The sequence below is a fragment of the Salvelinus namaycush genome, chromosome 30, assembly GCF_016432855.1.
Source record: "Salvelinus namaycush isolate Seneca chromosome 30, SaNama_1.0, whole genome shotgun sequence".
Lineage (NCBI taxonomy): Eukaryota > Metazoa > Chordata > Actinopteri > Salmoniformes > Salmonidae > Salvelinus > Salvelinus namaycush.
The window spans coordinates 23,346,030-23,418,118 of record NC_052336.1 but is presented as its reverse complement, the minus strand read 5'-3'; the positions used below and the strand labels follow the sequence as shown (position 1 = coordinate 23,418,118).

The 72,089-nt window shown below is 45.5% G+C and overlaps 1 protein-coding gene across 1 annotated transcript; it reads right to left on the bottom strand.

Moving 5' to 3' along the window:
- Positions 1-19,089: 19,089 nt before the first annotated feature.
- On the bottom strand, positions 19,090-67,847 carry LOC120025063 (teashirt homolog 3-like). The gene is made up of 2 exons (XM_038969499.1): positions 67,730-67,847; positions 19,090-23,947 (listed from the first exon to the last, which is right to left on the bottom strand). Exons 1-2 carry the CDS (start codon positions 67,845-67,847, stop codon positions 20,553-20,555), a joined length of 3,513 nt encoding a protein of 1,170 aa, XP_038825427.1. The 3' UTR covers positions 19,090-20,552.
- Positions 67,848-72,089: the final 4,242 nt, after the last annotated feature.

Sequence of the window (72,089 nt, the reverse complement as noted above, 5' to 3'; positions counted from 1 at the left end):
TCCCCCTGCCCTCAGTTCAATACACCCACACTCCTCCCTCATCCTTCTCACAGTACAGTTAGGGATACAGTCAAAGACAGCAGGTTTATTTTCTTAAGAGAGGGAAGTATCCACTGAAAATAAACAAGCTGTGTTTAGAGGGGGAAGCTGGCTAGACAACAGAGACTGCTTTATGCTCCAGACACAATGAGAGAGTGTCACAATGGAGTCCCGCGGAGCCTGGGCTACTGCCACACCATTCGGGATTAAAGTAAATGGGACTTAAAGAAGTGCCGCTGAAAGGAAAGGGAGGGGATTTTACAGAAATGTGAAAAACCCTCCTATTTTTTCAATGGAGGTTAGAGCGTACTGTTTACTCACCTTTCAATGGCTGTTAGTCTATTATATCTGCCCACCTTTTCAGAGATGATTCTCACATGAGCTGAATAGAAGAAAAGCGCAGGGAAAACATTATGGCCAAATGTTTCTAACAATTCCCATACGTCTGTCCAATTGGGTGTCTGACAATTGGCACTGGAGCTATATTCACCTGGGCCTTAGATGTGCTTGTGCATCTAAGCTGCCAGCTTTGCATAGAAAAGCAGTTTGCATATCAAACAATTCAATGTACGCTTACATCATCTTTCATTGATTTACAGGAGCACGTCCTTTCATGTGACATGGTAGAGTGCATGTCCTGTTTACCTCTAACTGCCCTTTGTAAGGATATCTTAAGTGATCACAGGGGGCTGACTGTAAGAGGGGGTGGGGGGGGGGTCATCCTGTTGTTTCCCCCTTCTGGTTGGCCCTCTCTGACAGAATGCACTGTGGCTGCTAATAAGGGTATTCATCACTCCAGCGAGCGCCGTGACAACTTCGCAGACGCCACACAAATTGTCCCTAAAATATGAACTTATCATTTAATTATGCTCCGGGGGACTTGATTGCCTTGTCAAGATGCAGGTTAGTTAAGAGGAGAGATCTCTCCGACCGACCCTCGTCATGACAACCTCTCATCTCATCAGATTCTTCAAATGAGATTTCATTTCTTCTCCTCTGATTCCTCATTTTTTATTTTAATGGGAAGATTTTAACTGCATGACCTTAAAGGTCAATCCACCCAAAACCACAAATTCCTATAATTTACAGTGTTAAATAACGGCAATATGTGAGAACAATATTTTTGTGAACAAATGTTTACTTCTGTCGTAATAATGAGGTTGGTAGCAACATGTGAAAATCGTGGAAATCTGTTGCAGCTCAAGTCGACTACACAAACCCACAAGGCAATGTTCTCTCTATGGGCTGGCTGGCTAGCTAGATATCTAGCAAACGTAGCTACACACAATAATACTGAAGTCAATATAAGCATGTGAAGTAGCTAGTTAGCTGTAATATCTCCTAAACTAACTGCACTATCAATTTAGGAGTCTATAATCTCACCATGTTCAACCGGAAGATTGATGAGTGGAGTCTGACATTGCAACGGCACCATGCAATGCACCCTGGACTGAAGAGGCAGACAAATAGGAGAAATGTGGTAGACCCTCTGTTAAATTACACATTTCTCGAGGTAGGAATATCAATGGCTCATTCGAGAGAACGACAACCTCCCGCATTATGACATCGGACAGTATTGAAATCTGATATGTATGATAGACGTTCTTTGCTCACTAAAAGTCGTATTCCTAATAACCTCTAGTGTAGTGAGAGCGGCTTTATCACAATGCCACGTCATACCGGCCGGATTTCTCCCTGCTTGATCGGCAATAGCTCAGATAAACATGATATCATGAAATGCCCCCGGGAATCGATAGAACATCGCTCAGAGATACACAAAATCAATATAACATTCCAAATGGGTGAATCTTTCTTTAAAAGGTCGGTTTAGGGAAATTTTCAAGACAGTTTCTATCCAAGATTGCCTGAAGTAATAGTTGTAAATCAGTAAATGCATAATCTGCAGTGCAGTTACATACAGTATGCTATGCCAAGTACAGAACATACTAATTCAATGTAGCCTACATCAAAAACATTGTTGGACAGTTGATACGTAAGGCAACATACGTGTAGGTTTCCAAAGACACACAAGTATAAGTGTGTATATCTAAATCCCCTTCCCCCACATTCCCCAAACTAGTCCAGTGTCTCAGTAATGAAATCACTCTCAGCATTAGGAGGTGTGTTGGCATTTATTCTTTATTTCCTGTGCAACAGTTATAGCACTCGGGGGGAAATGAGGGCCTGCCAATAAAAGTTCCACCCTGGCATGAGCTGAGGTTTCTCAAATGAAGACATATGTCACAGGGAGACTCGGCAAAAGGCCTGGAGAACTTTTCAGCGCAGCATATACCCTTTTAACAAAAGGGCCCATAAATTCAACCTTTCCAATGCGACACAAATGAAATTTCGAGCCTGAAGTTTTGGTAATTTCTTTCCCAGATGATTGGAATGAATATGGGGTAGTTAAAGTTTAATATCCTATTATGTGTCTCTGTTTAACTTGCGTGGCCTGTCAGGGATGCTAGCTGCCTCTCCCTGGGCTCTGTCGATATTTTCCAAGGCAGACTGATTGTTGTACCAACTCAAGGAGGGTATTTAATACGACAGCTTTCACTCCAGTGAACAATTTGTGTCATTTTTGACGAAAGGGTCTGCACTAGTTTAGCTTCCAGCCTGTATTATTATTTTCTACAAGGATAGAAAAGGTTCAAAAGAAGCCAGGTGTTGACTGTGACAACTGCAGCTATGTCACATCCAGCATCTTGTGCAATGAAGCTAGTGCTAGAGCAGTTTAATCAGTTATTGACAGTGTTGGGGAGTAGTGAACGAGTAATTAAACTACATTTTGCAGTAGTTTGATGGTAATTGAACTAGATTCAAATCTTGGTAATATTTTCAGTAGTTAATTACTTTTTTGGCCATGTAGCGGTGTAGCTAACTATTGGAACTACTCACGATTTTTGCTAAAATAAAATAAAATATGGGAAGGCAAGATTTTCCTAGATTTTTCGGCATCAGAATTCTCACTTGAAACATTGTTTTGTGTTTGATAGGATGAATTACACATTCTGTTAATGAGCGACTGAACGCATTGATTCCGCATGTGTTTCTCTGTTGCTCATTAAGAAAAACGAGATTTCAGTCTTTGGGGTGTGGTTCAATGTGGCAGTTACTGATGTTTGTCCCCCATGAGACACAACAGGAACCAAGCCAGTATCACTTCCTCAAAAAACACAACTCAAAGAACTCTGGAATTAATGTGTACGTTTTTGCCTTAGCTAAATTCTACAACTAGCTAAGGTGTTTGGTGCAGTATTTCTCAAGTTAAAATATGCTGCGAAGTGTTGTGGTATGTAAACAAAGTCCAATCCGCTGCGCTGCTGGGAAGTCTGTCTCAGTACAGAACTGTGGTAGGATTGGATAGAGCACAATCGCCGCAGCTGTGTATCCCGTGTCAGTGGGCAAGTGAGCATTGTTGAAATCAAAACCTAACCATCAAGTAAGTCATGACAAACTTACTTACAAAACTCCTTTTTGTACGAGATTGACTTTATGACCAAAATTATCCCATTTACACTTTGTAGTAAATTTTGACACTAGAATACATTTTTCAGACTAATATCCATGCCACATAGTCTGTTTTCTTTCAGATAAGTAGTTAATTTCCTTCAGTCGCACTTTAACATCTGACCACAGAGTGATCTGCTCTTGCAATTTGTATTCTATGACATTTCTGATTTAGATATGATCATTTTCACAAAGTAGTTTGGGTGTAGGGAGCTACTTTTTCAATGTAAACTATAACATTTTCTTCAGGGTAGCTTTAGTGTAGCTTGGTAAACTATATTTTCAGAGGAGCTTCCCTAACACTGATTATTGATTAACACGCTCCTGCCTCTCTTCCATGACCATGATAATGTGCTGAATTCACGGCACACTTTCCACATCTGTGACACATACTGAAATGACAAGCATGAACGTCTAATTGATTGGATTAATTGCTAAGTGGTGATTCATAATTGAATTTGACTTGATTAAATACCCAGGGTAATTGTAATGAAATACACATTACATAAGTGCTTAGGAGAAAGGTGTCCAGCCTTTGTCTGCTACTCCCAGTTCCAGATACACCTGCAATGCTAAATCATAAGCGCCTCACTAGATACCGCCAGACTGGAAATGTTTTGTGCTGTTTTTGCAATTCCTCAATGTGGATTTATATCTTTTGCTTTGGGAAAGGTTGTAATATTTCACGGCTTACAGTGAGAAGTGCTAGTACAGTACACTCACAGGAATAGGGGAGGGAGAAGACGATTTGAAGGGAAGGTTGAAATACGGTATCAGCAAATATTGTAATTTCATTTTGATAAGGCCATGCTTAAAAACAGGGATGGTTCATCCACAGGGAAGACTTGTGGTTTTATTTTACATATCCCTAGCTTTGGGATGCTCCCCGACAATCATTAGTGCATCCCACAACAGGGGATATCTGCAAATTAGAACAGGTGCAACGCTCCCACTCCCACAATGCACCGAGAGCCTTGATAACACAAACCTCTCTGCAGTTACTTCCTGAAATGCAGTGTGTGTGTGTTTTTTATTCTCTGCCTTGTCAGAATTTCCTTTCAAACCCATCTGATCAGGTCGAGTCTCATCACGCTGTCACCCCAGCTCTCTTTTCATTAGTCTAGCGCTCTCCGTTCGCCTAGCCAAGCAGAAGAACTCAAACACATGCGCAAATTAAATCGACATCCAAACTCACTGCGATATACAAAGCAATTTAAATGATATTCATTAGAGCGATGACAAGTCCTGATGAGCCTTTCAGGAGGAGAGCACCCCTTCAGCTTTTTGCCGACTCTGTTTCATGGCCACTGAGGCGTGACGGGCGTCACTGCACCTTCACTTAAATACCCACAATACAGAGAGGTTCCTTCCCTCTGCACACACCTACCGCTCCTCCCTCTCCTCCCTTGTCCCCTCTGTCTTTTTAAAACAGAGAGAGCCTATCCATGGTTTACAAACTGACCCAATTTAGAAGGTGCATTCTTCACCCCTATTTCCTCTCAGTTTAGTATATTTTCTACCATGCTTTTTTCATTATTGAGATTATATTTATGTCCATGGCAATTAACTGCTGTCAGCTGTTCTAATGTAAAACGTCAAGATGTATTTTTTCGCTTCTTCTTCTCATTCGGACATGAGCCAATTAATTTAGGCTTTTTCACGCAGCCCTTAATTAACCCCTTCAGGACTGAAAATATGTCTAATGCCAGTGATTGAGGCCAAGCTTGAAATAACCCAGCCCAGGCAGCACCACGGCACTGGGAAAGACTTCTGTGGGAAAGATGCACTGATTACTGCTGTCCTTTGTTTGGTCTGCATGCATACATTAAATCCCATCATTCATTAGCATTTGATTGTGGAAAAACAGAGCCAGTTATATCATAAAATGTCTAGCATATGTAATGTGTTTTCTACATGATTCCAAGCCTGTGAGTCTTTCCGAGATTGCTCGTCCTTTGTTCCGTGATAGCTTCAGCACTGCAGACATTTGGTCTGATGTTGTAATCAATTTGTGCGACCAGACGTGGTCTGGACGTGTGTTAATTAAGGTGCTTGTGGGAGGAAATAATTTAAGCGTGATAATGAGCTTTAAGAGGACTGGTGAGCGGGTGTCATCCCAGGAGCTCAGCGACAGAGAGGATCTCAGATTGGGACAGGATCACCCCCCACCCTGTTTAACCCCTAAAGTTACATACTGTAGCCATCTCGTGGGACACATGATATCACTAAACCTACCCATCAAAACAGATCACAGAATTCACATTTGATGTTAGTCCCTTTGATATGACCATACCAATGCAATCTCATTGAGATATCACTCAAAGCAACAAATTCAATTACATGTTTTATTAAAAACGTGGATAATTGTGCAATTTCTTGTTTATGTTATTTGGGAGTAATCAGAAATGTGTTGCAATGTTGTCAAACATACGTAACCATATCGCATATAATTATCTCTCTGTCTCTTGGTTCATTTCAAATATTGATGGAACTAAATATGCACACCTAGGAGCAAATCCGTATGAATGTCCGATAGACCATCTATTGCCATTATTTTTGCTGAGGCAACAGTATTAAGATCACAATGCACCACAATATGTGTTAAAACAGTCCTTTATTTCTATTTGTGTTATTGGCACAATCATAATGAAGATTGTGACACTATCAAGGCATATTTTCGCTCTGGCTATTAAAATAAAAAAATGACTCTTCATATAGAGTGGGGTCATGGATTTGAACCAATAATATATTAGTGCCTTAGGGGGAGGGACGGTGGTGTTTGACCCTGTATACTGGTATAGCCCTGAACATCCTCCAGAGTTGGAGATAGTGATGGACATCACTCCGGGGGGTGGGATGGGGACTGGGGGTCATTTTAAATGGTGCTAAGCACTTTCCCTTATCGCCTAGCTTCGGCTGTCTGACCCCTGACCTTCGGAGATATTTCCACATCGGAGGCTGAGAGGAGACAGCTTCCTCACATTGGTTAATGGGAGAAAAAGCTTGGGAGAACTGAATCCGCCCTTTGTGATCACTGGGAATGATAGGAACGAGAGCCACTTACAGATCCATCTCACTGATAAACTGACTCGTCCTCTTTCTTAATAGCGTCTCACTTAAAAGGTTGCCACAAACCGTACTGGTCAGCTATGTATTACTCTTGAAATCCCAAACAACAACTGCTGTAGTAGAAAGAGTAGGCCTATAGTAAACTATGATCAACAGCAACAGCAGAAACAACAGCGATTAACAGTAAAACAACAACCATCATGTAGTCATGGTTATAGTTATTGTGAAGCCCTAACAGGTTGTAGCTGCAGGGTGTTTGCAGGTTTGTTGAATAAGAAGGATATACATGAAGAGGCAACAGTAACGTAAGCAGTGTACACGCGAGGTACCAGACAACATCACATCTTATCTGACGAAAGCTAGAGCAACAAGCCAAGCACATTTTCAATATTGTTTTCTACCGGCTAGGGCCAGATGTCATCTTTCTGCAACTGAAAATATTATATTTAGCAAGGGATAAAGTTTGAACTCAGCCACCAATATTGTCTTACAACACTTCAGGGGGAAAAGCAAGCATTTGAAGGTTCAAAGAGGTGATTGTGTTGATTGTGTTGTCCTAACGGGATCCATGAGAGGTGTGAGTTAGGGACTGGTGATGTATTTCCTGGAACATGAAAAGATCTAGAGGCTGGCCTGGGAACAGATATCAGATATCAGTTCAGTTGGAGCTCTTCTGTTCCCTACTCTTGGTAGGGTGGCAGCCTGCAGCCATTAGCTGACCCCTGTGTAGGGTTCACGGGGGTGAGTGACAGGTCAGCAGAACCAGGCCCGTGTTTGTGTAACTAGACAGGAGGACTGTGGGAGAACACCGCTTGACCCTTCAGTGACAATGTGAAAGGGATAGTCTTGTTTGAGAGGGTTTTAACCTCCACCCCTAGGTCTATTACTGTGGCTAACGGACAAGGAACAGCAATGTGTTGCTAAACTATACCTACTCCAAATGGTGTTGTTTTTGGTAGCACTTTCTATGAGGCATTCACATATAATGCTTTAATACAATTATAGCACCTTATAATAGCCTACTCGGGGCGGTAGGTAGCCCAGCGGCTAAGGAGCTGGATGTTTTACCGAAAGATGTCCGTTTCAATTCCCGGGCCAGGTGCTGAAACAATAAGGGGGAATTGGTCTAGCAACTGGAGGGCTACTGGGTTCACATCCTAAAGACATTCCCCTACAGTTAGGCCCTTGAGTAAGGCCCCTAACCCCACAACTTGCTTTTCATCCAGGGGTGCTGCCCTGCAGCTTGACCCTGACTGTATACCGTAATGTGTGATGTCTTGAGAATGGAGCAGAAAACACATTTCCGTTGTTGGCTACGTTATGGACAATAAAGTTATATTCTATTCTGTTCTATACAATGTGCAAGTGACGTGTCAATTTTCCTTCCGTATTCCTTGTTTTGTAGGCTAAGAATGAGCCTCAAATTTGCATCGTCAATGTCTAGAACTACACATGAACTACAAATCTTTTGACAGCTCACCGATCTACAAACCAAATTTCTTTGGCATTAAAAAAAAGTTATGGCAGGTAATATTCAGCAAAAAACAATCAGCGTAATCTAATATAAAACACATCAAACGGCCTGTAACTGACGGGTTCTTACCGTCCTGTAAGTCCTCAGCTTGAGCAGGCACGCTCTGGCTTGCTATCAAAGCAGCAGGCAGGTTAGGAGATGTAGTGCAAATTAGACTTTTCTAACTTGTTGATCGTCATAAAAGGCATCGGACATGACTAAGTCAATACACAATTACGTGTATGATTGTATATATGCAGTATATCTCTTAAATTACCTTGTTTTCGTGATATATTTGATGATATAATCTTGAAGTCTAGTCAAGCGATTATGGGACATGACCCGGAAGTATGTCATACTTTGAACACGTCACTTTCATAGAGTATTCTCACTATAGATATCGTAATTGCTCATCCCCTTTACCAACGTGTGCTATGGCAGTGCCAACACAATATACGTCACTGGCTACATTTATGTTACCATTTAATTATTATCTGTATTATCAGAAATAATGAAAACTTACCTTCGGGTATCTTCCCAGCTCATTGGTAGACGGCATGGTTTGGGTTAAATTTTTCCGGTGTTTATCATGGTTAAAGTACAAAAGTGTCATGAATGTAATAATTAACTAGAAAAGTACATTTCTTGAAGAAAATGTGGTGTCCTTTATAGCTTGTGGAGGATCTATTGATTGATAGGATAGAATAGCTGTTGGTGAGTTATTTTATACTAATTTATGCCAATTGATATAGTTATAGTTGATACTAGTTTTAAAGAATTTGAAGTTAGGATAGCCTGAACATGTGACAGTTGGTTCGGTGGCTCTAGCTTGAACGGTTCAAGAGTTACTGTTGGTGAGTTAATTAATGCTTAGTTATGCACATTTATATAGTTATAGTTGATAAACGTTTTAAGGAATTTGACGTTTGGATAGTCTGAACCTTTTAAAGTTGGTCCTATAGCTTGATTGGCTAAGAAGCAGGACCATTTTGAATACTGTAGCTTCCTCCGGATTCCTACAGTATGGTTCTCATTCAAACCTATGTTCATTTAGGCACATTTAAAATGGTTATAGTTCAAAAATAATCTATAGTATCAAAAAGCTTTTGACAAGCAACCTAAGTACGGTCAGTCTGAACATCTCAACGTTGGTTTGGAGTTGATGGTGTAATTGAAATGTAATTGAAATGGAGATTATTAAAACAATGAAGTTGTAGTTAAAAAAGCATAAATGTCACGAATCCCGCTTTCTGAGTCTGTTTTTGCCTGTGTTCTGTCCTGGAGTGTTTTTTCCGGTGTCCTGGAACGCACCCTGTCTGGTTGCCGGGCGACGTAGCTGGTTGGGAGATCTCTGATTTACCGCACCTGTTTCCAATCCGCTATCTGCACACCTGGTCCTGATCATCACCCCTCCACTTCATAAGCACTGACCTGACATCCATTCCCTGCCGGATCGTTAGCCATGAACAGTATGTTGTGCCAGTGTATCAGCCTCCAGTTTGATAGAGTTTGTTTTGTTGTTTTGTACGTTTTGCTTGCCTTGAACTCACCTCTGTTTTTTCTGTCTACAGTCATTCACCCGGAACACTCATCTCATCCCTACCTGGTCGTCGGTGACTTCAGTTACTTCATTGGATCTGCCTATTCAATCCCATCAACTCACCTCCGCTGCCCGCTCCGTCACTTGGATTTTTCTATCACTACATTCAAACTTGTAAATAAATACTCACCTTCGTCTTACTCTCCTTGTCCTGGTCTGCTTCTGGGTTCAACTTTAGAAAACCGTGACAGAACGATCCGGCCAGGAATGAACCCAGCGGACCTGGAATCCGTTCGCCATGCCATTACCCATCAGGGGAATATATTGGGACAACACAGCACGGCGCTACAGGAGATAGCGAATTCAGTCCGGAACTTCTCTGCTAGCTTGACGAGTATCCAGGATCAGCTCAGTTTGCCGACGGATCCCCCACCACCTGTTTCACCCCTCTCACCTGCCGCTTCTGGAGCGGTTTCCTTCCGTGAGCCCAATGTACCGACGCCTGATAAGTACGAAGGGGATTTGGGAAGATGCCGTTCATTTCTTATGCAGTGTGGTTTAGTGTTTGATCTGCAGCCCCACTCTTACGCCACAGACAAGGCTAGGATAGCTTTTGTTATTGAACTGCTGCGTGGTAGAGCTTTGGAATGGGCTTCAGCTGTTTGGGAACAACAGGACACCTGCATGGCGTCATACCAGGAGTTCACGGCAGAGATGAGAGCTTTTTGACCATCCAGTCCGAGGTAAGGACGCAGCTAAGCGTTTGTTCTCTCTTCGCCAAGGAGCTCGTTACGTGGCAGACTTTGTGATTGAGTTCCGGACATTGGCTGTGGAGAGTGGGTGGAATGAGGAGGCACTACAAGCGGCTTTTTACCAGGGGTTGTCGGAGCAACTCAAGGATGAGTTGATCTCCTATCCGGAGCCTTGTGACCTGGACAGTTTGGTCGCATTAGCTATTAGGGTGGATAACAGAGTTCGAGAGAGGAGGGAGAAGCAGTGGTTCCCGTCCAATCAATCAGCTACTCGGTTACCATTCAGGTCAGGAGTCCTGCCGCCAGATCCTGAACCTATGCAAGTGGGGCGGCACGGGTTAACTAAGGACGAGCGCCAACGTAGACATGATACCAACAGCTGCCTCTACTGTGGTAGCTCGGAACATTACATCTCCGTTTGTCCTCAGCGCCCGTTAAACTGCTCGGCTCGTTAAGTTTGGGAGGTTTGTTAGCGAGCCAGTTTCAACCTCTCAAGAGCCCTGTCAGACCTCATTTTCCTGCTACCCTCATAAATAAGAATCAGAGTTTAGCGATTAACGCTTTCATCGATTCAGGTGCCGATGACAGCTTCATTGATGCCGACTTAGTGGAACAGCTGGGGCTTTCCAAGGAGCAATTACCGGAAGCCATTGAAGCAACCACTCTGAACGGCAGTAGTCTGGCACGGATCACTATGAGGACTGAACCGGTTAAGATGTTGTTGTCGGGGAATCATTCAGAGGTTATTTCTTTTTTCATTTTGCCTTCCCCCCATGTTCCTCTGGTTCTTGGATACCCCTGGCTAAGAGAACACAATCCCTCGTTCGATTGGGTGACTGGAAAGGTGTCACGCCCTGGCCTTAGTATTATTTGTTTTCTTTATTTTATTTAGGTCAGGGTGTGACATGGGGTATGTGTGTGTTTGGGGGTATTTATATGGTAGAGGTGGTGTTGGTGGTAGTGTATGGGTTTGTGTTGAGTGTATGTATCTAGCTGTGTCTATGGGTGTGTAGTTTTCTAGGAAAGTCTATGGTTGCCTGAATGGGTTCTCAATTAGAGACAGCTGGTTTCGGTTGTCTCTAATTGGGAACCATATTTAAGGCTGCCATAGGCTTTAGCTGTTTGTGGGTCATTGTATATGTATATGTCGACGTAAGTAGTTTGTGTGTGCACTTGCGTTTGAAGTTTCACGATCGTTTGTTGTTTTTGTTAGTGTGGTTTAAGTGTTTTCGTGTTCATCTTCGTCGTTATAATAAAGAAGATGTATTCATATCATGTTGCGCCTTGGTCCTCTCATTCATGTCAACACGATCGTGACAAAAGGTAACTAGTTGGAGCATTGAGTGCCATGCTAACTGCCTCAGGACTGCCTGTTCTCCGGCTGTCCCCAGTCGGGTCAGTGAGTCTGCTCCTCCTGATTTGTCCCTGGTTCCTGAAACATATCACGAGTTGGGTGAGGTGTTCAGTAAGCAGAAGGCTCAGTCACTTCCTCCCCACCGACCTTATGATTGTGCGATTAATCTGTTCCCTGGAGCTGCCTTTCCCAAGGGACGGTTATACAGTATCTCTCGACCTGAGCGGGAAGCCCTGGAGACCTACATAAAGGAGTCTCTTGCTGCAGGTCTCATTCGTCCCTCGTCATCACCCCTGGGAGCTGGATTTTTTTTTGTGAGTAAGAAGGATGGCTCTCTTCGACCGTGTATTGATTATCGGGGGTTCAATGATATTACGGTCAAGAACAAGTACCCCCTGCCCTTGATGAGCTCCGCTTTCGACTCTTTACAGGGTGCTACTGTGTTTACGAAGCTTGATCTACGCAATGCGTATCTGGTTCGGATCAAAGAGGGGGACGAGTGGTTGACTGGGTTCAATACACCTATGGGACATTTCGAGTACCAGGTGATGCCGTTTGGACTTTCCAACGCTCCAGCAGTGTTCCAAGGTTTGGTGAATGACGTGCTGAGGGATATGATCGGTCTGTTTGTGTTCGTTTACCTGGATGACATCCTTATTTTCTCCAAGGAGCTTTCCAGCCACATCCAGCATGTTAAGCAGGTCCTGCAGCGGTTATTGGAGAACCGCCTGTTCGTGAAGGCTGAAAAGTGTGATTTTCACGCCCACACTACGTCCTTCCTCGGGTACATCATCTCCAGGGGAGAGATCAAGATGGACCAAGAGAAGGTTCGGGTGGTTCCGGATTGGGCCCAGCCCGGTACGAGATTGCAGCTCCAGAGATTCCTGGGGTTTGCGAACTTCTATCGGAGGTTTATCCGTGATTACAGCCGGGTGGCCGCCCCTTTAACTGCTCTGACGTCTTGCACCAGAACTTTCTGTTGGACTCCTGAGGCAGACCGAGCATTTCTGAACTTGAAGAGCCGATTCACCAACGCCCCGATTCTCTCTCAACCTGACACTTCGCGTCAGTTTGTTGTTGAGGTGGACGCGTCTGATGTGGGGGTGGGCGCCATCCTGTCCCAGCGTAGCTCCACTGACGGTAAACTCCATCCCTGCGCCTTCTACTCTTGTCGTCTTTCACCAGCTGAGAGAAACTACGATGTGGGTAACCGGGAGCTTCTCGCTGTGAAGCTTGCCTTGGAGTGGCGTCACTGGTTGGAGGGAGCGGAGCAACCGTTTGTGGTCTGGACTGACCACAAGAATCTGGCTTACGTGCAATCGGCTAAACGTCTCAACTCCCGTCAGGCCAGGTGGGCTTTGTTTTTTGGACGTTTCAATTTTTCCCTGACGTTCCGACCTGGGTCGAAGAACGGCAAGGCGGACGCCTTGTCCCGGATGTTCTCCAAGACGGAGGAGAGTGGGGCCAAGACTGAGACGATTCTTCCCCAGAACATTGTCGTGGGAGCCGTTACATGGAGGATTGAGGAGGATGTGATGGCGGCCCTTCGGACGCAGCCCGGCCCCGGTAATGGTCCACCCGGTCGGTTGTTCGTGCCTGAGTCGGTCCGTTCTGATGTCCTTCAGTGGTCCCACGCCAGCAAGATAGCTTGTCACCCTGGCGTTGCCCGGACTATGGCGCTACTGCGCAGACGTTTTTGGTGGCCTGCCATGGGAGAAGATACCCGGAGGTTTGTTGCCGCTTGTCCTGTTTGTGCGCAGAATAAGAGTACCAATCGGCCCAGCTCTGGGCTTCTTCACCCCCTACCTATTCCCCGGCGACCTTGGTCGCATCTGGCCCTGGACTTTGTCACGGGGTTGCCCTCTTCTGGTGGGAACACGGTCATTCTGACCATTGTGGACAGATTCAGCAAGTTCGCTCACTTTGTCCCCATCTCCAAGCTTCCATCTGCCACTGAGACGTCCGAGATCCTTGTTAGGGAGGTTTTCAGGGTCCACGGATTGCCCAGTGACATTGTTTCTGACCGTGGTCCTCAGTTTACCTCTGCTGTCTGGAGATCCTTCTGTTTGGCCATTGGAGCTACAGTCAGTCTCACATCGGGTTTTCACCCCCAATCTAATGGTCAGGCGGAGAGAGCCAACCAGAAGATGGAGTCCACGCTGCGCTGTCTTGTCTCCTCTGATCCCACCTCTTGGTCCTCTCAGTTACCCTGGGTCGAGTATGCCCATAATACTCTCCCTTCATCTGCCACTGGGATGTCTCCCTTCCAGTGCCTGTATGGTTACCAACCTCCCTTGTTTCCTTCTCAGGAGAGGGATCTCTCGGTTCCCTCTGTCCAGGCCCACATTCGTCGTTGCCACCGGACCTGGCATCGGGCCAGGAAGGCCCTCCTTAGAGTTTCTGACCGGTATCAGATCCAGGCGAATCGTCGCCGTATTCCTGCCCCCGCTTATACCGTCGGAGATAAGGTTTGGTTGGCTACACGGGATCTTCCTCTACGGACTGAGTCGAGGAAACTGTCACAGAAGTTCATTGGTCCGTTTGTGGTGGAGAGAATCATTAATCCTGTTGTGGTTCGACTCAAGTTGCCTGCAACGCTTAGAGTACACCCCACCTTTCATGTCTCCTGCCTCAAGCCGGTTCTCCTCAGTCCTCTGTTGCCCCCTCCTCCTCGTCCTCCTCCTCGGATGATCGGAGGTGGTCCTGTCTACACGGTGCGCCGCATCATGGACTCCAGACGGCGGGGTAGAGGGTTCCAGTATCTCGTGGATTGGGAAGGATATGGTCCAGAGGAGAGGAGTTGGATTCCTCGGCGTCAGATCCTTGATGCTGACCTGCTTCGTGACTTCTACCGCCTCCACCCTGGCGCTCCGGGTAGTACGCCCGGTGGCGTTCGTCGGAGGGGGGGTACTGTCACGAATCCCGCTTTCTGAGTCTGTTTTTGCCTGTGTTCTGTCCTGGAGTGTTTTTTCCGGTGTCCTGGAACGCACCCTGTCTGGTTGCCGGGCGACGTAGCTGGTTGGGAGATCTCTGATTTACCGCACCTGTTTCCAATCCGCTATCTGCACACCTGGTCCTGATCATCACCCCTCCACTTCATAAGCACTGACCTGACATCCATTCTCTGCCGGATCGTTAGCCATGAACAGTATGTTGTGCCAGTGTATCAGCCTCCAGTTTGATAGAGTTTGTTTTGTTGTTTTGTACGTTTTGCTTGCCTTGAACTCACCTCCGTTTTTTCTGTCTACAGTCATTCACCCGGAACACTCATCTCATCCCTACCTGGTCGTCGGTGACTTCAGTTACTTCATTGGATCTGCCTATTCAATCCCATCAACTCACCTCCGCTGCCCGCTCCGTCACTTGGATTTTTCTATCACTACATTCAAACTTGTAAATAAATACTCACCTTCGTCTTACTCTCCTTGTCCTGGTCTGCTTCTGGGTTCAACTTTAGAAAACCGTGACAATAAATGCTATCAAAAAGATTTTCTCAAGCAATCTAAGTTGCGAGAGTCTACACACTTGGAAGTTTGTTTCATGTTAACAGCTTAAATCGTTTAAGGGCTAGAAAGGGTGGAAGAAAATAATAATAATAAGACTATAAGAAATCTAAAGCTCTGATTTGCCTTCAGCAAACACACCTAATGAGTACTGTCTTGCATTTACCCAGGTTAGCAGCACTAGGTAGCTAACATACATGTACGTGGAAAAGCTAGGCACCCCTCGACACTTACTTAGCTCGCGAGCTAACTGACGCTAACCAGCTTAGCAACCGAGTCAAATTAAGCTTTGAGGAAAAAATGCAATTGGTACATTACTGAAACAAGCCTGGCTAGCGAACTTACTGCATTTCCATCAAACTCCATTAGACAGCAGTTCTCTGCACCATGCAACAACTCAACCAGAGCGGTTCCTTCCGGTTCCAGTGGCCATCATAAACCCTTCAACTTCCACCAGGCAGATGGGTATGTAAAGAGCATGACCAGTGTCACGAGGACAGTACTGTGGCTATGATGACAGCAGTAGAAATGCACAATTTCAGTGTGTCCCTGGGGTCTCCATTTCATCATGTTTCAAACACATGCTGGAATGACATTGTTACCAAGGCAAATTCAAATGGATTATTAGATAAATAAAGCCTTTGCAAATACTGAACATCTTCAGCCATGAAACTATTCCTGTTCTGTGAAGACAGTATGCCAAACAGTAGTGTTTGCTTGTATGTGTGTGTGTGTGTGTGTGTGTGCACTGCAGGTGCTTATGACTGTAGGCCTAAGTGCATGTAATTCTATGTAGGTCTATATGTGTCACGTAGGCCTAGTAAGTGAGTCCTGAGAGCCATTTCTGTCTTATCTAGGGTGAGGATCCGTGGTGTAATATGGCATTGCTGCTGCAAATCTTTATGGTCTGTGTTGTTACAGAGAGGTTATGTTTGTCCCCTGTTCTGCAATAAAGAACACAGGCGTCATTATTCTATTGAAACCACACACACATAGCATACGTTTCTCCGTGTGTGTGTGTGATTCTTTTTTGTGTGGTGGGGAAGTGTGAACAGTGTTTGTGGAGTTTAGAGGAAATTACCCCCCACGCTCCTTGGCCAGAGCAGATAGTTCCCCTAAGCTGCATGGCATATTGATTTCTTGTTGTGAGGAGTGCTGTTCAAGCCCCATTTAAGATTCCCATCCCGCGTGTAGCCCTGAGCACACCACAGCCACGTAAATTAAGGAAATTGCACATTCATCACACACGTTATTTTAAGATACTTTGGTAACGTGACGGCCGGAAGATCTACGGTGGTGCATTACAAGCCGCCGCTCCACTCTTCCTCCTTTCCTGTCTTCCCCACCCCCTCCCTCCCTCTCTCTCCCTCCCTCTCTCTGCAGGCTGGGGTAACGGTCAGGTCAGCGGGACACGCCCGTGATTTAGACGCATGCCAGTATTTTTCACATTAGTATTTTTTTTTTGTGTTAGAGAATTTACAGGTCCTCCTTAAATTAGCATGTCTAATGGGACTGCTTCCAAGGTGAAGGTGTTGTTGGAGAAGTGAATTATTAGGCATGTAAATAACACAGGTTAAATAACTCCCTTCAAGCTCAAAGGCCTCTCCAGACATTGTACAACACGGGGTCAACAGTGGAGAATAAATCCAGGCCTATCGGGTGTGTGCGTGTGTGTGCGTGTGTGTGTGCGCGTGTGTGTGATTTCCATGAGCCTGCTGGACAGCATATTTCACGCCATGTGAATGTGTACGTTTGTGTGCAACCTGAACACCTGTGTTTCCATTTTCTTGTCATTTTAAATCACTATAGCCTAACAGTAGGGCGTGACACACGTCTTAATCAGAATGATTTTCCCCCCTCATCAATGTCTGGAATTACTTCTGAAAACGTGGCTTCACTACATGGAACACTTTTGTAGTACATTTTTCGGAACACTCAATAGAACAAATGAAATGAGGGCAGCAGTATTCATAACCTTGAAGGACCTAAAAGCATCCTCAGGAGAACAGTGAATTGCTAGCTGGGAAGGAGAATCACGTCGTACTTGTAGACGTGTGCGTTTGTCTGTCGTAGGGCTTTGTCTGTGTTATGCAGTGTGGATCCATTGTGCAGTGTGGATCCATTGAGGGCGTATTACATTACACCTGATGAAGCTATCTCAATCTGCAGTACACTGCAGCTACACTAAGGATCAAGTCTGAGCAGCTTAAAGTCGCAAATCGGCTGTGTTGTACTGTACGCTCTTCCCGGGAGGATGTCCACGTTTACGTTTCGTTGGTTACAACGCGGCAGTAATGTGCTAGCACGTAGGAACATATCCAAAATGCAAGTAAGATGTTAGTCTCCATAGCATATTTGAGCCAGTGCATTCCTTTCATCTAACATGGATTTTTCCTTTTCATATTTTGGCATAGCACTCATACCACATAAAAAGTCATTTTATCCAAAATCCTGCACACGTGACCTTTTGTTCTTTTGATACTCATTTTAAACTGAGTACATCCACACATCTATCTGGAGACATGAAGCCTGTAGTGTGAGGGATTGTGGGGAATACATAGTGAATACGTGTGAGTGTGTGTGTGTGCGCGTGCCTTCAGGCTACACATTGTCTCCTGCACGCCTGTTTTGAACCTTAATAAGCCCAGCCCACTCTGAGCTCCCTGGATGTGAGAGGGGACAGAAAATGCTCTCCTTACACTTCAATTTCACGCATATTTTCTTTTGCGACTAATGAGAGCCTTAAATACGGCGCCAGACGTCAGGCACGGCTGTGAAGGCTGACATTTTCACATACAGCGGCACCTTGTCACCACGGATGAAGTCCCTCTACCTGGCAGCTGACGGGTGTGTGGGTGTGTGTGTGGTTGTTGGTCTATAACTATGTGTCGGAGTTTATCTGTGAGGTGGTTTTGGTGACAGGACCTGACGCAAAACATATTCAGCGGCTCAAAGAAGAAAACCATAAGGACAAAATATGAAGTTGAGAAACAGTCCTCCATCCCTCCTTCTCCACCTCCTCTGTTGTGAGCGAATGGCCTGATTCATGGAGAGGCAATGGGCCTAGTATCTGTAACCAACAAACTAACTGTCCTGATAGACTGCATTTAATTGTTGTTGCATATAGCTGAGGACTTGAAAGCCATGAGCTCATCGCTGCGGCATTGTTGTCATCCTCCATGAGGCCTAAACAACGGCCTCCCCTCTCTTAAAAAAAAAAAAATCTACTATACACACAAAATGGAAGTCGGGGTTAATTACAGAGCAGGGAATAAAATGGTGAAAATGAGACAGCTAGTGCCAGGGTTTATGCAATTATCTGCTACATCCAGTCATCGAGATGGAGGGGGAAGGGAATATCTCAGTTCACATATTGTTGTGTTTGTGAATGGAGATGCCACACAGCTACGAGTTACCTGCTGTTCAGTATGTGGATTCTATTTCCCCTTTCCTATGTAGCCCAACACAACCACATGGAGAAGATCGCAGGCAGGAACAAGTATGACTGATACACACACTTGATGGACATGTGATACTGGTGCCACCACTATAGTGCTTGGGTGGTGTCTGTCTCTGAGGCTCCCCATAGTGGCCCCTGATATGGCCCATAGGCTATTCCTGTTCCAGGCAGAGCTTTGTGGAAACACACAGGATGATGGTGTGACAGCTCTCATCTTCTGCAGGGCCCTGCCACTCACTGTAAACTCGCCTGGAACTCATCACCGCCAGAAACAATTTTCAGTTTAATGTGCTCATTAGAAAACGCACAGCACCTACATAATCGTGAGCCACGACACACAGTGTTATTGCAAAAACGGTTTCCTTTTTAATGCTGCAGTAGAAAAAAAGGTTATACGAAGTCATATAATGGGTGCTTCATTGTCAACAACAACAACAAAAAAACACAGAATGCATAACAGTGTCTGTGCTGTTTACATGCCAATATTTTACACCTAAGATTTCCTTACACTGGCAGCTGTCAGTTACTTCAGCAAATGACCTGCCAAAAATGTTGCAGAACTGTCAATCAGAGGTGAGGTAACTATGGTTACCTTTCATATCCCCAAAAGATAAAGCTGCAGTGTGGAATTGTGGGAGAGTAATTAGACAGAAAAAAAGAACCAAAGGCATTCTACGATATGAAACAACAACCAAGAGTGCTTATAAATAAGAGGATACATGTGGAATTCTTCATTACTTCATAAAGTAACATCTTTTGTACAACCTTTTATCTTTTAATGTTCAAATACCGGCACATGTACTGTCTTGTACTAGAGGTTTAACCCTTTGAGCACGAGGTGGAAATAAAAGATTTCTGGGTAATTTTGTTCCTCTTATTTTCATATCATTTGATTAAATAACATATTTATAAAACTATTGTGCAAAACAATTTCATTAATATCTTCATATATTGTGCACCAGTAGATAGTCATACTCCTCTTAAATTAAAAATATAAAAATGATGCATAATTTAGACAGGAATTAGTATATATGTTTTTATATACATTTTTACACAGACCTGAATTCATAAAGGTCCCTGATTAAACAAAGTAAACGACTTCAGATTGAGATTTTGCATCACATACAATGCATCTTTAGAGATTGGTTGTTGGACAGGGACATATAGTACTTTCATTGTGCAGCTTACAAACCACACAATAGCTTGGTCAATTCCAATCTAAAATAGTTTGTTTTGAGAAGGGTTTTGGATCATTCGGGTAGAAGTGCTTGGCCGTACTCAGAGGGTTAAATTTCAGATGCTGACACCAGCACATAAAGATCACATTAACAAAAAGAGAGGGAAAGAGAGAGAAAAAAGAAAAGTGCACCAGATTTAGTTAACCAAATGTTAAACTAAACTGTTTAATTTATGCATGCAGCTTATCGCATCTCACGGATGCCAAAATATAAAGAAATCAAATCCAATTTACACAACTTTCAAATACATACCACTTCATTTTAAAATATTGTTCAACCTTCATTTGTTTTATCAGTGACAACAGCACCTCTTTCTTCACATTTAGAAAATGACCTTCTTTTCAAAAAAGGAGAGCATAAACAAACAAAAGCTTCTTGGGCCAGAGTGAGTCTCCCTTTAAAGAAAATCAGAAACCATGTGCCGAAACTAAACAGTAGTTCCACGGCATCTTTGTGCAGTTTCATCACTTAATAGTTTTTAGTCCTTTTTTTGAAAGAAATGTCTGTGAAAGGCTAAAGATAGACCAAGAGAGAACGGGAGAGAAAGAGAGTGCAGCATGTCCACAGCTTAGTGCTACTGTTTCTCTAGCTCACACACATACATAAGGTGGTCCTCTGGGGATTTCCCATGGGTCTTGCTCAGGTGGAGCTTGACCGCGTGCTTGCTTGCAAAAGTCCGGTTGCAGAGCTTGCACTGATACGAGGTGCTGCTACCGTCCTCGTCAGGGGAGGGGGACAGGGAGTGGGCGTGGGAGAGGGAGTGAGGGTTGGAGTGGGAGTGGTTGGAGAGCAGTTTTTCGGACAGGCTTTTGGTGTGACGTGAGATCTGGCTGACAAGCTGTTCTCCAGACAGTTTGGCCAGGTCTCTGAGTCTGAAGCCCAGGTGAGACTCCAAGTGGCTGACGTAGGTGGAGGGGGAACGAATCTGAGAAGCACAGTCGCTGCAGAAGAACACTGGGTGGCCTGAGTCCAGGTTTTTTAAGAACTTCGTCCCTCCGGTTCTCCTCAGCTGGTACTTGACGTTGGCCAGCCAGTGGCTGATGGTCGTCATGGAGAGGCCTGTGAAACGAGAGATGTGCATCCTCTCCTGGGGGCTCAGGTCTGACATCACATACTTCCCATCGCCAGTCTGCCGGAGGCTGGCAGTAAACTGGGCCTGTAGGATGAGCAGGTGTTGGGGGTTCCAGTTGGACTGCCGGCCCTTGCGTTTCTGGGCTGGAGAGATCTCCTCGAGCTCCTCTTGAGTGGAACCCTCGATGTCAGACCTTTCCGACAGGCTGGTGGGCGTGGAGGACTTGGAAGCTTGACTCTCGGTGAGGTTTCTCAGCATGTCTGATATGTCAGACAGGGCGTTCTCACGCAGCGGGGAGTTGGACATGAATGAGGCCACAGCAGAAGAGGCCTTGGCCATGGTGGCTGTGGAGGAGGGGGAGCCCGAGGAGGATGTTGATGTGGATGACGACAGGGCAGCTGAACCCAGGGAGCTACTCTTTTCATTCTTGCCTTTGGTCAGGTCTATTGGCTGGTCGTTGTTGACGTGGTAGAAGTAGCGGTCCAAGTGCTCGTTGTGTTTTTTGGTCTGAGCTGGGGTGGAAGCGGCGACCGCGGCCTTCTCTGCCAGGTTGTTGCTCATCTTGAAGAGCATGCTCATGGGGTCCAGGGACGGCAGAGCAGGCTTGGCTGCCTTACCCAGGTGGACGTTCATCACGGACTGAAGCGCACTTAGAGGATTGACGAAGGGCTGCTCTGGCGGGTGGTCTGTAATAATGGCTGTGCTGCCACACAAGGCAGAGATGGGGGATTTGACAGCAGACTCCATTCCATTCTCCAGCGACTCCTTCATATTGGCGTCACCGTTACAGTCTTTGTGGCTGCCTCCTCCGATGCTCTCGGGGGTTTTAGACCCTCTCCTCTCTTTGGGGGACTCCCCTCTGGCTGACTCCCCTGCCTCGCTGCTGCAGGGGGAGGGTGTGGCTTGTCTCATTGGGGACGCCCTTACACTGGGCTCCCGCATCTTCTCCTCCACCTTGGCTACTTTCTCAGTCACCTTCTTCACCAGCTCCTCCATGGCGTGGAAGTTGTTTTTGGGGAGAGGAGAGGTCTGGCGGCTGGGCGGGGAGATCAGAGGTTGGTTTTTGGCATTTTGGAAAAGGGTCTCTCCTCCAGGGAACATGTACTTCAGGGCTGAGCTCTTCCCTGAGTGGGCCAGTGAGAGCTTCATGATGTTGGGCAGCTGGTATGCAGCATGGATGCTGGGGTAGCCCCCCCAGCTGGGAGCACCGTTCTGTGCTTTGTTGATGGCTGATGTCACTGTGTTCTCCAAGGACTTGAGGATGTCAAACCCTCCCTTAGGGCTCTCCTCCAAATCCTCCTCTGTTAAGTAAGAGTATTTGGAGGAGATATCGAATTTCTCCTCTGTCTCGTCATCTCCGGTCTTCTTGTCTTTGCTGCTGTTAGTGGTTTCCTTCATACATTCCTCTTCCTTCTCCTCCTTCTTAATCTCCACAGCCATGGCAGGGGAAATACTAGAGGGAGGAGGTATGGGTGGAGGAGGTGGGGAGAATGCTGTGGCTGCCAGTGGCACAGACTGGAATTTCTCCTCACCAGCAGAGATGATGGGGATGGGTGCTGGGGGAGACTCCATGATGGGCTTGCCTTTCTTAATGGCAGAGTTTGTGACCTTGATGAAGTGACCGGTCACCATCATGTGTGCTGTTAGCTCCTGAAGTGTATCGTGGGAGCTGCCACATTCCATGCATTTCAGGATCTGGGACTTCCTGGACTCGAACTGCCAAGCATAACTGGCTCCATTCTGGTGTCCGTAACGGTTGTTTGGGGTGATGTAGGGGTTGGATGCCTTCTGGAGGGGGTCATAAGGGTCATTTAGGGAGGGTTTGGGGGTGCCCCCATTGGAGTCTGGGGAGCTGGGGAGGTCGAGCTCGATGGGGGCTCTCTTCCGGGCGGAGGAGATGATCTTGGCTGCCACAGGAGTCAATGGCTCCTTCAGAGGCACTTTCTGGTAGTGTTTTGTCTTAATCATGTGGACACTGAGGTCCTGCAGAGACTCAAAGGAATGTCCACAGTACATACACTTCAGGACCTTCTGGGCATCTTCTTTCCCTTCCATCTCCAGGAGGGATCGTTTACGTGGCTTGGACCAGCGCTTGGTGCCGTCGCTGTCTGTCTCGTGGTTGTCATCACGGTAGTGGCCTGTCTCATTCATGTGTACAGTCAGCCCCACCAGCGTGTCGTAGGCAGCACTGCAGTCCTTGCAGCGGAACTTACTGGCACCTGTGAAGATGGAGCCGTAGAGCTTTGTGCTCTGACGGTAGAGCTGCACAGTGCTGAATAGGTTGTTTTGAACCGCTGCTGGGTGGTTGAGCCGGTTCTGGTTCTGAGAGACCTGCTGGAGGGTCTTGGCCACGGCGGACTGGTGCCAGTCGTAACCATTGCCATTGCTGCCACAACTGCTGCTACTGCTACTGCTGCTGCTGCTGTGGCTGCGTGGAGGTTTCTCCACCGCTGGCGGCTGGGTGAGGTTGAGGTTCAGAGACGACCAGTAAGAGTTGGTCAGGAAGCTGGTGTAGATGGCCTTCATCTGCTCCAGGCTGTCTGGCCCGGTGGTGGCGCCGTCCTCCGTGGCTATAGCTGTGCTGGTGGCCATCACGACAGAGGATGATGGCGACAAGGGCGTTAGTGGCACCTTCGCAACCTCCTCCTCATTTTTGAGAGAGGCACTCTCAAAGTCTGACATGCGGTCACTGGACTCACTCAGGTGAGACTCATTGTCCAACTCATGGCCGGAGAAGTCGGCCACGAGGGAGTCGTGGAAACCAGGCCGGTCATTGAAAAGGAAGTCCTTGTCTTGGCACATGTACTTGACCGCAGGCTCCTCCTCCCCGGCAGAGTCCTCCCCTTCCAGGTCCTCATCGAGCAGGGCAGCCTCCTTCTCATCCTCAGGGGCATACGCTGAGGGAACAGAGAGAGAAACAGAGAGAGGATTGTTATTACCACAGCACACCATGTCTAATGATGAAGATCTCCAATTTGGCATTCTTGCGATGCCTTGCATTTCAGACAGCTGATAGAAATACTAGAATGTTCTTTCCATATCAGAAAAACAAAGCAATCACAGACGAGACCACTTCATATCATAAGCTGTTGCTGTAAATCCATTTCAACTTCCCCATTGCATTTACATTGTTTTCCAAATGGAGTAAAGTTCCAGCCTCCCTCCCTCCCTCCCTCCCACCCCCTTTGTTCTTTACTGCAGAGAATGAGAAAGACAGAGAGAGAAGAGGGAGAGGAAATGGCTCTTCAAACACAACTTGCCACCTTATTCTTCTCAAGGGGCAACAGCTTGAAATTAAAACTAAATTTGAAATTAATGAAGCAGATTCTGGAGGTGGCATTCGTTTCTGAAGTAATAAATTACTTGTATCAACCTCCGAGACAGCAGTTCCTGTCTGTCAATTAATATGTCTTACGCTTCTTCTTCAGCCTCTAATGCATTTCTTAACAGACACACTCACCATTTAAGCATGCATTTCCACCCATTGCACGGCACAGGCTCGCCTACTTGTAAATACAAATGAACGTATGTGCGTTTCCAACGCCAAATCTCTCAGAACAAAACACATTTACTTCAATTACAAAAGATGAGAAAGTCGAGTTATTATTTACAGTTTAGCCTGGAGAGTATGCTTTCAATTTATATTCAAATCCCTCCTGTTTAAAACAATCAAATGTGGATTGCAGTGAGATGGAAAGACACAAATAAAAAAGCACTTTCTATCATTGCGCAGACACATACACACAAATGTATTATTTTGCGATGGAGGCTGTCTGAAAATAGTGAGCCGGAAGACAAGCAGAGTTTATAGACAGGACATTGGGATAATGCTGTACATTCCTGACCGTTCCTGATTCCTAGCTGTTCATCATTCATTGTCCAGGTATGTAAACTAAGGGCAAGAATGACACTGACCATGGTCCGCAGGTGCACACATTAACAACTGCTAAAGGTCACTTGAATATGAATGATCTCAACAGTCAGAACATTGTCTATACGAAACCTATAAATCCGCTTCAATATGGGACACTATAACACTATAGCAACAAAAAAAACAATCACTTAAAAGAATGGAAAGTATTTACTAAAGAGTATATGAGCTTTGTGGGGAAAGCCACAGCCTCTTCAAAAGGTACAGTTATATCTGGTGACATTGGGTAGCTACCTCCAGAACCGGGTAGCTACCTCCAGAACCTGCCAGCCATGTCACACAACACGCTCCAGCAGTGTTACTGCTGACTTCTACCTCGGCGCGGTACTGAAGGTGTGAGCACTGCCTCAGCCCAGACACAGGGAGAAATCTCTGTCATTGTCAGTCGGCTCATTTTGTTGCCTTTGGCAGTGTGATGCCGCGGGATAAACAGATGCACTGAAACACGCAGCAGCTCCCAGTCGTTGCGCTGCGGTAAAAACGCTGTGCCTCCAGGCAGTCGTCCGTAGCCTTTCAACTGAACAAGCAGACTGCCTAATGTTCAATCTCACACATCAGCATGCAGCAAGTTGGAATCGTGTGTGCTAGTGTATAGGATGTATACAACATAATGCATTGTTAAACAACTACTGAACCAGAAGGAAATGTATTCTTACAGCCAATTATTTTGGTAGCATTTCTACTTAAAATGTTCCAACATTTCTGAAGAATGTCTACGACTTGTCACATAAATCTTAGGGATTACACTATTATTGTATTTAAAAAAATACAAATATATTTAACCAGGCAGGTAAGAACAAATTCTTATTTACATTGACAGCCTACCCTGGCCAAACCCTAACAACGCTGGGCCAATTGTGCGCCGCACTATGGGACTCTCAATCACAGTGATTGTGATACAGCCTGGAATTGAACCAGTGTCTGTAGTGACACCTCTAGCAATGAGATGCAGTGCCTTAGACCACTGCGCCATTCGGGAGCCCCAGAGTAGACAATAGAAACTTTTACATTTAGATGCATAATGGACATCTGCCATTTTGTGAACAGATGCAGCAATGCTCAGAAAAGCACAATTGGAATATTGAGCAGCAAAATATGGGATATCTTAACATGTAATCCAATACCACACACAACTCAACAGGCAACCCTGATCAGGCAATGCACGCACACGCACACGCACACACTGCCATCTGTTCTGAATCAGCCAAAACGACAGCTGTTTAAGAGAAGAATGCCTTTGCTCAGGAAGCAGTCAGAACAGCACACACATCGAGGCCAAACACCCATGTGAAATCTCCTTCCTCAAAATACAACACAGACTTAAAGCTGTTAAATGTAATTAAAACACACACAGAGAAAGGAAGGCATGGGGGAGGGTCATTTTAACACCAAAGCCAATTAATCTGCAGTGCAACCTTTGCTACGGCACTAAATATAAATGTATAGTTCACCTAAAACATCATTACAACACTGATTTGAATGTCATTAAAATGTGCAACTGAAAACACAGCGAGAGGCCAAAGTAATATGCCTCTCTCTGTGCCAATGTCAAGTACTTCTTCTACTGAACCTCCTGCCTCCCTCTCAAGTGTGAACAAACCAGCCAAAAGACTAACCTTGACCTGGATATGACAGAACAAAAACCAACATTGCGGGTGTGTGTGTGTGTGTGTGTGTGTGTGTGTGTGCCTACGAAGACAATGAAAGATATACTGAAAGAGAAAGGGAGGCGTTTGTGTGAATGATTCCTTTATTTACATGTGTCTACGTGTGTCTTGCATTAAAGGCATATGGAGATGGAATGTGAGGCAACACATTCAGCACAAAACACCTACTTAAACATCAGCTTTGAGCCTAAGGCATAGAGAGTAGAGAGAGCGAGAGAGAAAAGACTGGAATAGATGTGGAGGTAGGAGGGAAGACAGGCAGAGAGGAAGGAGGGAGGCCTTGGAAAGACCTCAACCCCGAGGCCACACAGGGAGCATCTCACAGGCCTCTGGACCGGCGCCAGGCCACAGGGCCCCTAAAGTGACCGTGGATGTGTGTTCCAATATTGAGTTTTCATCCCTGGTGCAGGCATGGCCAAACGCGCTCCGCCACGCAGGTGCACTTTTAATTAGAAAACGGGATGGGTGAAAAAAAAAAAAAAAAAAAGGGAGAGCAAGTGAAAATAACCTCTGAATTAATTGGCAGCGGAGAGGAAGAGAGTTTGATCTCATTTGCGGTGGGATATTAAGAGAGAAGACCCATTGAGAATGGCTCTTTGAAATGGGGGGAGAGATGTGTGCTTTTGGGATTGGGACCACAGAACCCAGAGCGATTAGTTTACTTCTCAAAATAACACATTTATCTGTATCAAAGGATTCCATATCCAAACAACCCAGCTCTGAGCCCCCAATGTATTTCCATTATATGTCATGTCCATCTGATATCGGGGCAATTAATGCACTGTATATCATTTGGGGATGTTTAAGGGGAAAACTAAACCTGAGGAATCAAATTTTTCGCTTGATTCTTTTGCAGTCTTCCCTCTTCTAATTCTTGCTTACCATTTGATACATTTAGCCAGTTGCTGTTATATCTCAGTAGCAAATGATTCTGAAAAAGCTCTTTCCATAAAAGGTCAATTCTGGTTGACATTATTGTATACAAGTCAATACAAACACTAAGGGTTCATTTTAGTCAAGAAGTATGCTGCTAGGATACAGATCATCGTCGTTACATAATCCCTCCGCAGGCAAATCATTCACATAGGCACTCTATTACAGCATGTTTACAGAACTGTTTAGGAGTGAAACTGTGGAATGTGTGTGTGTGTGTGTGTGTGTGTGTGTGTGTGTGTGTGTGTGTGTGTGTGTGTGTGTGTGTGTGTGTGTGTGTGTGTGTGTGTGTGTGTGTGTGTGTGTGTGTGTGTGGGGTGGGGGTCTGTAGTCACATGCCTTTAGCAGTTGCACAGTTTAGGTTTGAACGGCAGTTTCAGACAGACCACGGGATGAATTTTATCAGATGACGGAGACTTTATTAGCCGTCTCTCTCCAAGGGCTGGGTCATGGGAGCATTTCTTCAAGGAAAAAGCAGGAAGGAATCATCACGGCAGCCAATCAAATATCCCCCAAGTTCATTTACTTGGCCTGGTTAGAACGGAGAAGAGGAGCAAAAACCCGCAGGTTCCATGAATACCTTTCTGTGTCGAGGTGAAGGTGGAAAGGGAAAGAAGGGCTAGATGTTTGGTAATGAAAGACGCTAAATATAGCACCAAACCCCACGTTCATAATGGGAGGTAGCTAGCTCCAATACAGCAGTAGGCCTATCTGCTAAATGATATCATTAGAAGGAGAATGGTTAGTAGCCTTAAGCTGACACTGCCAGTGTGGTAGTGGAGAATATGAGATAGCAGCAGACCCTGTCTCTGTCCCTCCCCTCTCCTCCCCTCAGATCCCCTCTGATGAGATCCTATACCTCCCTTTCTCCACCCCCCTCGCCATTCGCCGCTGCCATGATCCACGTTAATGAAGTTAATTGAATCTGAGATCAATAATGCTTCATTATTGTGATTTGACATGCACAGACAAATTGGTTGGGTGGCTGTGTGTGTTCTAATCTGGTGTGTATTCAAGTGTGTGTGTGTGTGTGTGTGTGTGTGTGTGTGTTTGTGTTTGTGTGTGTGTGTGTGTGTGTGTGTGTGTGTGTGTGTGTGTGTGTGTGTGTGTGTGTGTGTGTGTGTGTGTGTGTGGCAGGAAGGTGGGTAAGGGGCAATTGCTGGCCGGAGCGAGGGATTGAAGAGAGGGAGAATGGAGGCGAGGGATCGCCGAGGCGTACCATCGATCGTAGAGAGACGGCCATCGACCCAGACGCCTGACGAATGGAGCCAGGTCTCCAAGGCTACAAGTAAACGCTGCCTCCGAAAGGAAAGGCTACTTTAACCAGCCTCCCTACCCCGCCCAGCCATCTCTGTACAGCCCAAGACCACCAGGCCCCATTGAGATGGATTCAAATAGCAATGTAGCAGAGAGAGAGAGAGAGAGAGAGAATGCAAAGGAATCTGTGACATAAGGATACGTATCAAAAGCACCTGAAAATGACCTAGGGACTACGTATTGTAATTGCATATACATTGAGCTGGCGGGCCGGCCAGTGCCTGGCTGTGTGACGATGAGGCGAGGTGAGCGTATATCTGAGTGAGGGTGGATTAGGGGAGATAGAACAGGTTAGGTAAGAGCGGCGGCGGATGGAGCACGGTGGAACTGTAAGATTATGCATGAACACCGGTGCGAGCGCGGCTAATCGGCTGCTCATGCCACTCAGTTGGAGAGCGGCTGACAGCGTATTTACACACAGTGCCTCGCCGTGCCGCCGGCTCCAGGTGCCTGCCTACATACCTGGGCCATCCCTTCGCCAGGGTGCTTCCCCAGCCCATCCCCACGCCTTGACACTCCACAGCGCCGAGCGCAGAGAGCTACTGACGCGTTCTCAACTCAACAACTCAACCCCCCCCCACTTCCCCAACCCCTTCCTATCTATGCTCTCAGAGTCGGGAGACGGGATGAGAGGGTGGGGGTGTAGAAATAAAATAAGGATCCCCTATCTAGAAATGAAAGAAACCTTAAGTTCAGGTTGTTTTCTTAAACGGTACCGTTTAATGTACAAATGACCTTGACTAACCTGTACCCCCGCACATTGACTCGGTACCGGTAACTCCTGTATAAAGCCTCATTATTATTATGTCATTTCATTGTGTTACTTTAGTTTATTTCAGTACTTTAGTTCATTTAGTAAATATTTTCTTAACTCTATTTATTGAACTGGTTGGTTAAGGGCTTGTAAGTCAGCATTTCACGGTAAGGTCTACACCTGTTGTATTCGGCGCATGTGACAAATACAATTTGATTTGATTTGCTTTGCTCAGTGTTCACAGACAAGTGGAGGAGCATTGTGCTGGGAGACGCTGACTAAGATGTTCCGGAATAAAAGCAGTGTTAGTCGAGGCATTCTCCACGAACGAATAAAAACAACGTTAATGACCAAACCCCTACTATATTGGTTTTGTACTCATTTTGGATTCCCTAACCACGATTAGTATCTTGCCTTTATCATTCTTAACACTACTCAAACCACATAAAACCACGGAAATAGTCGGTGGCGAATCCTAGACTGTCAGACACATTGAGCAGTGACACGGAGTGCCGTGTTTCTCAAATGTACACACGGGCTCAAAATGACCCCATTCAGACAGGTCCTCCGACACACCACACAGCTCTGAACGGACTTCCCCCTGAGAGACAATCTTACTGTGAAGTTTACAAAGGCAGAGACAAGGTCAACATTTCCCCGGTTGGCCTGAATGACTAATACTAATGGTTTCTGTGTGAAATGCTGGCTAACAGTAGAGGGCTAACGGTAGAGGGCTAACGGTAGAGGGCTAACGGTAGAGGGCTAACGGTAGAGGGCTAACAGTAGAGGGATAACAGTAGAGGGATAACAGTAGAGGGCTAACGGTAGAGGGCTAACGGTAGAGGGCTAACGGTAGAGGGCTAACGGTAGAGGCCTAACAGTAGAGGGCTAACAGTAGAGGGCTAACAGTAGAGGGCTAACAGTAGAGGGCTAACGGTAGAGGGCTAACGGTAGAGGGCTAACAGTAGAGGGCTAACAGTAGAGGGCTAACGGTAGAGGGCTAACAGTAGAGGGCTAACAGTAGAGGGCTAACAGTAGGGGGCTAACAGTAGAGGGCTAACAGTAGAGGAGGCACGAATCATTAGAACAAGTGTTTTTCTCTGTCTTGTCCGTCCCATCACATCTACCACCAAGATGAATACCCTTAATAGGACGATGGGTAGACAGTTAGTTGGGTAGTTGATCGCGGAACTAGGCTCCCGAGTGGCGCAGCGGTCTAAGACACTGCATCTCAGTGCAAGAGGCGTCACTGAGGTACCTGGTTCGAATCCAGGCTGCGTCACATCCGGCCGTGATTGAGAGTCACATAGGGTGGCGCACAATTGGCCCAGTGTCGTCCGGGTTTGGCCGGAGTAGGCCGTCATTGCAAATAAGAAGTTGTTCTCAACTGACTTGCCTAGTTAAATAAAATAAAAAACAAATATGACTGTTTCTTTCTATTTCGCACACACACACTCCCTCAGCCGCAACTAGAATAGACATATTTCAAAATGCCAGTATCTGACAGAGACCGTGCCTGGCACACCCATAGCACAGCACAGGCATAGTGGTTCACAGAGAATGTGATTACTTATTAAACAGCAATACTAAAAAAGGACCCCTTCATATCCATACAAACTGCCTGCGTATATTAGTCTATCTAGCCAAGGGGTTATGATAATTGACTCCCTAAACATCCATTACTATGCCGCTCTCTGATGCTCCCTGCATGAGACGGCGGCCAATGGAATCACCCCCTGACAGTTAGATGTGGGCTGGGGGTTGGGGTTATGAGCTGTGCGCCAGCATCCCTTCCAGCACGGTCTCAAACGGCCCACGAACAGACAGCACACACACTATTATCAAGAAGAAACGATGATCTCAAGCAAATTGTCCGCCAGCCTCCCTTTGTTATTCAGATGTGCACCACTTTGAGCAGTCACATTCCTAAAGCACAGGGCAACCAGAGGTCACAGTCATCCGTTCCCAAGGGGAGGGAGTGGAGGGAGGGATGGGGGACTGCTGGGGTGTACACAGTGATCCAACCAGGGCTGAGCAGGATACATCATTTCCAACATCTCTCATCATTATCTCCTTGAGTCTCTCTGGTATCTCCTTGAGTCTCTCTCTGTGTTCCGTCCATCCCTGCCTCCCCCTCTCTCAATGCTCTATCCTTCCCTGTACTGCCCTGCCTCCTCCTCTCTCAATGCTCTATCCTTCCCTGTACTGCCCTGCCTCCTCCTCTCTCAATGCTCTAGCCTTCCCTGTACTGCCCTGCCTCCTCCTCTCTCAATGCTCTATCCTTCCCTGTACTGCCCTGCCTCCTCCTCTCTCAATGCTCTATCCTTCCCTGTACTGCCCTGCCTCCCCCTCTCTCAATGCTCTATCCTTCCCTGTACTGCCCTGCCTCCTCCTCTCTCAATGCTCTATCCTTCCCTGTACTGCCCTGCCTCCTCCTCTCTCAATGCTCTATCCTTCCCTATACTGCCCTGCCTCCTCCTCTCTCAATGCTCTATCCTTCCCTGTACTGCCCTGCCTCCTCCTCTCTCAATGCTCTATCCTTCCCTGTCCTGCCCTGCCTCCCCCTCTCTCAATGCTCTATCCTTCCCTGTACTGCCCTGCCTCCTCCTCTCTCAATGCTCTATCCTTCCCTGTACTGCCCTGCCTCCTCCTCTCTCAATGCTCTATCCTTCCCTGTCCTGCCCTGCCTCCCCCTCTCTCAATGCTCTATCCTTCCCTGTACTGCCCTGCCTCCTCCTCTCTCAATGCTCTATCCTTCCCTGTACTGCCCTGCCTCCCCCTCTCTCAATGCTCTATCCTTCCCTGTCCTGCCCTGCCTCCCCCTCTTTCAATGCTCTATCCTTCCCTGTACTGCCCTGCCTCCCCCTCTCTCAATGTTCTATCCTTCCCTGTCCTGCCCTGCCTCCCCCTCTCTCAATGCTCTATCCTTCCATGTACTGCCCTGCCTCCCCCTCTCTCAATGCTCTATCCTTCCCTGTCCTGCCCTGCCTCCCCCTCTCTCAATGCTCTATCCTTCCCTGTCCTGCCCTGCCTCCCCCTCTCTCAATGCTCTATCCTTCCCTGTACTGCCCTGCCTCCCCCTCTCTCAATGCTCTATCCTTCCCTGTACTGCCCTGCCTCCTCCTCTCTCAATGCTCTATCCTTCCCTGTCCTGCCCTGCCTCCCCCTCTCTCAATGCTCTATCCTTCCCTGTACTGCCCTGCCTCCTCCTCTCTCAATGCTCTATCCTTCCCTGTCCTGCCCTGCCTCCCCCTCTCTGCTCGAGTCCCACTCAGAACAGAATCACAGGACTGTGTCAGTCTACCATTAGAGAGGGCTGCTGGGTAATGGGAGAGAACAGATCTGGCTTGCTGCGATCCCTTCGGCCTTGCTGTACTTTCTCTGAACACGCACAGACCCACCCACCCACACACCCACACACACACAAATACACACTCAAACGACAAGCCTGACACAGATAAGACGAACAGAAAACACACGGCATCAAAGAAGAGAATACTGAATACAAACCCTGATATCCCTTTGTCTCACTGAAACACACACAGAAGGACGACACACACAGACTATAACAAAAATGTTAGAGGGGAAATAATAGCTATTTCCAAACCATAATACCCAGTGTTAAGAGCGGTCGGCTCTGTGATTTAGGTGGTCTGTGGAGATGTCAGTCTGCAGTCCCTGGGAAAGGGAGGAGAGAGCAGTCCTAATGGGGAAGTGGCTCCCAGCTCCCATCCCTGCTCTAGATTTGGTTTGTCACTGGATATCCATTACCTGCCAGTCTCCTCTGATCTCTTTGGACAGCCCTGATCAAAAGATGTCATTTGACCTACTCGGCTAGGCTCGGCCGGGAAGTTAGCGCCGGGCCACGGGGAGGCGCGGGACGACCTGCCCGCAAATAAAACGACAGCATCACTTTAACGTCCCGTCATGTACGGGAGGGCGATTATGATAATGCCAGATCTGTCAGAACAGAAACGGACAGAAAGGCAAATCGCTGGCGCTGCCGCTAATGTGGAGGATACAGCCCTCTCCTCTCTCTCTTTATAGTCTCCCTCTCCCGCTCACACACACTCACACTCTTGTCTCTTTCGTTATTGGGTTTGTGTGAAGGTGGAGAGGGAGAGAGCGAGAGAGCTCCAACAGCTGAGAGGGTGGCCAGGGCTACTGTGGTTGTTTGAGGCTGTGTCAGGTCTAATCTGCTAGCATGCCCTGGGCCCCACTGCATCCTAATGCCGACATGTTTGTTTATACTGATTTAGTCGCAGGATGACGCTCCAGATAGGATTGCGGACACCTGATTGCTTTTGATATTGCCTGGGCTAAATTTAAAAGCAGCATTCGGGGGTTGAGCTGTGGGCTGGACTGGAGCCGTGACTGACAAACACGCATGTCAACATGGGCGCACTCACACACACACACACATCCTCCCACGCGCACACAAATATACATACACACATATACGCACAAACACCACACTCAAACACACTAACAAAAAGAGGCATACACACCCACAACCACAATGCGAAACTTTGCTGGGCCGTTGAGCAATAAAAGGTATGAAATGTGGAGGGTTTTAGAGGAAAGAGAAACGGCTAGCAATAAAGCTGGAAAACAGCAGCAGTCCGAGGTAATTTAGACTGCAAAAACACAAACCATTAAGTTTGAGCATTATCTTTTAATTTAATCTTGAATGATTTATAATCCATCACGCAAGGCTTCAACCACATCCAATTATTCTCTGTGGCTTGATTGACAACAAAGGTGATTTACGAAGCTAATAAAAAGTGATGTGCTCTCAGCTCCCTGTGAAAATAACCAACCGGACTGAGACTTTAAAGTGACACGGGCCCCCTTTCTTTAGAGCCTGCCCACTTCCTGAGTGCAGATGAGATCAATAGCCCAGGCCTTTGGGTGGAGAGGGTGTTAGGTTATGTTATGTTGGGTAGGGTGGGGCAGCGGGTGTGGAGGGGGGGATACCCCAACAATCACTTAACGATCTCCCCACGTAAAAGATAAATCACTCCGTGCATCCCACTCTGGTGTGCCAGAAACGTTGGAAATCAAAATGTCACCCATTCTGACGGGAAGGGCTCTGTATGCAAGGCCGAGTGGTAATATTATGCTTTAATTCCTCCAGCCGTGGTGTATGTGTCATCTTATTCCGGGCTTTATCGGCTAATGTTCCGCTCAATCACTTGATATTAATGAAAAGCAGAGAGCAGAGGCTGGGGGGGGCCCAGAGTTCACATGCATATCAATGCTATTCCCCCGATGTCATTAAGAAATATTCAACTGTTTACAGCGGTAAGCCATGTAGGCCTACTTAATGAAGCTTTAACCCAGAGTTACAAATAGGCCCTGTCTCCTATTTCTATAAAAATCCCTATTCCAGCTCACTCAACATTCACCAAATCTGCATTCATATGAAATGCTGTTCAGAACAGCCACCTGAGCATGGATAACACGCTATAAATGCTGCACAATTCCAGACAATTGTTTATTTGCAAAACAAAAATACATAAACTGTGGTTTAAATGTGTGTGTGTGTGTGTGTGTGTGTGTGTGTGTGTGTGTGTGTGTGTGTGTGTGTGTGTGTGTGTGTGTGATTGTGAGCCCCCCCCCCTTCCCTTGTGTCCTTTATCCTGGCGGAGGTGAAGCTATGTAGGGCTAGGCTATGCCAGGCTAGGTGAGAGGAGGGGTTTGGCCCAGAGGGCTGACTACTGTCCTAGTAAAGCAGCAGAGAAGCCTCCGCGCACAGCCAGAGGCAGAGAGGAGGGGAGCGCTGGGGGACTGAAGGGGAGGGTGGGCTGTGCAGGGCCGTGCCGTGCTGGGCGCTACGTGCTGAAATGAAACACAATAGGATGTAAACAGGATGCGTAATTATGACACCACTGATCCAGACATCACGGCTGCTGGATGACATAACGTGGACCACGCATACTCACACACGCACGCACGCACGCACGCACGCACGCACGCACGCACGCACGCACGCACGCACGCACGCACACACACACACACACACACACACACACACACACACACACACACACACACACACACACACAAAGAGCGAGAGCGAGGTTAAAACCCATGATCCTCCATGCCACAGACCATAACCTCTGCCCACATGCTCTCTAACCACTTCCCCCTATGAGAGTACCAGTATATCACATCTCAAGAGGTCCCTCACTTTTTAACTGCCGTATAAAAAGAAGTAGCATTTTCCCGCATCGTTAGAGACATTGACATAATGCGTGTAATACCGTCCGTGTATGCTTTAGCCATCCTACATTGTGTCGCCTGTGTAGTAAAAAAGCCTTTACATATTTTACCATTTTGTTTTAAATAACAACGGTAAGCCAATTCATTTTAACATTTTAAAACTGACCAAGTGTTTCTGTCCAATCGTGTTGGTGTATTTTGAAATGCCATGTTCATATATTGCCTTATTTTTTCCAAAATCAAAAATAATCGAGAAAAAAATGACACATTTTGACATAATTAAACATATTAATAACAACGAAAAACGTATTCATTCATATGTGATTTCAACATCAGGAAGTCAAACGACCCAGTAACTGAGGAGTCACACAGAACAAACAGCACTGAAACAAGATCACCTCTTCACTCTTTAGTTTTGTTCCTCTGAGCAACACCTCTCGTGTCATTTCCGTAACGAATCACTTCTGTAACATATATTTTCTGCAGTGATTTACAACGGGAATGAAATTAAAAAGCAATATAAAACCGTGAGAAAATAACAGCTATAACGAGTGCATTCCTGGGCTTTGATATTTCATTTGTGGCTAGTTATAGTCTAGGAAACGTGGAGAATGATGGATAGCCAGGCATCCAAAGCCTTCAACACCTCTTAACATGAGCCGATCCTCAGAGCCGCTCTGGGAGGGGCACTCCCCTTGTAGTTTTGGGGGCCGTTGGTGACTTGTTTGGGACGGGAACTGATACGGTATCCATTTCAAAGAGCTGGACATGCCGTTGGTTAGGAGAGGGGTGCGCGGAGAGGGATGAAATATGGCAGGAAGAAGGATGCCACTTTTAATTATCTAATTAGTGCTTAAGAGCGTGCGTGAGCCGAGTGGGCTTTGGATCTGCTCTGCCTGCTGCTGCTGCTTCTGCTGCTGAGGGCCTTAAAATGGCTTCTGTGTGTGTGAGAGAGACAGAGAGAAAGACAGAGACAGAGAGAGATATACAGAGAGAAAGACAGAGACAGAGAGAGAGACAGAGCAGCCATCAAAGGCCATGTTTAGATGTTGGGATGCCTCGGCTCCCCCTTTAAACTCTCAATTTACACACAGACCCCGAGGGCCTGAGGCCAGGACCACCAATAACCCCTCCACCCCCAATTAGTGTGTGTGTGTGTGTGTGTGTGTGTGTGTGTGTGTGTGTGTGTGTGTGTGTGTGAGTGTGCCTGTGTTTGCGTGGGCGTGTGTGTAAACGTCTTTATTTGTGTACAATTTTACGCCGCCTCAGGGAGTCTCTCACGAGCAATCAAGCAAGCGCACACACACAAACCAACGGACACACACACACACACACACACACACACACACACACACACACACACACACACACACACACACACTCAAACAATGCAAATGCCTCAAATAAACAAACAAGCTCCATCAGCTGGCTTAGCCATGCAGGACTGTGTAGAGCTAAGGACGAGCTACCGCCTTACATTGTGTGTGAGCAGGATAAAGCACCACAGCCCAGCTTAACCACAAAAACAACCACGCAACCAAGACCAATAGTACGGCAATAACAAGCCCTCAGCTCGCTGTTATGGCGACCAGAACCCAGGTGAATACTGAGCTGACTACATATTGTCACTAGGGTAGGGAAGGAGAGAGAAAAGAGAGACATGCCACCGTCGGTTTGTGTGATATCAAACATACTGGCCCCTGACCTCCACCCACTTGCAGAGCCACTAGAAGGGGATTGTCTGGCCTAATTGTCAAGGAAAGAGGCTTCACCCCAAAGCTACAGGAGGGACAGGGGAACATAAAGGTTAAATCAATTGAATAAATAAAAAACATCCCCAGCCCTGCTCAGCCACTCCAAGGCCTTCCCCACCCAGCCCACCCCACCCCATCCCAACCCAACACAGCCTCTCCCAACCCAACCCAACCCAACCCAGCCACTCCCAACCCAACCCAACACAACCCAGCCCCTCCCAACCCACCCCACCCCATCCCAACCCAACACAGCCTCTCCCAACCCAACCCAACCCAACCCAGCCACTCCCAACCCAACCCAACACAACCCAGCCCCCCCCAACCCAACCCAACACAGCCCCTCACAACCCAACTCAACCCAGCCCCTCACAACGCAGCCCAGCCCAGTCCAAAACAGGCCCCCTCTTGACTGGTGCCACCTCCAGTGATGTACCACAGCGAAGGGAAGATCCGTTAAAACCCTCCCTGTTTCCCTTTTAACATACTACGTATGCTACATCTCTCTTTCCACTCCAAACCATCTCTCTCGTTCCTCATTCTTGTCTCTGTTTTCTTTCTTCCTCTCCCTACTCTTCCAGTCACAGCGCTCGAAACAATAAATAAGGCGCATGCGTAGCTGGCGTGCCTGCGAGCGGGGAGCATGTGATAATCCGCCGGCGCTATCGTTGCCTCTGCAGGGGCTTATCTGCATTGTAGAGGAGTGCGAGGCAGACAGTCCCTATCGCACCGAGGCATTAATGTACTGCCGCTCCCCTGGCCGTGTCACGATGGAGAGATACGGCTCTCGATGGCATCCCGATCCGCACCCGATCCACGCCGCACCGCGCCTTTAAGGGCCCTACGTACCGTAGCCCTTACTCTCTCTCGCACTTGTTTCTTGTCCTCCTTCACTCTTTCATTCACAGTCTCTTTTTTTTTTTTTACCTGTGCGTACCCCCTTTCTTTTCTGATTGTATTCTTGCGTTTAATTGTGTGGTGTGGGGAAACTCCCTCCAGTGACCACAGAAGACAAAAAGTCATGAACAGACGTCAACAAACGTTGTGAAACTGACAACGCCCAAATCAGGCCCTGCACACAGACTCAGAGACAGTGATTCCCTAAACTGGGAGGAGAGTCAGTCAGACATACACAGTAGTGTTGAAGTATCAGTGTTAAATGCACTCCCTCCCTTTGGGAACCACGGGATGTGTAACGCTCCTGGGAACCACGGGACAGATGTGCTCTCCCACCACTGGCCCGCCACCAGAAGACCTTTATCCGCCATCTCTGGAATGCCATGTCATGTCGCACAATTGATTCGAGTGATTTACTGCACACACACACATAACAACACACACACACCCTAGCCATAGACTGTTCTCTCTGCCACCGCACGGCAAGCGGTACCGGAGCGTCAAGTCTAGGTCCAAGAGGCTTCTAAACAGCTTCTACCCCCAATCCATAAGACTCCTAAACATCTAATCAAATGGCTACCCAGACTATTTGCATTGCCCCCCCCTCTTTTACGCCGCTTCTACTCTCTGTTATTATTTATGCATAGTCCCTTTAATAACTCTCCCTACATGTACACATTGCCTCAATTACCTCGACTAACCGGTGCCCCCGCACATTGACTCTGTACCAGTACCCCCTGTATATAGCCTCGCTACTGTTATTTTACTGCTGCTCTTTAATGACTTGTTCTTTTGATTTCTTCTTCTTTTGATTATTTTTTGAACTGCATTGTTGGTTAAGGGCCTGTAAGTCAGCATTTCACTGTAAGGTCTACACCGCTGTATTCGGCGTATGTGACTAATAACATTTGATTTCATATGCATTCTCTTTTCACATGTAGACGCAAGATTACGTCACAGTGACACACATCTAACATACTGCATACCCCCCCCCCCCCCCCCCCACACACACACACACACACTTGTCTTGTTTCCAGAGAACTCCATGACTCTGTGTCTGTATCAGGCCTGAGGAATTCATAAACAGAGTGGGCCTTGTCAGCCCTGAGTGTAACATCCACTCTTCAGAAACAGGAAGTGTTGATGACTAGCCGTGTCATGGAGCCTGGCCGGCCTACACACTGATCGCTCATGTGCCTGTCCTGACCTTTACACGCCACACAGTACATACACAACAGTAACAATAGACACATGTCTCACTAAGTCATAGCGACATCTAGTAATACACAGACTAACAACAGAAACCACTTCAAGCCAGAACGCAGTGAGAATCACAGAGGCGTGGATCAAGACATGTGCTTTGCTCAGCAGAGATAAGAGTGAAGTACTATCACACGGATGGTTTTGTCTGTCTGGGTGGCACAACAAGGACAGGGGCTTTAATAGTAAAGGATATCTCTGGAACTACGCGGCTAATTATATCTAAAAATATCAAGGCGTCTCGTAGAAGTCGTCTTTCTGAGGACGATCACATTAGCCGGCGAGTCGTAAACGGATAAGTACATTTATAGCACGGCGTCCAAGGCGTTTCGACGAGCCACAATGCTCTTACTGTTTTGATTCTTTCTGTTTGAAATGTTACACTCTCGTCTGGGTGGGTGCATTTGACTGGTGGCTAACCAACACCATCCATCCACTTTCTGTCCTCAGTTAGGGTGTGGGATGTCTCCAGACCTTCCACCCCTGTCAGTCAGTGGAGTGGGAGGGAGTTGATACCACTATATTATACTTGCCTCATTTGGCATACCCTGGCAATTCTTACTCACGTCGTCAATACATACGGATGGCCATTTACTTTGACAGTTAACGTTAAATGAAGATTCGGCTAAATTTTTTTCAAAACGTGTCGAGGTCATGTGATCACATTTGTAAAACAGTAACTGGCGCTACTGGTTATCAAGCGAGCGTTCCAAAGGTCTGTTCAATAGTCCAGCTTATTATAGTCAATGAATCAATTCCTTTCACGTTAACCATGTTTATTGACTCTATTGCCCAGTGAGCTAATGAAAAGAGGTCTGCTCTTTGGTAAGAAGGTAGTTTTCATGTGGCTATTACAGCGTCTTTAAATAGACAGGTCTTGTGTGCTGCCTTCATTTGGACAAATCAAAAAGGGGGTTGTTTTTCTTGTCTGGGTCTGGTGACATTGTTGAATAGGTGGGACAGAGAGAGATAGAGAGAGAGTGAGAGAGCGAATGTGTGCGTTGCTTGTAGCCCGGGGCGAGGCTATGGGCTAAAGTCTTTTGGAGACAAGGTAAAGCGGTAGAGGCTATGGGACGTTGCTATTCCCACACATTATTATGACTGGCCCCTTCTTTCACCAGCTGTGTGGAGAGAGCACACAGTTCCACTACGATATGCCTTGATTATCTTCTAGAACGTAAAAAAAACCGTCCGAAATTATTATGAGAACCGACGGGACGTCAAAACACAAGAGACACGTGCAGATCAAACAAGGGTTATGGGGGATAGGAGTCCCCACCCTATGAATCATACTGTAAACCTCTCTCTATAGTCACAACACACAGCCCCAGAGGATCGTCGGCTATGGGAGTTTACATATGAACGTTAGGCAACACTGTGGTAGAAATATAACATTAGAGAACATGCTGGTTCAAGGAGAATGAGCAGTGTGTTCTCTGGCTCATCCGACGGAACACGAGGGACTAGGAAGCGCTGGGAGAAAACAGGGGATGGACAAAGAGAGAGAAAGAGAGGGAGCGAGAACCCAAAGGAGACCTGGTGTAGTAGGCAACCTAACCTCAGATCGCCTAAAGCAGGGATCATCAACTAGATTTAGCTGCGGATGGTCAGGGGTCCGGAACATATTTACAAATCATTTGTAGACTGCAAATTGACCACAAGAAGCTCAAACAGACTAAAACATAATAATTTCAAACCTGGCTTACATTTGTATATGATCACATCTCTCTATTATGTGCTGAAATACTTTGGAACCGATTTCCAAAATTAAATTCACTTGGGGCTAATTTGCTGGTGTTTTTAGAGTATTTTATATCCCCCCCAAAAAATGTTGCTCAGAAAACTTGAGGGGCCAAATAAAATCACATGCGGGCCAATGTCGGCCCGCGGGCCGCCAGTTAGGGAACCCTGACCTAAAGTCCCTGGGCCCCTGAGTCTAGGAGGGCTCTGATACCTGGGTCAGACAAACAAACACACATAAAAACAAGCCAACACATTATGTAAGTAGTTATACAAACATGCATGCTGAACATACGCAATATCACGTTAGGTTTTCCCAACACCTCTCCAAACTCCTGCCTGCCGTGAGCCTGTGGATCCACACACCTCCACAGATGTAGGGGCCGGGATCCTATAAAGGCAGAGGCAGGCAGGCAGCTCCACTACAGGCCCCCTCTACTGGGCCCCAAGGGTCACTGCAGGGCCCTATCTCTACTGCACTGGTCTGCCTGTCTGTCTGTGGGTGGGCGGGTGGTGGTTCTTACAAGTGTGCCATTTCTTTAATCTACCTTACAGTGCATATCATAGGCAAAATGGAGAGGGTGTGTTAGCAGCATCAATTTGAAGAGCCCCACTTTAAACCCCACATTTGTAGCATTTACCGGTGTCAGAGACAGTGTGCGTGCTTTAGCGCGGTTGTCCCCTTCTCTCTCTCTCTCTCTCTTTCTCTCATCCGCTCTGCCAGCCTTTTATTATTTCTCTCCACTTTCGAGCCAATCTTCTTTTAATGGAATTAGAACCTGTGCCACTGACTGTCATCAGCACTCACTCACTCCTCTCCTTCACTGTGTCGGGAGAGAGAGAGAGAGCGAGTACCATCCAGTCTCTCCTCCTTCCTATGCTCCCTTCCTCTTCCCTGGCTTCTCTTCTTTTAAATCCAGGCAACCCAGACCAAGTGCTAGCAAGGGTCATGCCTTTTTAATTATCTCTCCTGCCTTTGATTAATTATTCCGTCTGACAATAGTGTGTTTCTAATGCTTTTCACCTGCCCGCGCTGATTGACAGCGTCTCTGTCTGATTCAAAGCAAACAGCTGCTGCCATGATTGCCTAGCAACCAGGAGGTGATGGATGAGTCTCAAAGATGGATGGCCACAATAAATCATGTCTCCTGCTATAAAACTGGAAAAAGAAAGAGAGGAGGGGGGGAGAAAAAGAGCACAAAACCAAACAACCTCTCTCTCTCTATCTCTCTCCTAGTGCGGAGGGCAGGGTTGAGGCTCTCTCCTCTGCCTGACCCTGTCTCGTTCCTTCGCTCCTCTCCTCCTCCTGTACAGGAGTCCAGTTCTTCACGGCAGGAAGAAGACCAGAGGAAAATAAATGGCATAGAGGGTGAGTAGGCTTTGCGAAAATGTTGGTGTGTGATGAGGTAACCTCTCAGAGAGAGACCAGCTATCACTAGCTATCTCTCCTGTGGTCTGACTTTGGCCTGGGGCGGCGCTTGTTGGCATGGGGAGGGGCTTGTTGATATGCAGGCAGGCAGTAAGAAAACCCAGCTGGAACAATGATTGGCTGACTACAAACCTAAGATTACTTTTATTGAATCCGACACTAGGCAAGATTATAATTCACCCTGAAATGGCATTGTGCTTAACAGCTATTACAATAACATTGTACAGTACCTGCATTGGACACACCTAGGTTGATAGGGTAAAAACACCTGTCCTCCGCTTGCACTTAAATAGTCCAGTCTAAGGAATGAAAACATTTTACCATATCCGAAAGATATTCAAAATAAACCATTATAAGTGCTCAAAATGTAGTCTATCCACATTATTGTGAGTCATGGGGCTGACTAACATAGTCATCCGTATTTCTTCCTTGTGGGCCACAGCTGTTCAGCCACACAGCCCTGACGATGGTCACCTCATCTCACTAGTCTGGCGAAATAAAACCAAAAACCTCCTATAAAACAACACAAATACACAGGAAGGAAGCAAACTAAAAAGAAAGACCAGTTTCAAAACAAGGGTTACCCAGGGCGCGGAGCAAGGGCCACGTCCAACATTAGCTGTTTTTTTTCTTCTCTTCTTCACCTGACCGCCATTGGTTTTATTTTTACCCTTTCGGGCAAAAGTAGGCAGTGAGGTGCATTAGGAGTGAGCGAGTGCTGCTCCTCTGGTATCTGGTAACAAACAAGGATCTGGCTGACCCATCCATCACTGAGCCCACGTCCTGGGTCTAGCACTCAGTCCCCTCTTCGCCAAAGCTCAGGTTACAGCTTTACACGGCCAGTCTAAATAATATTCAAAATGATGAATGACACAGCCAGCCTCATATCCATCATCAATCTCTTTTTTTAAGGAGCATCCATCTTCAGTAACACTCCTTTGAATCATGGGAAAGCGAGAGAGCTCAGATTCACTGGCGTAACCCCCTGAGAGAGCGAGAGAGGGCCGAATGGCAAGGAGCCGGGCCCTTGAGTGATACCTGTCAACCACGGGGCCCAGGGACCGGGACAAAGATGCACTGGGAGATGTGTGGGAGCAGGGACTCAGGGAAGAGCAAAGACACACATAGATGCACACACTGATAGACACACACACACACACACACACACACACACACACACACACACACACACACACACACACACACACACACACACACACACACACACACACACACACACACACACACACACACACACACATATGCATGCAGATACATCATGATAGACTACACATGCAGAATCCATATACACACACTTACACACCCATATTTACAGGAAACACATGGACAGACTACACATGCAGAATCCATACACACACAAACACACATATTTACAGGAAACACATGGACACACACACATACAAACACACGCATAAACACATGAAATACTAACTTAATTCCAAACAAGTCCCGACCAAACTAAGTGTATTATTTTTAAACACATACTGTACGTCTACAAACAAACAGTATCTTCCTCCCACCTCGAGCACAACACAAAGTCCCCCTCCCATCTCACACATAGGGGTTAGGGAATGTGAGAGGCGAGTCGGAGCACTACTGGAATTAGAGTGCCGTTCCCCTTCACTCCCAACCTCTCTCTCCATACCCATAGTCCACCAACCCCCCCCCCCCCCCCCCCCCCCCGAAGACCCCGTTCTCATCCCACTTTCGGCTTTACATTCCCCCCCCCCTCCGCCCCCTCAGAGGCGTGGACGCCCAGGCTCCTCTCTAAGGGAGGAAGACAGCCCCTCACACAGGGCTCTGGCAAGGGCCCGTTTGATAAATGACACACGTCATTTTGTCAGGAGAGAAGGGTGGGTCCATGATGTATGACCATGCCGACGAGAGGAGGAAATCAACTGTTTGGCATGGAGCAGCTACTCTCCCTCCACCACAGCTCTGTTTCAGACCTAAAAGACCCGTCCGGCTAGCCTCGTGTGTGTGTGTGTGTGTGTGTGTGTGTGTGTGTGTGTGTGTGTGTGTGTGTGTGTGTGTGTGTGTGTGTGTGTGTGTGTGTGTGTGTGTGTGTGTGTGTGTGTGTGTGTGTGTGTGTGTGTGGAATGGATGTGTGTGTACGGACAGAGAACAGGCTGCCCTCCTTTCCCTTTGACTCTTCCCCCCCAAACTCTCCCTTTCCCTGTCTCTCTTTCTTTCTTTCTTTCTTTCTTTCTTTCTTTCTTTCTTTCTTTCTTTCTTTCTTTCTTTCTTTCTTTCTTTCTTTCGCTCTCTCTCTCTCTCTCTCTCTGTTCTTCTCCTCGTTCCTTCTCCCCGTGTCCCTCCCCACCAGAGCTACAAACAGGAAGAGTGTAGGGACGGAAGGAATGAAAGAAACTGAAAATAAAGAGGACTAGAAAAAAAGCTAGCTCGGTAGCAAGAGGGCAGTTATATCAATCAAAGTCATCTTCGGCAACAACAATACTACCATTTCAAATAAAATAGCTATCTCAAACAAACGACCGTAACATGGGGATGGAAACCCGATCGGCCAAACTGTTCTTCTCATAAGAGAGAGGATCTACTCCCCCCCCCCCCCCCCAATTTTATTTTCCTACTCCTCTATCTCACGCTCACTTCTTTTCTTTTCGACACACAAGCGAAGGCCCTGACATCTGCAGAGTTCATTTAAAGGAAAAAATAAATGTGTCAGAGGAGTGTGACGCCCCCCTCGTACACCCCCCCCCCCCTGCTCGGTTTCATTAGCTCACTGGCAGGGTGGCACTTCTCAAGCTCATTACAGGGGAAGGATTTATGGAGCAGAACCCAATGGCGAAGAAAAGGCATCTGTCAATAATTGCAGGGAGCAGCACTCACGTCTCGAGAAGCTTTGAAATCTCATTAGGTATGCAGTTATCAGGCATAAAGATCAAAACCATGACTCAACTCCGACAGAATCCTACCAAGAAACATTAATTAGCAACAGGCCTGCAGTATAAAATAAAACAGACTTCCTCTCTCTCTCTCCTTCTCTCTCTCCTTCTCTCTCTCCTTCTCTGTCCTTCTCTCTCTCTCTCTCCTTCTCTCTCTCTCCTTCTCTCTCTCTCCTTCTCGCACCTGCCTGTCTTTGCCAAGGAGAGAAAAACCCGACTTCCTGTTACTTAAATGCACACACATGTAGGTGTATAAGCAGAAACACACACGTGTAAACACGCAAATCACCCCCCGTTTCAGACCACCACCCCTGCCTTTCCTGACCCCCCATTACAGAAAAATAAAGGGTAAAGGGGGGGGGGGGGGGTAATTCCCAGCATCTGAGACTGATCAGAACATGAAACAGGGGGAGAGAGGGAGGGAGGGAGGGAAGGGAAGGCGAGGCGTTTGAGGCCGTCTCTTGGCTTCGGAGGAGAGAAGAGGAAGAGGCTGTCATGCCTGAGAAGGATGTCCTGATTACGTGGGCCTCTACGGCTACCCTGCCTTTCATCACCGCCACCATCAACAACAGCCTCCGTGTCACCCGCACGCCTGACTGATGGCTGCCAGTCTCGCCTGGCCCCTGTCAGAGCCCCACGGGGAAGGGGGACAACCAACCAAAGCTCCGCCCACCCCCGCCCACCACAAAGACAACCAAAGCTCCTCCACCCCCGCCGCCCACACCCATCGGCTGGCCCACCCCAACTGAGGGAAAGAAGAAACCCAGACCTGGAGTCTGGCCCAAACGACACTCAGAACCAACCCCCCCCCTCCCCCACGTCCCTCCATCTCGTCCTCCCCGGCCCCCTACCTCTCCTCTCTGTGCACCCCCGTCCCTCCTCGACATGACAACAACACAGGCAGGGATTACTCCACACGGCCATATTTCACTGCACAGGGCTGCTGGGAGATTGAATCCCCCGTGTAGGTGCCAGGCTCCTGAAGACTGGCCCCTCACACACAAAGAGCCATAGTATCGCTGAGAGGAAGGTAGGGTGGGTGGGGGGAGAGAGGAGAGGACAACCCAGACATACAGAGAGAATTTCTGCCGGATAATACACTAGTCTGCCTTGGGAAAGTGCAGCCAGACAAATTTGGGGGAAGTGTTTTATACTGTACTGAGGAGGAGCATAAAATATATCTGTTTCTCCGCAGAGGAAGTGCAAAGATCACACAAACTCTCTCAATTTCCTGTTTCCTCAAAAATGTGCCTAGAAGAGAAGCCGATTCCCGTGGTGCTCTGGTGGAGGCCTGATAGCGAATCAGGCTTCACAGTGGGAGTTTGTGGAGGGTGCTCAGAGCAGAGCAGTGGCTGAGCTCTGCCCAATCACTCCACTAGAACAATGACAATATCTCCTGCACATTGAAATAGCAGCGCTTAGGAGTTGACATGATTCCCTAATCATTGGGGAAAGAGAGAAACTGATAATTGTTGATTAATCAAATATGAACACCCATATCAGAGAGAGGGAGAGGGAGAGGGAGAGGGAGAGGGAGAGGGAGAGGGAGAGGGAGAGGGAGAGGGAGAGAAAAGGAGGAGCTAAGTAGCCACTCATCTCCTGACCAAAATTCCTTTAACCAGTGGTTGGATATTCTCATTAATTGAGAAAACATCCTGTTTAACATTAGACAAACTGTTGCATTTTATGGTTTATAGATGTTTATCTGTCCAGTCTTGTAATCTTACAACTAAGCCAACTAATGGCTTGCACTGGTGCACAATTTGCTGAGGTGTTCATTTCAGCAGGTACTAAAACATAAAAGGTAGAGCAAAAGGGTACATAAATAAATCTTAAACCTTAAGAAAACATAAAAAGCTTCTACCTTTCCACAAGGAGCGTTTCCGGAATTTACTACCTAGTAATAACACATCTAATACAGTAAATGTGTCACTATGCTTGTTCATTCCGGAATAGAAATAACGATCCCAGAAGAAATGGGGACGGCCTATTCCTGAATACTGTTATGTGTCTATTGTGTGAACAGTATTGTTTGGATAAGGAGCCAGACACGGTCAAAAAAATGTTTAGGTCTTGATAGCTTGTGTGTAAATGGAACTGTTTTGTGTGTGTTCTATGGGTGTACCTTTGTGTACAATAACTGTATGTGTCTGAGTGTGTTGCATCGCCCTCCCTGCTCTCTCACTAACCCTGCTGCAGTCGCTATTCGTCGCTCTCCCCTCGCAAAACAATATTTGGTGAGAGGAGCAGGGAGGAGAGGGGCTATGAACAAAATGAGAGAAAGATGCAGCCTTGTGAGCCAATTTAAGAAATAACTGCTGATGCATCAGCTATTGACTGTTTCGGCGCTCGTGATAACGCTCAAGGCGAAAGTGTGAGCAAAATGACAGCGTCAACCGCCTGCAATAAACTGCAGCCCGCGAGACCAAGGGAGCTCTAATTGACAGCTGTCAAGCTAATGGGAGCCATGACGGAAGATTCTGGGGGGAAAAAATCTGTTTATCAACCATCAACCGTACATCCTCGAGCAGGGAACTTTCCCTCCCTCCCTCTTTCTCCCTCTTTCTCTGGGCCTACGTTATTCAGCTTTTTCCCCTCGCCGCTTCTCCCTTTATTTCTCTCTCTCCGCCCTCTCCGCTCTTAACCCTGTTCATTGTCGCTCACTTGTGGCTGTGAAAAAGGCAGAGGACGGCCATAACTAATCATAGTGTCAGCTGGCTGCCTGGGAGAGCCTCACTTTAGGGAGAGCAATGCAATGCAAGGCAAGGCCCATAATCCTGAGAATGTCCAGGAGTAGACACCTCACTCCGGAGGGGGCACCAGGGACTGGGCTTCTGGGGACTACTGATCATGGGGCCGGGACACACAGACAAAGACTCACGTGGACAGACAGATAGGCCGAGGCCACTCGTTTATTCTCCACATTTGGTTGTGTGATCTGTCTACATGCTATTTCTACTTCACTTTATTTTGGATCAGGCTACTTTGTTCGATGGATTTTTTGCGTTCAGCTTCAGACATACACAGCCATGTTGCCATTGACCAGGCGCGTCACGCACCCCAAAAGTCTGAGGGGGCACAAAGCAAGTGAGGGGGTGGTCCAGAGGGGGGACAGTAACCCCGCCCGTAAGTAGTAGCCTATCTCCTGTTTCTGTAGCGTGAGGCAGCTTGATGTACAGGTCTATCGCAGGGCCTTACGCCCAATCTATCTCCTTAACGCTGAGTGCCAAGCAGAAACACATCAGGTCCCATTTCTACAGTATTTGGTATGACTCGGCCTGGGAGGGAACTTACAACCTTCTAATCTCAGGGCAGACACTCTAACCACAAGGACACTGAGTTTGGAGAATTTTGCATCTTTCAAACACCTGAAACAGCCTTTTCCTGCACTCCATACCCATAGTCATTATGCTTAATTCTATGTAAAAAACTAAATGTATTTTTTTGTGCAAATCTAAGCATACCTCTTGAGCTGTCTGTATCCTCCTGACCGGCGGTTATTTTTTTTTATAAATCTCTGCATCTCTACTAAAAGCTGGGTAAAAGATCAAAAGGAAAGTGAGTCCCATTCAGTACATTTAGTAATTGCTTGGTTTTCTAAAGTCTGCCAACCTTGCCAGAAGGCATGCCAGCTAATATAGTTATACAAGCTAGCTACTATAACTTGATTGACAGCCTGAAATGTCTTCTTAGTAGCTAGTTATGAGGTTGGGAGATCGGGGACCTATCTGGTTAGCTAAAGCCAGCTTCATAAAATGTATAAGAGGCTAGTAGTATTACAGAGAAAAAACAAACAAAACATTTTTTTTTACAGGACAAGTCTGAGGGAGCTCGTGCCCTCTATGGGCATGACGCCTCTGTCCACCACAACCAATGTGGAAAATATGCACTGATAAATCCACTTGATTTTAAATATAATGTAGCTCTTAATAATTATATTTCTAATTAACTGAGGGTGGGGGTGGACTGTGGAAGGTGATGTTTATGAAATCATTTTCTTTCCGTCTCAATAATTAATAGAATTATCATGACCAGCTTTTAACTAGGATAATTAGCCTAATTAAGATGGCATGTTTCATTAAATTTAATTCGCAGAGACTTTGTAGGAGTAAAGCTTCGTACGAGCAAGGCCCCAACAAGCCACTGCTACCGACCTGTGAACTACAGCGGATTAACCAACTACACCAGCGACAAAGTGAATAAAGTAACATTACACTATTACACAAACCCTCTGTTTTTAGCAATAAGCAGAGACAAAACATTATTGCAAGAACATGCAAGAGGTGTGTGTGTGTGTGTGTGCGTGTGTCGGTGCATGTGTGTGTAGTAACCCATGTGTCTACGGGCCACTGTATGCGGATGTGTTTCCAGCTCGACTGCAACGTTAACACACATCAAGCATGATTAATCACTCTCGCTCATCCACAATCAATCAAACACACACAAAAATCACAGAAATCAGCTGCTTTTCCTCACTGCAATCTATCTCCCGTCAGGCAGAACTAGATCTGTCGTGATCTTAATATTTGTATAAATCACGTTTAGCCCCTTTCAACACAATGCTGATAATAGGCATTTGGAAAATCAACTCATGTGGAAAAGCATCTATACCTTTGACTATGTAATGATGTACGTGATGATGAGCAACGTCAACAATATCAATGTCGACTAGTTTCGCGAGACTTCTTCAAATATATCTCCCAGACAGCGGCCTGCCCCTAAAGCAATACTATTCTCTATGACAGTGGCAAAACAGCTACAACGTCAGCGCAATGTTTTCTGAGTGTTTCAGGCAAGAAGCACTACAGTACTACTCAGTAAGACTAACATGGCACAACACAACTAGTGAAGGAGAAAAAAGTCCTATGTTTGATGTTCCCACTTTCCTCCCCAAAACAACGATATGTTTGGTCTTGCAAGGTTTTGAAGCAGACAAACAAACAAAATAACAGTGTTCACAGCATTGTCCACTCCTAAACGGAGGAAGGTTATGTTGGGAAAGGTATTGTGGCTAGACAGAGAGAGTGGTGTGTGTGTGTGTGTGTGTGTGTGTGTGTGTGTGTGTGTGTGTGTGTGTGTGTGTGTGTGTGTGTGTGTGTGTGTGTGTGTGTGTGTGTGTGTGTGTGTGTGTGTGTGTGGCTGGCTGCTACAAGCCCCTCTTTCCCAGACAGACTTTTTGAGAGGCTAGTTTTTGTTGTTTTTAGGCTCCTGACCATTAAAAAACAGCCTAATTCCAAGCCAACGTGATTACCCAGGTACCCTGGCCCATTTGTCACCTGCAGCAGAAAATTGAGTTAGTGCACAACTAAAGGCATGGAGGACTGTGTAATATCAACTTGATTACATCAAACTAGCTGCAAACCTAATTGGGCTGGATGACAGTGTGCGGAGCTTGTCATCTCCAATCATTAGGGCTGTCAGGAATCCATCAGCTTTACAGCTAATTAGGTGAACACTAATGAAGCTGGCAAAACAACTTTATTTTTATACGGCTGAGCAGCCCTTACAGACTGGTGGGCTGAAAAAGAGAAAAGAGCAAGAGGAGAGAAAGAGAGAGGGAAGCAAAGAGGAGAGAGGGAGAGAGAGATTTTCTCATGAAACGCTCAAGGTTGTCGGGGACTGGATTTCCCAAAGTTCCTAATCAAGGCCCATTATCTGCCATTTTTTGCTCTTTCCATCACTACAGCGCAATCAATTTGTCACCACTCTTTGTATGCCACGGAGCAGTCGTCAACCTTATAACTTGCAGCTGTGAGGGCTGCTGGGAAAGTAAGAGGGGCGAAGGTTGGGAGGGGGTATACAGACCCTGTAAAAAAATTACAGGAAGTTGCCTCGTCACAACAACAACAAAAAACATCCCTCACTGCTCTCGTGTCTGTCCTCATCCGCTCATCAAAATAATAAATGCCTTATTTTTCTCTCTCACTCTCTCGTCTGGGATAAGAAGGCTTTCAGTCATCTCCCAGCCTCCCCTCGACCCCCACCCCCAGCGTGTCCATTAGGCAAAAGCGTTTTGATAAAGTAAAGCCCAGGCCCAACGTATGGAGAAACAAAATGAGAGCAGTCACTCTGCCAACTTCTGATTGACCATTAGAGCCATTGATGAATGTGGCTGTCAGAAGGGAGACAATTAAATCAAATATGAAACAAAGTCGCTTTGACGGGTCGTTCTGATGGAGCAAACCATTCTTCCGTCTCCCGATTAGGCTAATAGTTACATTTTTCATAGAAGCACTGTGTGTACGCACAAGATACAATTGTTTGTGTCTGTATGTGAGTGTGTGTGTGTGTGTGTGTGTGTGTGTGTGTGTGTGTGTGTGTGTGTGTGTGTGTGTGTGTGTGTGTCTGTGTGTGTGTGTGTGTGTGTGTGTGTGTGTGTGTGTGTGTGTGTGTGTGTGTGTGTGTGTGTAGTAAAGCGAGCGATTACTATAATAATGGCATAATATTGAATTTGTATAGTATATTTTAAGGGGATTTGACCTAGGTGCTTGTTATAGTTTTGTTATAGGCTAAAAGTTGCAGTAGTAGAGATTCATTTACATGTAGGCTAAGTTTCAGAAAACTTAACTACACTTTAAAGCATATAGGTAAATGTCGAATCAAAATCAAATCAAATCAAACTTTATTTGCCACATGCGCCGAATGTAGCCTACATTGTGATGGCAATGAAGCAAATCTCTCACAAATAAGAATAACCCTTATTGAATCTTAAAACAGGTAGCCTGTATACTTCAACACATTGGTGCTTCAAATAATACTTCCAAAAGCAGACATAAAACCCAGAAGTTTCAGCCATATAGCAACAGTATGAGAACAGAAGTCTGATTCAAATAATATTTTTTCCCCCAACAGAATGGTAGCTAAGTAACTACCATGTTGTAGCGTAGCCTAATTACTTACATAGAGTAGAATATATGAGGTGTTCTATGACCTAAGTAAGATTTAATTAAAATATATTTTGAAGAGTCACGTGGATTGTTCTATATTCTCTACTTTTTAAGAGAGAGAGAGAGAGAGAAAATGTGGCCTTTGGCTCTGACAACGTGAAAAAGTACAAAAGAAGCAATTAAAGATGTTTTAAATCGCTAATTGTCAGACCAGACATGACGTCACGCCAACGTTGACCTGACGTTGCTATGGGAAGTGATTTATTTGTGTTTATCGGGAAAGAATAGATCAAAGACAAGCCAGATGACGGGCAATCAATCAGCCATCAAATCAAAGATGGCAATTGTCCATTAAAGCCTCTTCCAGTCCACGTCTCCCCTAGGGTCGGCTGCGAAATAATCTTTAAGTATTTCCCAGAAAGGAGAAATCAGCAAAGGGAAACTTGGCGAAAGTTGACATTTTGTGATCAAATGTTTTAGCACAAAGCCCCAAACGAGCATCAAAGGAAATCCTGACAGTCAGCTGACAAGAGCCCCCTTTTCCCTACGCTTCTTTATAGATCTCTAATTCATGGAGTCAATATCTACACCCTACGGAGGGAGGAAGGGAGAGTAGGCTAAAATAGGGTAAAATGGAGAGAGACCAATCAAAGCTGAAGTTGTCTGACTAGTCGGATAGAGCTACGGCCTGTAAACCTTCCATGTCTTTCGAGAACTGTTGTTAGCAGATCGTTCATCGAATGGACTCATTGTTGCCCCAGAAGATCGAAAAAATTATAAACTTAGAACATTTAAACAATGTTGCCAATAACTAGGTTATGTAGCCTAATGGGCTATGTAAGTATGCTGATAATGCAATTACTATTAAAATAGTAGGTGGCTAGTATCAAACGTGGTCTACGTGGTTGTAAAAAAAAAAAAGCACATCCCCTTCAAAGGGAAAGTACAAAAAAAACTTATAGCTAGTAGCCTAACCATCCCTCTTTGAGTGAATGGGTATTTGCCATTTCCTCCCATTGTAGGCTATGCTACAATGTAGCTACACGCACATGATTCAGTACTATACATGGTAGGACTAGTGAAAGCAATGGAAATAGCTCAGCAGTCGTAGTAAAAACAGAGGTGATAACATGCATATCATAGAGTCGTACCTGCCGCACGTCGGGGCGCTTGCTGTTTCCTCCGCGGCATGCTTATTTCGGGGTTCTGAAGAGTTCTTCTCTAGCCCCAGAGATCCCTAGCTGGTCCGCTCTTCTTTGATAGCGGCGCTTCCTTACACGGTACCCGGGACGCTTTCAGAAGGCTGACATAGATCGGCAGTTTTCAAACAAAAATGCAGACATTGAAGAACGGGTAGATCTGAAGATGAAGAAGAACAAGCTTTTTTTTCTTCTCCTGTTCGACTTGGATATCACAGTGTGGAGACGGAGAGTACAGTGGTGGGAGAAAAATAATCTTCAGCCTCAATGTGATTCTCACTCCGCGATGGAGGCTGCAACAGGCAAGCTTAAAGGAAAACGAAATGAACGCGTCACTCAAAGTCTGCAAACAGGAGCAAACATCAAGCGCTGTCACATCTGTGCCGTGCACATCCAATGGCTAGCTAGCTCTTGTCATGTAAGCATCACATGTCTGCTGTCCCTCCCGCAGCCCCATAACGGTGTCTGATACGAACTATACAGTCTATACAGCATAAAAAGTAAGCTTAGCTATTTGAAAGAAATCATTCATGAGCATTTTCAAAAGTCATCCATGCATGCTGGAGATCAAATGCTGATACAATAGCATAACTGTAAGGAGGAGAGCACCGTTCCACTCTTTGGCTACACATGGAAACAAAACATTTTCTACTTCCCTAGGCTATTGGACTATCTTAATGTTGACTAGATGGTAACGGAATGGCATACTTACTCAATCGGTTGATTAACTGCGTTATCCATGAGGATTTCGATTCCAGTAATCACACGCAATTTAAAAACCAGCAAGGCAGCATCTCCGCGTCGCTGTAGCCATCGTATGAAAATCCCAGTCTTTCCAAGTCCCCTTAAAACATCAACAAATATATATTGTTTTTAAGATAGAGAGGTAAAGGCAAAGGTTGAAAGAAGAGATGGACGGACTTGTCGCCCACACGCTGGCTCGCTCCGTTATTTTGTCCAAGCGCGTTCAAAATCCACGGAGAGCAGTTCGAATCGATGAGATACGTGCTTGATTGGGTATCCCTTGTTGTAATAATGTACATCAGAAGGAGGGGATGGACTCGTGCTGTGCCTCAGCTGCTCTGAGAGCATGGATCAGCAGCTATTGCCAAACACTTTCTTGGCTGCTAATAGCACTTTTTCCTCTTCTTTGTGTGGCTGATAGTAGGTATTTAAAACAGCAACAGCGAATCAGTCGAGTCTTCCTTACTGCAAGATGCCTTCTTCTGCTCAAGTGAGTCAGGCACAAAATCCGAATCATGCGCTCTCCTTGTTTTTGTTGATACAGAATGGAAAGAATAGTAGGCTAGTTTTTTTTACGGTGAGATCAAAATGATGCACACATCCCCATCCTCCAGATTTGGGACCATCACAGACACTATCAGCTTTTTCTTTCAAATGTTTCCCTCACAGTAAAGAAAAAACTTACAGAGAATTTTCTGTATTATTTAGGGGGAAAGTGGAAAAATGATCCCTCTTTTTCAGATCATCTTCAAGATAGAATACAATTGGTCCGCTGTCTGCTGGAAAGGTTATGACTGTGGATGCAAATGATTTTCTCGCTAACCAGAACACGGTAAGTTGTCAAAGGATGTTTTCTTCTGCCAGATGTGTGTGTCCGTGTCTTTGCGGTGTCGTGGTTTCCCCAGTCTCACGCTAGTCAATAGTCAGACATATCTGACCGCAGAGGGGATCAATCCCTTGTTAGTGGCAGAGGAGTCGCTCGATAGGAACACGATCTCCTCTCCGTTCGCCAGGCTTGTTGAGGGATGAGAAAGAGCAGTCTTTCACTGATTCTGGATGTTTTAGCCTAATCTCGCTGCGTATTCCGCTACACCACTGCATGCCGTTAGATCCGCCCAAGCATCTGTCCGTCTAACCATTGGCGCATCCATCAGTGTCACACGCTCTGCACACTCGCAACGACAATACCCCTCTCAGTAGACACAGCAGCCTCCGCATAGCGCCTCTACATTTCTGACACATTCGCTTTGGTCAACAAGCTGGAGATTTTCAGTGGTCTAATGGTCGACATTCTCATTTCCTAATACAAGAAATCAAAAGGGAATCAAGGCAGAGTTGATGCAATCGGTAGCTTTTCACTAGCATTGCATTGAGACAGTGGGCTATGTAAAGCTGGCGCCACTCTGCCTCTAGTCGTCTGAAGCCTACTGTCAACTCTGGAAAGACACTGCTACCTGAAAGAATCACTATGTTTTTTAATGCAAACCATGGTAACCATATACACATTTTGTCTCAGATGGACTTAAAAACATAGTATCCAAAGTTGTATTTGGTTTGTGCGTAAAGGCGCGTAAAAGGGCTTTTTGGGAACGCACCAAAAGGCGAAGTGCAATAGAACGCTTTACTTGAGATAGGCTGACTGATATATCATGATGGTGCTGAGGACAACATGAGTTGTGGAAGAGAACTGGAAAGGATTGTCTGTACATATGTACAGTATTCAATGGGCCTAACATGAAATATTCTACAGAGAATTATTCAACATGTTTCCAAGACAATGTTGAAGAATGTGAGTTTTTTCTTTCTTTCTTTTTAACTTAGGGTGATAAGTAGACGAAATGCAGGTGGTTGCATACCATTTTACAGTAGTACATAATGCATAGCAATTCGATAACTTGACCGTTCTCTTGGCGTAACTTTACTTTCAGTTCAGTATTAGGCTACATTTCTAATCTACTCTTAATCATTCGCTCGCTCTATTGAAAAGAGTGTGCCAATGGCATAAACAAAGGCTACAATACATGAGACGAATTTAAATGTTTTTTTAGGGATCGTGAAGTAAAATGTGAAGATGTCAATGATGCCCATTGTGTGTGTGTGTGTGTGTGTGTGTGTGTGTGTGTGGCTGCGAGTTTCTACGAGTGAGTGACCAGTACAACATTTCAACTTCAAGATTATCGTCACGAAATGCAATTTTTTTTAAATAATAGGATTTAGCTTGAACATGTTTCTGCTCATTCCTTGTATACAATGCCAGATAGAAATTCGACATATCCCTCATTCTGTTGGCAGGTATGTGATTCATTCAGGCCATTCTGTTTACAGGTTAGGCCAAACGTGCATGTCATTACACAATAATTTTCCCGCTAAAACAAAAGTTGAAGCGCGTGGTCATAACGTTAGAGTTAGTTTCCATGTTTAGCAGTGTGGCACATTTAGGCCTATATTTAGCTTTGCAGGGATGAGGCTATCTACAACTCTTCTCTTCAATTTACGATCAGATATGGATTCCTTGAAAAGTTGGAATTATAATGACTTTTAATGATTATTTAAACGTAACTTTATAAATCTTCAAGTAAACCAGAAGTATAGAAGAAATAGGCCAAAAAGGGATTGTTGTTACTGATGTTTGTTCTGTTGTTAGGAGTTTGTAAACTACAACAGTTTTTAATGTTTTTTATTATTACTATTATTAATAATAACAATAACGATGTAGATTCATCAAATAAAAAAATGAACATATATTTTTTAATTACCCTTTATTTTAAAACTAAGCCTGCGAGCGTTGCTTGGTAGGCTTCTGTGGGACTTTTGTTTGTTTTTCTAGCCTAGGCCTACTCCTTATCCTTAATATTGCAATAAGTGCACTCATTCTCTCGACAAGTATCTTACAGTAAATTACCCTTTGGTACATGTGTGTGTGTCTCTCTCTGTATGTGTGTGTGTGTGTGTGTGTGTGTGTGTGTGTGTGTGTGTGTGTGTGTGTGTGTGTGTGTGTGTGTGTGTGTGTGTGTGTGTGTGTGTGTATGTGGGACAGAAGTCAGAAATGGAAAGAGTGAGAGAGGGAGAGAGATGGGGAAAGGGCACATATTTAAGCGTCTCGCCCTTTTTTGCTCGTTCACATGTAACATAATCAGCACCTGTGTTTGTAACTGTGACAATGATTCGAGTGACCATGGTTATTGTAGAGGAAAATGCATTTATTTTTCCGTTCAGATACTGTTTTCTACTGTGCAATTATCAAGGTAAAGTGTATGCACAACAATAATGGGTCTGTTCATTAAGTCAACTTTCGATAACTTTTAGGCTATTCAAATGAAGATGGTTTTATGCTCGCACATTCTTGTTCATAATAGGCTACAGAAGAAAAAAATCGGACAGCTAAAATGATTGTTTCTTTAACGCCCACGCATGTCACAGACAGCAAGTTCTTTGCAGACCTTACGTAGTAACACACTTTATAGACAAAAAACAAGCAAACAAAACTGTCTGTTTCATTTGCAATTTGTTTAATTAAAGTTTGGCAATTTCCATATACGTCATATGCTAAGTTAAAAGTGTGATACTTTTCTTGGTATATATTTGTGATATTTATTTGATAACTTTCAACTCCATTTTGTTACTCAGAGCTTGGAGCAACTTCCCCCATAACGCCTCCGTTACTCCAAACACCTAGTTTGGATCTTTCTAACTATCGTTAGACCTCCCTTTTCCTTTTGGGAGAAGAAGACAGAGACTTGTCAAAAATTGCAGGATCAAATTAGTGTTAGAGAAGAATCAGAACCCCACCTGGACTTTTCATATGATTTAGGGAAGTGTAGCCTGTCGCATGTTGCCTCTAATGCCAAGTTTTGTTGATGACTATAAATCCTTTAGGCCTAGTCATTTTTATTTGGTAAAATCAACATTTTCTTTGGTTAAATCTGTTACTATTGTAATTTTTACTCGTATTAAAGTGTTGCCTAAAAGTGGTGCTATTTTATTCCATAACAATCAAACTTATTTTTTCGTTTCAGTCAACTCGATTTTAATTTGATGGATTAGGACTTCCGTGGTGCTTTGGAATAGACTATCCCCCAAATATCATTCATTCAAAGTGACTTCTGAGTCCGTCTAATGTACTGTGCTGTATCTACTCGGTGCATACATTTTTTTGGGGAGGCACAGTGTGTGTCCACTGTTCGCATCACTTTTTGCGTTTCCATCCATACATACCTTACATACCTGGGCTTTTCCATTATCATATGAGCCCGTTGATTATTTTTGTTTAAAAAACACTGAAATTAGCTTACATTTTCTTGTGTTTATGCACTTTTTTAAATAATCAATCTATCAATCAATCAAGCAAAATGTTAATGTATTTGTTAAACCCTTTTTACATCAGCAGATGTCACAAAGTGCTTCTACAGAACCCAGCCTAAAATCCCAAAGAGCAAGCAATGCAACTACATTGGTCAAATAACAAAGATGTTATTGTTAATTCATTTTTCATTCCAAACGTTGCACTACATTTGGTAAATATATCTAGCCCACATTGGATATTGGGACTTTCAGTGGGACTACGATATGTTCATCGACCAAACTAACTTATTTGACCAATGTTCCCTATAAGGTCAGGACAACGTTACCAAAATATACCCGTATGATTATTTACTACATTCACCGCACCAACCGTGTTGTAGGACCACTCGAGTTTACGCAGCCGAGCAAGTGGCAAGTAATTAGCTAGGGCGGTATTTGGAGCATCCGCTTTGATGCACACAGAGCGAGGTGGACCATCACTTGCACAAACTCACCAGAGGCTTACATAAAGCCATTATAACCTGCGGTTTGAGATAACATCTTTTACGAATAAAGGTTAATAATTGCCGCTACTGTGACCATAGCTCCCCCGGGAATATTTGCAATAGACTCCGGTGTTGGCGACGCAGTCAGCTGCGACGCACCAGGGTCGGCTAGGTCATAAGATAGCAGCGCTGCGGGACCCATGGAGGCGCGCATCACACAGTTGCCAAACCTGCTCTCTGTCCGGGGGTCGAGGATGGGCTTGCAGCAGCCATGTGTATACTTGTCTTCCTGCTAAAAGGGATATTTGGGAAAACTGGAGGACTGGAGTATTAATGGATAAGAATGGGGTTTGTAAATAGTGCTCTGAGCCCGTGCACCATCAGGCATTTTATGGTGATCACATTGGCGAGGAGAGTGCGCTCACCTGATCCATTCAGCTTCACAGCACACTTGTTCCTAGTAGACTGTATAAAATGCGCAAGGAAGGGATTGGCTATAGCCTCCTAGAATAAGAGGGGAAGTATTTGGTAGCTATAAAGGAAACAAGAGGCTTCTGGCATATGAAATTATAATGTGTGGAAAGAGGACTTAAGCCTATTGGTATTTCTGAGATCAGTAATATAACTATATGGATTTGTGTTTATTTATTAAGTACTAGCTCCCCCTTCCCAATGCATCCAGGCTGCATACTCCTCAGGTGAAGTGAACGTTGTCAAACTCAGGAACCTACCTTTTTTTCTTTGGAAGAAGATAAGGTGAATGTCAGCAACAATTTTCCATATTCAGAGGTCAAATATGAAATAAAATATGAAATAATTTTTGTCACAATTTATTCCAAAAATTGCGTTTTCACATAGCGGCTATTAGCATAATAGGCCAACTCCAATTTAGGGCAGAGTTATCATCCAAAGCAACTCAAAAGTCAAACTCATCTCAACAAGACATAACCTGCACTTTGACTCTGAAAACACAGAGATGGAATGTTATAGGTAGTGGATGCAGGTATTTTATTCTGTCTCCCTGTGTCCTCCCTCTTCCATAGCTGGGTGTGTTGTGCGAGCTTGCAGGGCTGAGAGGGCAAGTGCTGACCAGTCCTCTTTCTCTGTCTGTTACTAGGTCACCAAGCCTCCCCCTCCAACCCTCCCGGCCGCTAGCCACCAGGGAGAGGGTAATTTAAGCCCTCCATGATGTACCCTATTCATCACTGTCCCAGAGACCCGCTTCAAAATTAAAGTCTGATCTACAAAGTTAAGCCAAAATGAGATAAAAATTGGCAGAGGTCAAAGAGGGTTGGACGAGTCAGAATACAAGGTGGTGTTTTGCTGTGCTTGATTTATGTTTTTGAGGGGAATGGTGAGAAATGAATGCATTAACCCATTGGATCAGGTAGGCCTGTGTCACAGTCAGACCTGACACTGGTGTTGTTTCAGCAGTTCAGTTGTTGATCCGGTCTGCAATAAAGGAAATAGACCTAGGTACCTCTCAAATGAGGTGGAGAGCAGTGTTGCCTAGTATACAATGATGTTGTGTCACTATTATTCTACGTATGATCTAATTGTATTCAAGCACATCTATTGAGTTGAATGACACAGCAGATAATGCATTGCCTTTTCTCAGCGTAATGTTCCGCTGACACTTTCATGGATTGTTTTTTGAGTTAGGGTCAATTTCATTCCAATTCAGTCAATTCAGGAAGTGAACTGACATTCGGATTCCAATTCCATTTTTCCTTAACGTGTTTCAATGACAAAGATTTGTAATTGGAACTTTCAGTTTATTCCAGATTGAACTGAATTGGAATAGAATTGACCCCAGCCCATTAATCACTTTAATGTCTAGGCTAACTTCTAATTCATTTTCACAGGATGAATATATTGCAGCTTGTTAGTATGTGTTTAAATAAATATGATTGTTTGTTTCCTGTGTGAAAATCAAACATAAGAAGTAAAACTATATACAGTTTACTGAGTTGTGGGTTTTGGATGAGCCATGTGACATGGAGTACTGCTGTGAGTCAATCCTTCCTTATGGTGAGTAAAGACAGAGAGAGAGAGAGAGAGAGAGAGAGTGATAGAGGGAGGGAGGGATGGAGTGAGAAACAGACAGAGGGAGAGGTAGGGAGTGCAATAGGTAGAAAGGAAGACAGGGAGGGAGGGAGGGATAAAGATAAGGGGAGAGAGAGAAAGAGGAGTGTGTGTGTGTGTGTGTGTGTGTGTGTGTGTGTGTGTGTGTGTGTGTGTGTGTGTGTGTGTGTGTGTGTGTGTGTGTGTGTGTGTGTGTGTGTGTGTGTGTGTGTGTGTGTGCGTGCGTGCGTGTGTGCATGCAGTGTGTCTATGCATGCTTCTATGTGCTGCAGTGTGTGCATGTGCCTGTGTGCTTTGGTACAGTATGTCTGGGTCGATGTGTGTAGGTCCTGATCCTAGGCGGTGTATGGTAAACAGGAACGCTTTCTGTGGCAGGAGGAATTTCCCCCAGCAGCCCCCTGTATCAGTAATAGTGCCGGTAATGAGCTGCAGCTGTCAGTGTGGTTTCCTCTTCTCGTCTGTGATTCATGTTCCAGCTCTGCAACTGGAACAAATGTTTACCCCGATGAGAACCAGACAAACAGGGAACCAAGCACAAATTAAAAAAAGAGAAATGCTGGCCCTTTTTGTTTTGTTTTCTTAATGTAAGCCACCCCTGATGTGCACACCTTATGGTAAACCCACTTAGAACAGGTAAGGATGCAAAATAACAGATGCTCTTCTCCAGCATTTAGGAAGTGACCTCATTTCTCATGTCTCTGCATTTTAGAGTGAAATAGGGTTGACCACTGAATTATCATGTCCTGTCACTAACCCTACGGTAGCCTCGTTTTGTACTTTGTTATGTGCTGTTATATCCATTTCTCTGATAATGCAACAGATAGAGACACGACATATACATGTTAACGATGTTAGACTGCTGGAATAAGGCGTTGAGCTGCATGCTAAGGAGGTACAGCAGCAGGTAGCCTAGCGGTTGATAGCGTTGGACCAGTAATCCAAAGGTTGCTGTTTCGAATCCCTGTGCCGACGAGGTGGAAAAACATGTCAGTGTGCCCTTGCGCAAGGAACTTAACCCTAATTGCTCCTGTAAGTCACTCTGGATAGGAGCGTCTGTTAAAATGTAAAAAATGAAGAAGAGATGAGATCACCTAGTTAAAGCCCACACTATCAGTCTGCGGTGACGTCACCCGCAGGGAACTGAATCACAGGCCTAGCCAGACGTGGTCAAGTCATTAGGAGGGTCTTCCTACAGTAAAGTACAGTACAGGCTCTGCTCTCACTGTAGTGTGTGGACTCTGCTAGGCATTGACTTACAGCAATAGTGACATACTACAGTTTGGCTTTAAACAGACTCCTACTGTATAAGGGGGGCAGGTAGCCTAGCGGCCAGTAACCGATAGGTTGCTGGATCAAATCCCCGAGCTGACAAGGTAAAAATCTGTCGTTCTGCCCCTGAACAAGGCAGTTAACCCACTGTTACCCAGAAGGCCGTCATTGTATATAAGAATTTGTTCTTAACTGCTTTGTCTGGTTAAATAAATAAACAAAAATAAGAACATGATGGACATGTTCGTACACACTTTGTTGTCTGTAGCAACAGTATATTTAGGAAAGCACAAGCAAGACACATACAAACAGTCAAAATAGAGGTGGAAGAGCTGGGTAGCGTACTTGTGCGGTACTTGCATGATCATTGAGTAGTTAAAACGCAGATAGTTTTTTGGCCCAAAACTCAAGTAGGGAGTTACATTCTTTTTTCAAGAATTCTGGCTAGTGGCTAGGATATGGCAGCAACTATAAAGATTAGCATACATTATCACACAAAACACTGATTGTTTTTGCTCCAATGCAATGTGTAGGGACTGCATCCAGCTCGCGCAACTGCAATATCTGTTACAACAGACAGAGAAGGTTGTATAGCTTTCAATTCTTAGAACGTTCCCTGAATGTTACTAAAGTTTTCTTGTGGTTTTTATGGGAAGTTTTCTTAACGTTCTTAGAACAATTTGAGAACATGACTTGAAATAGAACCATGAGGAATCCCTGTGCTTCATTTTAGCCGGATTCTGCCAGAACAGGATCTGGCACCTCTCCATTTTGGACAGTTGTTTCCGGAACCTATTTGGCCGGGTCCGGTACCTCTCGTGGCATGACATTTTTTCTCTAACTTTTTGCAATGTAAAAATTATAATAAAAGCGATCCATGTTCATTCGAGTTGCCTCTTCGTTAACCTCTACGGGATCGGTGCCCCCCCCCCCCCATCCCCCCCACGGGACGGTTGAGCTAACATAAGCTAATGTGATTAGCATGAGGTTGTAAGTAACAGAAAAACCAAACAGTACATAGACATATCTGATATGGGCAGAAAGCTTAAAATCTTGTTAATCTAACTGCACTGTCTAATTTACAGTAGCTATTACAGTGAAATAATACCATGCTATTGTCTGAGGAGAGTGCACAATGTATTAATAAACCAATTAAAATGTATTAATAAACCAATTAGGCACATTTTGGCAGTCTTGATACAACATTTTGAACATATATGCAATGGTTCATTGGATCAGTCTAAAATGTTGCACATACACTGCTGCCATCCAGTGGCCAAAATCAAATTGCACATGGACTGGAAAAATACATTATGGCCTTTCTCTTGCATTTCAAAGATGATGGTATAAAATAAAATAAAAAAATCTTTGTTTTATCTTTTACCAGATCTAATGTGTTATATTCTCCTATATTCATTTCACATTTCCACAAAGTTCAAAATGTTTCCTTTCAAATTGTATAAAAAAATGCATATCCTTGCTTCAGGTTATGAGCTACAGGTAGTTAGATTTGGGTATGTCATTTTAGGTGAAAATTGAAAAAAAAGGGTCGGATCCTTTAGAGGTTTCTCCTGCCCCCACAAAAAAACATATTGTGAAAAAGTATATTTTCAGCCTGGGCCTAATATTCTAAGAGTTGATTTGGGTTGGGCCGGGTTGTGGTTTGCGCAACACAGTAACCTATGTTTGAGACCAACACGTGGCCGTGGCTGTGTGAGAAGTGCACCAGTATCTCTCACATAACTAGAATGAGATTCACTTTCCATGATCCCTCTCTGCTCTGATAGGCATGAACCTGCAACTGTCATCTATCCAGCGTTGCACTTCATCATGTATTTCCTTATAGAATCATAGCTGCGCGAAGGGTTCTGAAGGAACTGCATCACCCATGATAAATTGAAATACATTTGCCAAAGTTATAGAGCTACTGCTGTCTGTTCAGAAATAAGTGAAATAATTCAGAATAGCCTACTACCTCATGAGAAGGCCTATCATTTAGCCACAGAGTATCAATAGCTTCTTTTAAAAAATTGCCTAGCTGTGGTTTGTAGTCCAATAACAAGGAATAACCTACATCTGGCACAAATCTGTCAGTGAAAAAACAGCACGCATACAAAACAGGTCTTTCTCAATATTTCAAATACAATCGAGGGTAAACACAAGCCGGAAAGCAAATGGCTCCTGCTATGCTGTAGGCTACCAAAATATTTGATCTACTTCCAAGTATTGTTTTACAGAAGAGAGAGAGAGACAGGCTTTTGGAACGAGCACATTGGCCATCACCAGCCAGTGAGCTGCGCATCATTGGGGGAGTCAGTGAAACTGGAAACCATTTTTAGGACTTTCATTTCCACCTCATACTTTAGCCTACAATATGTGTCTCCACACACCTCGGCCTAGCCTATTGATGGATTCAAGACAAGTTTGTTTTTATTGATCTCAGATTCTCAGTTTGTCAGTGTAAAAGTAACCTGTGCGGTAAAAAAAAAAGAAGTGAGTTATTAAAAAAGATTCTGGCAAAGTCTCCAGTCATGTAAAATGATGTAGAATTGCATTTTCCCGGACCCGAGGCTACTAAAATGTAAAAGTGCCTCTAATCTACTGCTCGATGCCATTACGCAAATGTGATGATTTGCATGCAATGCTTTATTATAAAGGTGATGTTTTTTCTCATTCGTTCCGGTACCTCCGAACTCTCATGCTCACTTTTTGTTCCCGATTTACAAATGAAGCTCTGAGGAAACCGGTACGAAACGTTATGCTGAAGTATTCAAATTCCCACAGATGTGAACTTGGTTTCTTAATGTTCTCTGAACTATTTGAGAACGTTCCCAATGTCAAACAAGTTGGAGAACGTTCCAAGAACATTAACAACATTTACATTAAATGTGACAATTTTTTTTACTTTTAGGAAACGTTCCATTAAAGTAATGAAATACCAAGAAAATAACATCGTTTTTTTACAAGTTCCCTAAATGTCCCAAAGCCAAGCAAATATCCTGAACCATTCCCAGAAAGTTGTGCAAAGGTTGTATGCAAAATAACCACAGGACAACTACGCTCTCACAAATCTCTAAGGAACATATGGTTCTCAGAACGTTATGTGCTAGCAAGGCAGTGACATTTCTATGCAAGCCATTGTTCAAATGGTGAAGATAGCTTAATCAGATCAGGCTTTTGTGTTTGTGTGTGTGGGGGTTTCATTTGTGATTTATTCATAGCAGTCACTTTCCCCTCCATCTCAGATCCACTTCCATGTGTTTCCCCCTCAGAGCCTGTGGAACTGTGACTCAGAAGACGATGATGTGCCATGTCGTGCTATATATCCTCCCTGTTGCATTAATCATGCTTTTTAATTAGTGCGGCCCAGCTTTATTAATTACGACTGATGTCTCGCTGATACAGCCTCCCTCAATCGCCCCGCCCTCCTCATTTCACACACAAACTCAAGTCATCTAGACCTTAACCCCGCCTCAGACTACACTGAGATGTCTCAAGAAAGGAGCTAGAGACACAAAGAGAGAGAAAGAACAGAGAACAGAGAGAGGGAGGGAGAGAGAGAACAGAGCGAGAGAACAGAGAACAGAGAGAGAACAGAGAACAAAGAGAGAACAGAGAACAGAGATGGAACAGAGAGAGAAAGAACAGAGAACAGCGAGAGGGAGGGAGAGAGAGAACAGAGCCAGAGAACAGAGAACAGAGAGAGAACAGAGAACAAAGAGAGAACAGAGAACAGAGATGGGACAGAGAGAGAGAACAGAGAACAGCGAGAGGGAGGGAGAGAGAGAACAGAGCCAGAGAACAGAGAACAGAGAGAGAACAGAGAACAAAGAGAGAACAGAGAACAGATATGGGACAGAGAGAGAGAGAACAGAGAACAGAGAGAGGGAGGGAGAGAGAGAGGACAGAGAACAGAGAGAGAACAGAGAACAGAGAGAGAACAGAGAGAGGGAGGGAGAGAGAGAGAACAGAGAGAGAACAGAGAACAGAGAGAGAACAGAGAACAGAGAGAGGGAGGGAGAGAGAGAGAGGACAGAGAACAGAGAACAGAGAGAGAACAGAGAACAGAGAACAGAGGGAGGGCGAGAGAGAACAGAGAACAGAGAGAGAGAGAACAGAGAGAGAGAGAGAGACAGAAGGGAGGGAGAGAGAGAGAACAGAGAACAGAGAGAGAACAGAGAACAGAGAACAGAGGGAGGGCGGGAGAGAGAGAGAACAGAGAGAGAGAGGGATAGAAAAGAACATAGATTTAGGAAATTACTGGCCCTGAGGTAGGGAAAGACACATCATTAAAGGGAAATCAGGTGAGGAAGAATGAGGGAGAAGTGAGAGAAGGAAGGAGGGCCATAAAGAGAAAAAGAGAGCAGAAAAAAAGAAGAGTGGTTTGAGAGAGCGAGAGAGAGAGCATGAAGCAGCCACACACATCCCTTTCATGTTGGCCTCAGAACAAGCCGCCTGCCTGTGGGATGAGCCAGTCCAATTGTGAGACGCTTTCTCAGACTTAAGGCTGCGGATACAAATCAGGAGATTCGCTCCCGTCACGTCAGCCGTGCGAGAGCCACTTCACCGCACCGGTGTTTATCTTGCGCTGACATTCTCTGCGCCTTTATTCCCTCACCACTCCTGAGTAGGATCTTTCTCGCTAAATAGACAGTGAGATAGATGAACTTAATGGCCGAGAGGAGGAGGGGGAGAACAACCCATCTCCCACTGTGACATCCTCGAGATCCTCCACCGTTATGAGGGGAACGATATGACCGGGGCCATTTGATTTCATACCTGTACCCAACCCCCATTTAGCCACAGTGGGGAGTGGAGGGAGGAGGGAGGGAGGGGAGCAGGAAAACCTCAGCCCCTCCTATCCTGTCCTTCCTCACCCCTGAAGACTGGAGGCAGACCCATCTGAAGGAAGACTCGGTCCGTGTAGGACACGTCAATGTTAACGCTGTGCAGAGGAATCTGCCTGTGGATCAACCTCCCATCACATAGCATCATGGTGACCCCATGCAGACTTAAACAAACTGTCGCAGTTGTGTGTGTGTGTGTGTGTGTTTATGTGCGTGTGTGTGTCAGCTGTGCGTGTGTCAGCTGTGTGTGTGTGAGGGTAAGCGTGTGCCCCTAGGCTTCCGCGGTCTCCTTTACAAGCCACTGATTAGCCGCCCCTCGGCACAGGAGGGACACTATCCAAGCTGACACTGTGTACTGGGCTCTATATACTTTCTGCCTGTCTGAATTACCGTTGCTACACACAGGCCTACACATCCAAAGGAATCTGTTTTAGCCCATTTTACCAAAAGCAGTAAGAGCATAAGAAAGCATCATGGCGGAGGTCAGATGTTTAAATGATTCCCATCCTAGCCCCAGGATATGTTTGGTTTTTGTTCTTTTCTCAATGTTTATCTCACACCTCAAGCAACGTTGTTCCATTTCAGTTTTTATTGTGATTATCGTGAAAATGGGTTGCGTCGTCACTGACCGGCAGCAGCACCTACAGAAAGGGTCAGACGTTCAGCATCTGTAGGTGTAGATGTTTTCGGAAGGGTTTCCTGTTGAAATACCATCTCCCAGTGAGAGGATCAAGTGCTCAGCTTCAGTCTCAGAGCTGACTCGCTCCAACTCCTCTTTTGTGGCTAAATGGGATTTGGGAAGTGCTATTCCTTTAGCTGTCTACGGATGACCACAGATGCCCTGACCCAAGCCAGCGACTCACAGCTAAATCCACACTTTCAATGGTGGGATCATCATCATTATTCTGCCAGTGGACAGGTGCATGTGAGCGCAGTTCTGATGACCACCATCTCCGAAGGGGAAGCACAGGGGTCATAGGTCAAATGTGCATGCCGGGGATTACTGAGCAGGCTGGGGTCCAGAACAAAGACCCCACGCAGAGAAGGGGTGTGTGTGTGTGTATGTATGTGTATGTAAGAGAGTCTGTGAGTGTGTGCTTGTGTCTGCGCGTGCAAGCGAGTGTGTGTGTGTGTGAGAGAGAGAGAGTATGGGGGGGAGTGGGGGATGCTGGTGGTGCTCAAGAGAGCGTGGATAGAAATACACATCATTACACCCCACATAAATCTGGGGTGCCCTCCCTTTCTCTCACCCTCTCTTCCCTCATCCTCCCTTTCTCTCACCCTCTCTTCCCTCATCCTCCCCTTCTGTCACCCTCTCTTCCCTCATCCTCCCCTTCTGTCACCCTCTCTTCCCATCACCCTCCATTCCCTCACCCTCCCTTTCGCTCACCCTCTGTTCCCCTCATCCTCCCTTTCTCTCACCCTCTCTTCCCATCATCCTCCCTTTCTCTCACCCTGTCTTCCCCTCATCCTCCCTTTCTCTCACCCTGTCTTCCCCTTCACCGTCCCAGCAGAGCTAGGTGGTGTGAACATCTGACCTTTTCTGTACTACACCTCTTGTGTATTATGTAGTATGAAATCTGTGCAACCTTCCCGCTCACCTTTCTCAGCCCACCCCATCTGCATGCAACACACACACTCAACCTCAGGTGGCTGTGTTTGCTGCAGTGTGTGCGTGTGTCAGAGAGTGTGTTGATTGGAGGGGGAGGGCCCCCTGACTTCTAGCAGAACCTCAGGCCGTCTGAAGTGTCACAGCAGAGCCGTGTCCTATTGTTTTGGAGAGCCTTTTCCAACCATGCGTCTTGTAAAACGTCAGTGAAACCGTGTGATCTGTACAAATGAATGTGATACATAAAACCTGCTCGCCTCCGCTTGGGTCGGGGCCAGTGTTTTCAGGGGAGAGAAAAGCACTTAGTAGTGAAGTTGCTTTGCGTATTGTATTCTGATGAAGTCGTTACTCAGAACCAAACAGAAGGAAAGGAGGGGGAAAAAGGGATGTCATTTTAGAGCTTCGGGGACGGATTTATCAGGTGATTTCTGAATTTCCACTTTCCAAATGTGTCTTATTCTGCCCTCCATATAACATGATTTTAATTGTCATTTAAAATGTGTCCCACTCCTACAGTGTTTTTTTATCAAGAGTTTTTCTTCTTATTTAGGATGTGACGTGTTTTGTCTATCAGCGTGACAGTCTGTCGCATCCATATGATGGCCCATAATACCCCTCCAATGTTCAGTTCTCATTACATAGAGCTCAGTGTCTCCGACTCATCTGAAACTATGATCTCCCTCATCCATATTCTATATCCATTAAACAGTACACTTTTAACCACCCTCTGGATGGGTTCTAGTAGCCTAATGTGTAATTACTATGCTGAGTTGAGTTGAGGGCGTTCTGGCGGTGTGTAAAAACACTGAACTGCTTTCATGGTGCCAATCTTAGCTCCCGCTCCATTGGATCACAAACCTCTCTTAGCTGGTACCATGGTTACCAACATTAAGTGGACGCTATAATCATATCATTATCTCACCATTATGACCTTTTTGTCACCATTTGAAAGTAGATGAGATCCAAACAGCCATGATCATATGCTGGTGAAAATGCTCTGCTCATGCCCAAAAACATTTCTCTACATTTTTTATTGGAAAACTTTCCTGTCTGTTTGAACAACAAAAAAATTGTCGAGCTAACATTTCATGGCATTATTCCACAATGTATATCATTGTAGAATATGTTGCCGTTTCTTTTGTTATATTTGACAACTGACAAAAAAAGGAGTTAAACCATGTTTCTGTGGATGTATTCACAGCTCTGATGGAAGCTAACACAAGGCCCAGATGGAGGACCGAGGACGACGGTGCCTGGTCCACTCAGGGTATTAGCTCAAGCATCATCACAATGCTCAGATTTCTTTCTCTCTCCCTTTCTGCAGGGCCGAGGGTCACGGGAGGTCACTGCCTCTCGCTGTGTGCTGGTAGCAGACACAGACGGTTAACGACCGGGCACAGCATCAAAGAGCCAGGGTATGTCCACACACATACACACACACACATTCAGGCACACGCACGAATGCAGATGCACGCACACACACACACACACATGCACACACACACACAGCCAGCTCATTCTACGTCTCCTCAGCTCTCTGTCTCCCTCTAACTGAGTGAACGCATCACTCTGTGCTAAGTGGAAGTCTCACTCACCTCTCATCCTCTAACGATGTCATCCTTCCCTCCGCAACTCACACATCAGACATCAGTTAGTTATTTTGGGTGGGGGGCAGAGGGAGGGGGGCTGACAGTGAGGGAGGAAGTACACAGGAAGTACATTAGTTATCAGTCTCTGTCGTCTCCACCTTTTCAGATCCCATCAGTATTAAACTGCTCTAGAAGCAGCCCCTCTCTTTTTCTCTCTTAAAAGTCTCCCGTGCGCCTCTTTAAACCAGGCCTCAGATCTAAATGACACTTCGCACTACACATGCATGAAGACAACTGAATTAAATATTTAAATAAAAGCCAGCAAAAAAAAAAAGATAAAAAAGAGGACAGGAAAAAGCAGAAAAAAGGTCATTGTTCCTGTGGCAGGTCAAAGGGGATTTTTTGGCAAGAGAAGGAGGAGTTTAATACGGTTCACAGGAATTAGTCTTTCACAGAAAACATGCTCACAATCTTGTAAGAGTAGGTTGTCTATGATCAGGTAGAATAATCATCACATTCAGCTCGTCAAAAAAAGGACAATGGATTCTAATTTGCAGGACATCAGTGATTTTAGAGCGAACAATAAACAAATATTTTCCAAAATGTAATTTTTGTTCTTGATTTTTAAATGGACTAATTTACCCATCCGATGTGCTGTGTGTCCCTCCAGAGTATCCGTACATGTAGGGGGTTGAAGGGGGCTAAAACAGGAGCAGTGTGGCGGGGGGGGGGGGGGGGGGGGGGGGGGGGGTTGTCTGCATGCTTTGCCATGATTCGGAGCCTCAGTGACCACACTAATTATTTTTCTAGTCAGCCGTGTGTGCAGAACCTGCCTGCTAGTTGTGCAAATGCTTATTTAAGCTGTGTAACTGACGTCCATATGGTTTTCATCATCATAAAGAAATGTTTGAGGGGGTTATGTTTTTACTAGGCAGGAGCAGAGACTTGTCTGTCAAGCCAGGGTTTGAATAGCCTTCCAGAGGTTTATACTCAAAAGTGTTACATTATGAATATTAAACATGCAATTGAAATGTGAAGTAGAGTATAACTGTAATGCATTTTTTCATGTTGAATCTAAAATTGACAATAAATGAGCATTTGACATATCCTGTCTAATGTTGTCATCGCAGTTCCTGAATGATTGTGGGTTATAGTATACAGTGCTTTTCTACAGTCAACCATATGTGTTCTA

What these genes read in the sequence shown, in the direction of transcription:
- LOC120025063 (XM_038969499.1), bottom strand. Translation starts at nt 67,847, where the DNA reads ATGATGCTATGTGATGGGAGGTTGATCCACAGGCAGATTCCTCTGCAC. An exon ending in TCTGCCTCCAGTCTTCAGGG is followed by an intron (nt 23,948 to 67,729) that starts GTGAGGAAGGAC and finishes CTGTTCCCTCAG; the next exon opens with CGTATGCCCCTGAGGATGAG.